Source organism: Eleutherodactylus coqui, chromosome 8 (genome assembly GCF_035609145.1).
Source record: "Eleutherodactylus coqui strain aEleCoq1 chromosome 8, aEleCoq1.hap1, whole genome shotgun sequence".
NCBI lineage: Eukaryota > Metazoa > Chordata > Amphibia > Anura > Eleutherodactylidae > Eleutherodactylus > Eleutherodactylus coqui.
In genome coordinates, this window is record NC_089844.1 from 128,000,819 (window position 1) to 128,072,907 (window position 72,089).

The 72,089-nt window shown below is 43.4% G+C and overlaps 1 protein-coding gene across 2 annotated transcripts; it reads right to left on the reverse strand.

Annotated features, from left to right (window-relative positions):
* Positions 1 to 25,364: 25,364 nt before the first annotated feature.
* Positions 25,365 to 27,958, reverse strand: LOC136577588 (parvalbumin beta-like). 2 transcript variants are annotated; one of them, XM_066577514.1, is made up of 5 exons: positions 27,903 to 27,958; positions 27,237 to 27,311; positions 26,566 to 26,698; positions 26,236 to 26,345; positions 25,365 to 25,814 (listed from the first exon to the last, which is right to left on the reverse strand). In XM_066577514.1, the coding sequence occupies exons 2-5, from the start codon at positions 27,298 to 27,300 to the stop codon at positions 25,789 to 25,791; spliced, it is 333 nt and encodes a 110-aa protein (XP_066433611.1). In that variant the 5' UTR covers positions 27,301 to 27,311; positions 27,903 to 27,958; the 3' UTR covers positions 25,365 to 25,788. The 2 variants fall into 2 exon arrangements, with proteins under 2 accessions (XP_066433611.1, XP_066433612.1); XM_066577515.1 differs by having other exon boundaries at positions 27,237 to 27,308; positions 27,903 to 27,937.
* Between the last annotated feature and the right edge of the window lie 44,131 nt (positions 27,959 to 72,089).

Below are 72,089 nucleotides of genomic sequence, written 5' to 3' on the forward strand. Positions count from 1 at the left end.
AATGGGTTATTTTTGTGTATCGCCGGTGGGTTCCAGGGAGCCACCCATGCTGTCGGTCGACAGAGACTTCACAATAGGGAGTTGTACCTGCCTGTGTCTATGAATTAAAAAGCCCGGTCTGACTGGGGCATGCAGAGACACCTTGACAGAATGAATAGTGTGTGGCACATAGGTTCCCCATTGGTATGCCCACGTGTGCAGCTCCTGATGGCGGTGGCACAGGATTCTATTTCTCATTGCTTCTGTACAGCATTGTGGGCTATCGCCCCGCCCCTTTTAAAGAGGGTCGCTGCCTAGCCGTGCCAACCCTCTGCAGTGTGTGCCTGCGGTTCCTCCTCATGGCAGACGCACTTCTAAATAGACATGAGGGTGGTGTGGCATGAGGGCAGCTGAAGGCTGCGCAGGGACACTTTGGTGTGCACTGTGGGGGGGGGAGGGGGGGCGGTTGGGCAGCATGTAACCCAGGAGAAGTGGCAGTGGAGTGTCATGCAGGCAGTGATTGTGCTTTGTTGGAGGTAGTGTGGTGCTTAGCAAAGGTATGCCATGCTAATGAGGGCTTTTCAGAAGTAAAAGTTGTTGGGAGGGGGGGGGGGGGGGCACTCTTGCCGCTATTGTGGCTTAATAGTGGGACCTGTGAACTTGAGATGCAGCCCAACATGTAGCCCCTCGCCTGCCCTATCCGTTGCTGTGTCGTTCCCATCACTTTCTTGAATTGCCCAGATTTTCACACAAGGAAACCTTAGCGAGCATCGGCGAAATACAAAAATGCTCGGGTCGCCCATTGACTTCAATGGGGTTCGTTACTCGAAACGAACCCTCGAGCATCGCGAAAAGTTCGTCCCGAGTAACGAGCACCCGAGCATTTTGGTGCTCGCTCATCTCTAGTATCTATGAATAGGACAGCAATCAGCCATGAACACTTACATTGCATGGGGCACAATACCAGTTATAAAATATGTAAATTAGAAAAGTATCCCCAAATGGGTAAAACAAAGAAGTCCTGATGGTAGGATATCAATCATATCCTGGCCATAACATATTTTACAGCTCAGTATTATTACACCCCTGGCTGAATGTATGCATAACATAAAAAAAATCACAGAAAGCTGCAATATACTTACTGATACAGGAGGGCAGGTATGAACACCACTTATCTCCCAACATGCAGACAGCCAGACGGAGGAGCAAGTATTACATGTGCAGGACACTGATGAGCAGCCACTCACAAACCCTCCTTATACTGAGGGGGCAACCCGCGGAACTGAAATATGGCATCATTATTAGGTTGTGAGCCTGCACTATTCCTACACAAAAGAGTAGATACAGGGTGTCAGGCCACCCCCTCAAAATAAGGAGAGTTCGTGAGTGGCAGACTCATCAGTGTCCTTCACATGTGTTAAGGTCCTTTTACATGCAAAGATAATCTTTCAAAGGGACGAATGATTGAAAGATTTAGCAATGTACTTGCATAAAGTGCTAATGGGCATTAACACTTTAATCATCTTCATTTGCATGTAAAAGGACATTAAGGCCTGGCTGCACAGGAGCATATTTGCATTGCGGAAAGCGGAGTAGGCATCTGCCTCCGGATTTCACCACAAATACCGCCCAAAGCATGCTTTTGAAAAACACTTTTTCCTGAGCGGAAATCAGTTGCAATTTTCCGCTCACGGAGGAAAAATCGCAGCATGTTCTATTTTTGCATAGATTCCACACAGATGGCTTCCATTGAAGTTAATTGAAGACACCTGATCTGCAGCCCCTCCGCAATGACATTGAGGAAAGGTCACGGATTCCTCATCATCGCTAGCACGGGAAAAGCAGGGGTTTAGAAAAAAATCTGTACTGCACATGTCCGTTGGCCAGCCGTGCAGACCATCCATAGTATAGAGAAGATAAAGAAAAGGCAAGTACGTGCAGATGCCGGCTGGGCACAGGGCCGGATCTCGCTATGGGCTCCCGCATGCGGAATCTGACCCGGTCGTGTACAGTCGGCCTAAATCACCTTCTTTTTCCTCCATAAGTTATTTGCTGAGCTGGGAGTGTGTTTAAACACACAGTGTACTGATTATGTGTGCAAGGCACAACACATAGAGTACACTGTGTATCCTGCAGTCTACTGAAAGATGAGCGAAATGCTTTCAAATGGAATGTATTTGCTCAGTATTCCAGCTGCCGAACGATGGATTTTATGCAGCGCTTATGCAGAACTCCGGATAATAGACCTGGGAATGGCTTTATATTACAGGTTTCCTGGGTATGAGACATAAGAATTTGATCTGTCCATGTTGTGCAAACAACTTCAATAAATGCAGAAAGCACTGGTAACACAAATTACAACAGGCCGTACTCAGGCCACACTTTTGAACAATGTGCCTGGGAACCGGGTCGATTCAGTCCATTCTCAGGGTCCCATGAGTCAGGAATAACAAAAAGTCTTAAAGGGGTTGTCCCGCGCCGAAACGTTTTTTTTTTTTTTAACCCCCCCCCCCCCCCCCCCCCCCGTTCGGTGCGAGACAACCCCGATGCAGGGGTTAAAAAAACACACCGGGTAGTACTTACCCGAATCCCGGCGGTCCGGCGTCTTCATACTCACCTGCTGAAGATGGCCGCCGGGATCCTGTCTCTCTGTGGACCGCAGGGCTTCTGTGCAGTCCATTGCCGATTCCAGCCTCCTGATTGGCTGGAATCGGCACGTGACGGGGCGGAGCTACACAGAGTCGGCATTCTGCACGAGCGGCCCCATTGAAGACAGCAGAAGACCCGGACTGCGCAAGCGCGGCTAATTTGGCCATTAGAGGCCGAAAATTAGTCGGCACCATGGAGACGAGGACGCCAGCAACGGAGCAGGTAAGTATAAAACTTTTGATAACTTCTGTATGGCTCATAATTAATGCACAATGTACATTACAAAGTGCATTAATATGGCCATACAGAAGTGTATAGACCCACTTGCTGCCGCGGGACAACCCCTTTAAGTTCTATAATAGCTTCTGGTGTCTCTGTATGTTATCCATCTGTTAGTCTGTACTCATTTATAGGTCTACTGTGACAAACAGAATCAGGCAGCCATCAAGCTTGCAGCAAAAAGAGAACGTTCTCCAGGATGTCTGACTCTGCCATGTGGGCAGAAGCAGTCACTCCTGCCCCATAGAACACTCTTTTGTCCTGACAGCACTTTCACCCAAAGAGCAAGGATTCTCACTCCAGTATCTCTGGTGGAGCTACTCTGCACACCGTTTCTCATCTCACCCCAAGCCTGCTCTGCTGCTGTAGTGGCCCAGAATTAGTGGGGTCCCTCCAGAATGTTATGTGTCTGTCTTGTGCCATTGTCTTGTCAGTGTCTTAATTGTGGAGTGCATTTGAGCTATGTGTATTGCACCACTGCAGCACTGAATAGGTTAATGTCTGGGTTATGTCTGAAAATGTATCATGCTGTATGTCATGTGACTATGTCTTATATATGTGTTTGCAAGGATGCTATGCAAGAGAGTAGAGTAGAGTGCAGAGTTGGTCTGAGGGAGTTTTTAGCAAGACAGAATCTGTGCCAGTCAGAGTGTGCAAAGTGCAAGGAAGGAAGAAGTTCTGCAAAGTGAGCCGCACAGATACAGATTGGTCTGTGTGTGTGTTCAGAATGGAAGAAGCTGAGCGGTTCCCTTCTGCTTGGCCTAACACCAGTCTACCCAGGATATGACAGTGCTATCACTGAATGCTGAGTGAGAGAAGGACCATTGACCCCACAATAACACCATACATCTACCTCTTATTATAGAAAACCACTAAACATTAAAGGAGATGTCTCGAGGAAGCAGTGAATTTTTTTTTTTGCCCAGTCCCCCTCATTAAGCATACATTACTAAGCCCCCCTGTAAATGACTTTTCTAGCTGGTTCGTACTTACCGTTCCAGCAACTTATAAAAGTTTCCCCAAGATGGCCGCCGGCTCTTTTCCCTTCGCTTGCTGCAGCCCGACGTGCGCGCTCCCGAGACGCTGCCAGCTGTGTCTCCATGGCAACCAGACGCCCCGCAGCCGCCGACCGGACCCACCGCAGCCGCCAACCAGTCACCCACCGCCAGGCAGCAGGTAACCGGCGCTAGCCCCCAGCTCCCCAGCGCTACGCTCCCGGCTCCCCAGCACTACGCTCCCGGCTCCCCAGCGCTACCGCCCCGGCTCCCCAGCGCTACGCTCCCGGCTCCCCAGCGCTACCGCCCCGGCTCCCCAGCGCTACGCTCCCGGCTCCCCAGCGCTACGCTCCCGGCTCCCCAGCGCTAGACCCTGACAACAGACGAAGGCCCCGGAGCCCAGCTCTAGGCCCCGGAGCCCAGGTGAAGGCCCCGGAGCCCAGCGCTAGGTCCCGGAGCCCAGCGCTAGGTTCCGGAGCCCAGGTGAAGGCCCCGGAGCCCAGCGCTAGGTTCCGGAGCCCAGCGCTAGGTTCCGGAGCCCAGCGCTAGGTTCCGGAGCCCAGTGCTGGGCTCCGGGGCCTACCGCTGTGGCCCGGGACCTTCACCTGTTAGTCAAGATCACCCCCCGACCCATCACTTACCTGGGCGGCTTCTCGGGGCTGCTGGGCTGGGCTGGGCTTCTCTGCTGGGCTGGGCTTCTCCGCTGGGCAGCTCCAGTTTCTGCACCTTCCTCTAACAGAGGAAGGTACAGAATGGCCGCTCCAGCGCTTCCGAGCAGTGACAGCTCGTCTGCGCATGCGCAGAAGAGCTGTAGCGGGGAGCACACTGAAGCGGCTCGTGCTGGAAGGAGAAGACCGGACTGCGCAAGCGCGTCTAAAAAAGCAAGCTGCTAGCGAATTTAGACGGAACCATGGAGACGAGGACGCTAGCAACGGAGCAGGTAAGTGGAATAACTTCTGTATGGCTCATATTTAATGCACAATGTATATTACAAAGTGCATTAATATGGCCATACGGAAGTGTATAACCCCACTTGGTTTCGCGAGACCACCCCTTTAATCAAACACCACCCTTACGGATGTAGGCTTGTGCAAATCCTTCTGTTTCTTCATGTAGTTCCAGACAGACTTGATGATGTTGAGATCAGGACTCTGTGGGAGCCATACCATCACTTCCAGGACTCCCTGTCCTAATTTACACTGAAAATAGCTCTTAATGACATTAACTGTATGTTGGGGGCTGTTGTCCTGCTGTAGAATATATATGAAGTCAATCAGATGCCTCCCTGACATTATTGCATGATGGATCAGTATCTGCCCGTATTTCTCAGATTTGGTTAAATCCACAACACCACTTGCTGAAATGCAGCTACAAACTTGCAGAGAACTTCCATCATGCTTCAGCCTACATAATGGCTAAACCGTTATGCCTTCCACATCCTGCAGGACAGAGTACGATATACCATCAAAGCAAATTTAAGCTTAACTTATCATCTGTCTATCTCTCTATTGCATTCAGGTAAACCGATATAAGTAAGCTATGTCCTTGCAGGTGTGTCTCTACATGAACAAAAGATACATTATTCTCTGCCCTTTTGTTAAAAAAAAATCAATATGGAAGATAAAAGAAATCAAAACTCACTGGTTATTACTGAGGGAACAACCAGAGGGGGAAGGGGGGACATATGGGGAAAAATAAATCAAACATAGTAAGTAAATTAGAAAGTAACGTAAGGGAAGGAGGGGTAGACATTGGAGGGGGACAACGAGTAGAACTAGCCCAGAATTTATAAGACAGATGTTCCTGATCCGGACCCAATATCATCACAGGCTCCTTCCTTCCAAGAGATCATACATTAGGAGGCCTTAGTCAGACGGACGTTTTTTCGTGCGATTTGCGCATGCGTCCGGCGAATTTTTAAAACCACTGCTTTGCAATGGTATCGGACACATGAGCGCTTTTTATGCGCTCGTCCGATAAATTATAGAACAGAAATCGCAGATCGCACCTATCTGCGATCTGCGATTCCTGTTCTCTTCTCTATATGTGCTCAATGGGGCCGGCGGCAGCAGCGCCGACCCATTGAGAACATATAGAAGACAAATCATTCTTCTCTGCCACAGCTGTAACAGCTGTGGCAGAGAAGAACGATGTTTGCCCATTGAATTCAATGGAGCCGGCAATACAGCCGGCTCCATTGAAAGCAGTGGGCTGCTGGCGAGCGCAGGATGAATTGTCGGGAAGGGCTTAAATATATAAGCCCTTACCTGCAATTCATCCAGAAATGTGTAAAAATAAAAAAAAAATGTATACTCACCTTTCCGCTGCAGCCGGAGTCCAGCGGCGGCCACCGGCAGTTCTCCTGAACTGCTTCTCTATAGTATTCAGCAGCCGGGGCTTTAAAATCCCCGCCTGCTGAATGAGCTGCCTCTAATTGGTCACAGCCTGACCAATCAGAGGCAGATCTCACTCACACACCCATTCATGAATTTATGAATGGGTGAGTGACTGCTGCATCTCATTGGCTCAGCGCAGGGACCAATCTGATTGAGAGGCAGCAGTCACTCACCCATTCATAAATTCATGAATGGGTGTGTGAGTGAGATCTGCCTCTGATTGGTCAGGCTGTGACCAATTAGAGGCAGCTCATTCAGCAGCCGGGGATTTTAAAGCCCCGGCTGCTGAATACTATAGAGAAGCAGTTCAGGAGAACTGCCGGCGGCCGCCGCTGAACTCCGACTGCAGCGGAAAGGTGAGTATACATTTTTTTAAATTTTTACACATTTCTGGATGAATTGCAGGGAAGGGCTTATATATTTAAGCCCTTCCCGACAATTCATCCTGCGCTCGCCCGCAGCGCATTGCTTTCAATGGAGCCGGCTGTATTGCCGGCTCCATTGAATTCAATGCGCTGGACAGCTCCGGCCCGTTTCTAATGAAACGCGGCTAGGAGCAGATTTTTTGGGCAATTTTTTGGCCCCGGTCACGCGATTTGCGGATGCGCATCCGTCATGCGATCCGCAAATCGTGCGAAAAAACGCCCGTGTGACTAAGGCCGGAAAACATGGTCTCAAACTGCGCAGAGGACATAAACTCCACCCATGGCTGCCAAAGAGTTAAAAAGTTATCTGATACCCCATTGCGTTCAGCACAGGGTTCCTCCATGCGGCACAGCTGCACCATTTTCTGTTGCCACGCCCTCATGGATGCCACCTCAAGAAAAAAGTTTATTGCAAAAAATGTGTACTACAAAAAAAACATTTCTACATGGAGGGTTAACTGAAGTTAGGCCTAGATTATTTTACCTTAATTATTAGTAAACAATCTCATAATTGGGTTACACAATGATAATGTGGATGACTTTTCTATATTGCTGCTCCATTCATTGACGGGATACCCAGGAGCGTAACTAAAGGCTCAGGGGCCCTGATGCAAAAGGTGAGCTGGGGCCCCCCCTCTATCTGTATCTGTACCCGTACCCATACCTAAACTATGCTGCACAGAGGCATAACTTGAAGCTTCTGGGCCCCAATGCAAAACCTGTAAAAGGGCCCCCAACTATAATGCTTTATTCATAGTACTGGGCTACCTATATGGAGAAGAGAGGCCTTATGGGCCCCCTAAGGCTTCTGGGCCCGGGTGCAACCGCATCCCCTGCACCCTCTATAGTTACGCCCCTGGGGATACCCCAAGAACATGGTGAAGCTTTCCAATTACGAGTGGGTGCTGAAAAGTATTGAGCCTTACTCAGAAAAAAATTGAGTTAGGAAGCTGTAAACTGGAGAGTGTACTTGCCAGCAATCAACGGAATGGAAGAATCCATTGTCACTTTCTAGTTTCTAGCATGAACCCTGTGTAGCTCCTTAGATCATATCTTGCGCTGCAGGAATGTACAGAGTATGACAATGAAAGTCTAATAAACTTTTTGCACCTCAGGGTCTATTTGCTTTTCTGAGGTCTGCACGCTGAAAGAGAATCTTAGCCTCAGGCAGTAATATTAGAAGCACTTGGTAACTTTGTCTCCGGAGATAGTGAATGGGATAAGCTTGCCGGATGCCTTTGCTGCAGTTTCTGGAACATATTGCAGGATGTTATAGCTCTAAAGGACTTTTCATACTGACACATTTTGTGCCGCAAACAAGTCCTGATCAATGTTTTTGCAAGTCTAAAAGAACTTGTTGAATTCCATTTGCATGGAGCGATAAGCACTACTGTATGTGTTCAAACAATCACTACTGCAATCATTCGGGCACATACAGCTCCACGGTTGTCAGCGGTCACCTAGATCCATTAAACAGTGTTTGCCCGAAAATAAGACTCTGTCTTATATTATTTTTTGCCCATAAAGAGGCAATAGGTCTTATTTTTGGGGGAGGTCCTGTTATACTTATCTAGCAGGCTCGCTCCAGGTCCCTTCCGCTGCTCTCCACAGTTCCGTCACAATGCCCAAAATTCTTGGCCACTCATACAACATCACTTCCTGGTTACATGATTCATAAATCCTGCCTCCAGGAAGCAATGGATGGAATTGGTTCTTCGACCGCTGCTCAGCCAATCAATGCATCGCTGGATGAACCAATGTGATGGCTGTGATTGGTTTATCCAGCACTGCAATAATTGTCTAGGCAGTGGTTGAACAACCAATCACAGCCATCACTTCCTAGAGGTGGGATTTATTAATCCCATAACCAGGAAGTGATGTTATATGAGCAGCTGAGGACTGCGGGAACCACGCTGAACCTCTTCTTTTTTAATGTAGTGTAACTAGGGCTTATATTTCAAGCCTCCCCAAAAATTAGGCTAGGGCTTATTTTTGGGGGATCGGGATAGCTAATTTGACTGGTACACCAGCCCTCACAGAAGTGTAGTTGGTTGACCTGTTTCAAGGCATTTCTACACAGCCCGAATACTGGGTACAAACATTCCTCCAAACGTTCGTTCACTCAATCCATGTAAAAGTGACAACTATCAGCTGACAAACGAATGAATGGTTGTTCATCAGCAGTTTATTGGTTTTCAGCAAGCCTAAAAATGCCCCCTGATCAATGGTACATCCCCTTGTGTGTAGATAAGGAGATATACATTTGGCCTATGGAGATGAACAATTGTAGTTACGATCGTTTGTCCCTATAAGCAACTCCCAGCCTTTGTAAAATAAAAAGTAAACAAGTGTTGACTGCCATGCTTGGCGATCGGCGTTTGCTGTATCGGGCCGAGAATTGGGACCAAGTAAAAGTGTTAATTGAATATTGATTAGAAAGATTGTCAGTTCAGGGGTGAAAGCATAGGGGTCCAAAGGTAGCAGTTACACACCAGCCTTGGTGTCTGAGGAATCACCAGTATCATAAATGACACCCAATAGATGGAGGCTACTGTTACAGATTTGGCATTTGGGCCTTGGAGCTCCAAGTTACACATCTGATGACATATATAAGAGTATTGGATGGAGACCAACAAACACGACCTTATATGATATTGCAGCCTCCTACAGGTGAACCCATAGACAACCAAGGACTTGTTGCCCTTATTAAAAAGTCCAGCTGCATGCTAACAATTGCAACTCTCAACGTTTGTTCCCTAGTGTGGCCCGTGTTTTATCCTGTCGTTAAGCAACACATGAAAAAAAGGTATGCCAGGAAAATGACCGTGCTCACAGTGTAATATGCCAATAGGCTTTCATTACTTCATTGCTTTCATGAATGAAGCATATGCCAAAAGGGTTCACTACTGACATTCAAAAAATAAGTGCAGCAAACCTGACTTTATTTATAAAGCTGAAAACGCATTAGCATGGCAAACATGCTTATACAATGACACGCGGAGTTGTTTGTGCTACAGACATATCAACTCGCCCAGTTTTACGGGAAGTCACACCATTTTTAGCCTCCTTCACCAAGTTCCCGTTGATTTATTGTTTTCACCCCGTTGTCCTCCATCGCATCACATAATGGCTAGTAAAGCATGACGTCTATGTGAAGTATGCACCACATGTACTGTAGATAAGAGAGGTTCACAGGTTTTACATTTTAGTTTAAAGGGGTTTTTACACGGTAAGAAAAAAAAACAACAGGAGAGCATAGTAGAAAATAAAAAATAGACCACACTCTTCTATCCTCACCCCCCCAGTACACAGCTAAGCGGCTCCTCCTGAATGCCAAATGCTCAGGATGAAGGCCAATAGCTGATTCGGACAGCGCCTCAATGATGTAGTCAAATTGACAGAAAAAAAGGAAGCTCCTGCGCTCAGGGTACCCCAGAAACACCAAAGCACCATAGAAGAGATGGACGTTTAAAAACAGAGGAAGGACCTCTATGTGTAGTCGACGGAATAAGGAAATGTTGGATCTTTAGTGGTAGGAAAGGTGAATATTTATTAACAGACAGTAATGGGTGCAACGCGTTTCAGAGTTTTAAAAAACTACTCCTTTCTCAAGCACAAATCTATTTGTATAGGAGTGTTAACATATCATTTGCATTATATAAAGTGTAAAGTGGGACACATAACGCATGGACAAGAAATAAAAAAATATAAAAAAGAGAAATACATCAATTAAAAGGAAATATATCAGTAACAATGCATCAAGAAATAAAGAGATGGATGCATCAATTGAAAGGAAAAATGCATCAATTGGAAATTGTGTCACATGATTCCAGCGTTATGAGATATCGAAAAGTATATCACAATAAAATCAATTCATATATATATATATACGTATTTGTAGGATATAGTAAAAGAAACTAATAAGAGACTGATTAGGGTGGAATGGAAAATAGTACAATATGGGAAGAAACGATAGGAGCTGATATAAATCAAGTGCATAAATACATTAATAAGCAGCATAAAAGATTCCTACGATAGGCAGCAAAAAGGAAACAATAGATTCTCAGAAAATGAGCTTTCATATTAATAGAACCAATCAATCTCCTTCTAAAAAAAAAATATAATAAAAAAAAAACTGATTAATTAGAGGACATGATTAATGATTAATTTTTTTAATTTAATGAATGACTGAGCGCTGCCTCTGATTGGCTGAGAGCTGTGACCAATCACAGGCAGTGCTCAGCTGTCATTCAATGAATGACTGAGCGCTGCTTGTGATTGGCTAAGCACTCAGTCAGTCAGTCCCAGTACTTTCAGGAGGCGGGGATTTTTAAATCCCTGGCCAGGAGAAAGTGCAACAGAACAGTGTTGGAAGCCAGCAAGAAGGCATGCTGGAGCCCTGACAGCAGCGGAGAGACAATGTGTGTGTGTATATATATATATATTTTTTTTTTATTTTTTTTTACAGCAGCTAGGGATGATTTTCAGGGACGGGCTTATATTTCAAGCCCGTCCCTGAAAATCACTGCGGGGGTTGCCTGCATCCCATTGATTTCAATGGACGGCTGCAGCGCCGGCCCTATTGAAAGCAATGGGAGAACATCGCGATCCTCTGCCACAGCTGGAATCACAAACCTTGCCGGTGCACGCATGTCCTATCTTTTGCAGGTGCAAAGATTTTGCGCCTGTAAAAAAACATGTGAACACTGCATAGGAAACCAACGGTTCTAATAGATGCGCTTTTGTTTGTGCACATAGGCGCACGCAAAAAAAACATTGTCTGACATGCCCTCAGAAGCAAGATGCTAAATCATATGAGTGCTCAGAGGTTTTCTTTTTAAAATCTACTGCAATATCTCATAACGCTCATGTGAAACAATTTCCAATTGATGCATTTTTCCTTTCTATTGATGCATCCGTCTCTTTCTTTATTAATGCATTTTTACTGATATATTTCCTTTTAATTGATGCTTTTTTCTTTTTTATATTTTTTATTTCTGTTTACACTTTATATAATGCAAATGATATGTTAACACTTGTATACAAATAGATTTGTGCCTGAGAAAGGAGTAGTTTTTTTAAACTCCGAAACGCGTTTCACAATTACTGTCTGTTAATAAATATTCACCTTCCCTACCACTAAGGATCCAACATCTCCTTATTCCGTCAACTACACTTATTCCGTCCTTCCTCTGTTTTTAAACGTCCATCTCTTCTAAGGTGCTTTGGTGTTTCTGTGGCACCCTGAGCGCAGGAGTTTCTTTTTTTCTGTCCGTTTTCAAGTGCTCAGGATGGTGACACCACGGCCTCTGATTGGCTGCACCGGTCACCCGACTTCCGCCAGTCATGCATACTAGCAAGCAGAGCTATTCAGTTGTGTTGCAGGGGGCTGAAGACAGGTGAGTATGGTTTCTTTTTTTTATTTTTTGCCATGCCCAGCTGTTGGAATTTTTTTTTTACAGTGGAAAAACCTCTTTAAGAAGTTATGCATAAAATTAAAATCTAGGTGTAAATCTGATGCTGATCCTGATAGAAAGATGTGTTACCATTACCAACATGTAAAAGGTCTTCAATGCAGGATGATCTTGATGCTGCTGTATATTGAGGTCAGTTTAGATCTAGAGTTACAGACATTACTTATTTATTGAAGACGCTCCTCATCTGAAACACATCTTTCCTTCTGCTGCAATTAGATGAACTGAAATAAGTATTGTTGTTCTCATTGTCTACAAACAGGACCCGAGGAGGTGGCACCCTGCATTGTTCTTACCCTTCGTGCCCCATCTCTCTCCAAAGTTCCTCTCAAGACATAATCACTCCTCAACAGCGGAGGAAAACACATATCTGCTTTGCTCTATTTGCCTTTGTTATATGCTATAGTATTATAGGCGGGTTTATTTTTCAATCTTTTTGAAACACTATGTGCTGGCATTATTATAAGATTATAATTAGAATGACAGATTTCATTAATTAAAGGGGACTTGCAATGAGATTTATGCGGCCCAAACCATAGGACTAAGGGCTCCTTCACACAGGCGCTGCGACTTTCGTCCGCCTAAATTGTGGCTGAAAATTGCATGAACAAGAGACGGCCACTACCAAGTCGAGGTTGCATCTCCCAGTTAATGGCATATATAATGAAGAGTTAATACACTTAGGGCTGGTTGCAGCAACCATGCTGTTGATCCTGGATTAGTTAAATTGTAATCAGCTGTTGAACTTATGAAAAAGTGTTGCACCAACACTTTTTGATCTTAAATTGTCAAAACTAAATTCACTTTACTTGATATTAAAGCTTTTACCTGGAGGAATATATGGCGCATGTTGTTTGGCTACTGTAATCAGGTGATCTTCCCAGTATTCATAGTCATAGGCGTAGTGTGAGGGGGTGCTGGGGTCACCATGGCGACCCGGCCCCTGCGCTCAGGGGGCCCCGAGGCCACCCTCCGCAATACCAACATGCACATTTAGTGCATTATTGGCTGGCCGTTCTGACTGCAGCAAAATTCTCATCATGCGGCAGCCAGAACGGCCAGCCTGAGAGGAAGGCCCGGCAGAGCAGGGAGGAGGAGGGAGGAACTCACATGGGACGGCAGGGGAGGAGGGAGGAAGTCACATGGGATGGCAGGGGAGGAGGGAAGAAGTCACATGGGGCGGCAGAGCACAGTGATCATGTGCTGCCCACTGCTTCCTGCTGAACGGGAAGCTTCTGAGTTTGCCTCTCCTGCTGCTGTCACATGGAGGAGAAGTGGACGGGGCCCTGGGGTAAGTGCATATGTGTGTGTCTGTCTGTCTCCTTTATCTATCTATCTATATATATACTATCCATTTATCTGCTATCTATATACTATCTATCTGCTATCTATATACTATCTATCTCTCTCCTATCTATCCCATATCTATATACTATATATCTATATACTATCTATCTGCTATCTATATACTATCTATCTATCCCATATCAATCTATATACTATCTATCTATCCCATATCTATATACTATCTATCCCATATGTATATACTATCTATCTATCTGCTATCTATATACTATCTATCCCATATCTATCTATATACTATCTATCTATCTATCTATCCCATATCTATCTATCTATATACTATCTATCTATCCCATATCTAGCTATATACTATCTATCTATCTATCTATCCCATATCTATCTATATACTGTCTATCTATCTGTTATCTATATAATATCTATCTATCTGCTATCTATATACTATCTATCTATATACTATTTATCTATCTGCTATCTATATACTATCTATCTATCTATCTATCTTTCTATCTATCTATCTATCTATCTATCTATCCCATATCTATCTATATACTATCTATCTATCCCATATCTATCTATATACTAGCTATCTATCCTATATATATCTATATACTATCTATCTATCCCATTTCTATCTATATGCTATCTATCTATCTGTTATCTATATACTATCTATCTGCTATCTATATACTATCTATCTATCTATCTGCTATCTATATACTATCTTTCTATCTATCTATCTATCTATCTATCTATCTATCTATCCTATATCTATCTATATACTATCTATCTATCCCATATCTATCTATATACTATCTATCTATCTATCCCATATCTATCTATATACTATCTATCTATCTATCTATCTATCTATCTATCTATCTATCTATCTATCTATCTATCTATCTATCTATCCCATATCTATCTATATACTATCTATCTATCCCATATCTATATACTATCTATCTATCCCATATCTATCTATATACTATCTATCTATCCCATATCTATCTATATACTATCTATCTATCTATCTATCTATCTATCTATCCCATATCTATCTATATACTATCTATATATCCCATATTTATCTATATACTATCTATCTCATATGAGATAGATAGTATATAGATAGATAGATGGATGAATAGATAGATGGTATATAGATAACAGATAGATATATAGATGGTATATAGATAGATATGAGATAGATAAATAGTGTATAGATAGATATTAGATAGATAGATAGTGTATAGATATAGTAGATAGATAGATAGTGTAAAGATAGTATATAGATAGATAGATAGTGTATAGATAGTATATAGATAGATAGTGTATAGATAGATAGTATATAGATAGATGGATGAATAGATAGATAGTATATAGATAGCAGATAGTATATAGATAGATATGGGATACATAGATAGTATATAGATAGATATGGGATAGATAGATAGTAGATAGATATATATGGGATAGATAGATAGTATATAAATAGCAGATAGATAGTATATAGATAGATATGGGATAGATAGATAGTATATACATAGATATGGGATAGATAGCATATAGATAGATATGGGATAGATAGATAGTATATAGATAGATATGAGATAGATAGTATATAGATAGATATGAGATAGATAGATAGTATATAAATAGCAGATAGATAGTATATAGATAGATATGGGATAGATAGATATGGGATAGATAGTATATAGATAGATATGGGATAGATAGATAGTATATAGATAGATATGGGATAGATAGTATATAGATAGATATGAGATAGATAGATAGATAGTATATAGATAGATATGAGATAGATAGATAGTATATAAATAGCAGATAGATAGTATATAGATAGATATGGGATAGATAGTATATAGATAGATATGGGATAGATAGATAGTATATAGATAGATATGGGATAGATAGTATATAGATAGATATGGGATAGATAGATAGTATATAGATAGATATGAGATAGATAGTAGATAGATAGATAGACACGTGTTCAGAAAACGCAGCTTGAAATCGTGGCATTTTTACCAGGATTTCGAGCAGCGTTTTCGAACACAGGTTACAGCGTCTGACGGTGCTTTTTAATGGACCCTATCGTTGTGAAGAGGTGTGTTAAAAACCACGACAACGCAAAAATAGAACAGACAGCTCTCGAAAATCACAGCGTTAGAAACAATGTGTTGAAGCGCAGGTTTAAGTAAGCTCATTAAAATTTCTGGGAGTGTTGTACCGCGGTTAGTACGGCGCTCAGGACACCGCACTAATAGCGGTAAAAAGTGGTGTGTGTGAGTGGCCTGTGGGGCTACAAACAAATTTTTCATGTGCAGGAAATGCGTCATGTTTGGAAAGATTACGCCAAGCGGCAGATCATGTATGCAGCACGATCTAGGTATGGGTACGGGGGAGTGTGGGGTGGAGCCCCAGGGGGGGGCCCCGAGCTGAACTTTTGCACCAGGGCCCCTGAGCCCTTAGGTACGCCCCTGTTCATAGTGATAGTAAAAATGGGGTCACTACCAGTAGCAAATGTGTAATTTCACAACCCAGGCTATGAGCATAGTCCACCATCTTGGATTTCACCAGTTGAACTTAAATCAACTAATTCAATCCCCCAAAATCAGGGGATCAAATTGAACCTAGATTTGAACCGCGATCACGGGCTAAATTGTGTTGGGGCAATATTTTTCTATTTGATTTCAGATCAACTCTTGTTGATCTCAGATCAAAACTTTGGTGCAACGGGCTCTTAGCCCATTAGTTTCACTTTTCTGTCTTAGCTTTGTCTAAGAAAATGACCATGAAAATGTCTTGACCTTTGGCCTCGGTTACTTGGGCAAGCGCTGTAGGCACATACCTGCGGTACTAGATTATAAAATCCTAAAGCCTATGGTTAAAGGTGGTAAAGTAACCCACCACAAAGTGCCTTATTGCTTATGTATTTCTTTACTCTTGTTTATACTAGATATGACTGAATTTACGTAATATTACACTCTTTCTTATGTTTATCATAAATAAAAGGGACTGACCATCTGTAGTCAGACCTCATGGTACCCATCTACCTGTGTGGTGTTCTTTGTGTGTTCTTAATTAGCCATAGCTTATATCCTGAATTTAGAGATCCCATCAGAGTCTGAAACTGAAGTACCATTGAAGCTTCACTCAAACGACTACTCTAACAATACATATCCAAGACTTCACCCTGTAAATAAATACAGACCATCGGGTGCCCCGGAAATAATACAGATCCCAAACAAGACTTAACCCTTTCCAATCCAATTTGTATCCTGGTTTTCCTAGGGGGCTTACTCTTTCTGCCTTTATACAACAGCGCTATATGCTGGCTAGAGCCAGTACTGCATGAGGTGACATGTTGGATAGGCTCCGACAGCAGAGAGGCTGGCAATATACAGTAAGAGAACCCTGACGGACGTCTACCAACATCGGAGCTGTACAGCCTTAAATCATAATGTCTTCAGAGGTCAGACAGTGGATTGGAAAGGGCTAAACTTATTACTGGCCTCAGCTGAGACTTCCCCTTAATACAAACAACATAACAGACTGCTAGTCAAAGGAGTTGTCTGCCCTCTTTTCCATTGATAAAGAGGTAGAAAAGGGGTGGGGCAAACCTGGGGCATATGAGAATCTGAAGCCCGGTGGAAAATTTGGGTTCCAAGGCCTCAAGGAATCGAAGAGGATGGTGGTCAAATGCAGAGCAAAGTAACAGAACTGGTAAATTGGCACTGTTCTTCAAGGAATTGTATACAACTTCTCCTGGTGATCCCTGGATAGGGTCACAATGCCATCCAGTACCACCAGCACTTTTGGGTATTCTCGCAGCCCCAAGAGTTTTGTCTTACCCAGCCTGATGAAGATGCCTTCCCCGAAACTCCTTTAATTCAGACCCTAGACCAGACTACCCCTAAATACAGACCCAGATTCTACTGTGCTGAAGACAGTGGCGAGCCGTGCCAATCTGTATTTCTTTTTTTAAATTAAATGTTTTTATTAAACATTTTACAATTTAAATCTACAGACATACAAAGATATACCTGTACACAATACACGCATAAACCCCCAGAACTACCCTCATAGTCTCCCTTCCCCCCCCCCAGGGTCTCTCTCATATTGACCACTCCAATGTCCGTAGCGGACAATATGAACAGTGGGACCTGTCTCACAGTGTCTCGCCAATCTGTATTTCTGTATACTGACACCTGCATTAACTATGAAATGACAATTAAATGGGGATGCATCAAATAACCATGTGCTCCTAAAGCAAACCTTAACATTGGACCAACTGTGCCATGACCACCATCATTAATAGAAAGTGAATTCAGGAAATGTAAAATTCCCCACATTAGTCATTCTTTGCCTGCCCAATGAGGCTCCACTGGTGGTCCCCAAAGCAGCTGCTATTCTGATAGTTATATCGTTAGGCTGGTCTCACACAAGTGTACTACGGGCACATTTATGCATCCATAGTGCTGCACTTGGATGCAGAAGGATAACATTAGGGCCCTCATGGCCTGAGGGATGAAAATGATGACACACTAAGTGGAAGAAGAGCAGTCTCACTTCCAGTACTAAACTTGATCTCAAAAGAAGCTGACTGCGCCACGAGCCAGCAAAAAGACAAAGCTACCAGACACGTGGGACCAGTCTCCGACATGTTAGTGTGCACACACTAGAGGGACAACAGCGGACTAAGGGTGGCTTCAGACGAACGTGTATTTTGTGCGTGCATACGCACGCACAAAAACACGCATCTATTAGCCCCAATACATTCCCTATGGTGTCTGCACATGTCCGTGCTTTACAGTTGTGTGCCTGCAAAGATAGTACATGCATGCACCATAGGAAATGCACGCATTGTTTTCAATGGAGTTGCGGCTGCTGACGGCGGCTCGATTGAAAACAATGGTCTGCCGGCAGCCCTGCATTGCTTTTCAGGGAAGGGCTTTACATATAAACCCTTTTACATATTTACATTAAAAGTTTAGTGAAAAAAAAAATCCGCCGCTGCCGTGTCCCCCGCGAGGATGAGGAACACATCTGCCGCATGCGGCAGATGTTTCCTTCATCCCGCTAGTAAAAAGAATTCACTGCTGCTACATTTGCCACATCTGTGACAGATGCAGCAGAGGAATTCTTCAATTCTCTACCGCAGCTGTCACACATGACAGCTGCGATAGAGGATTCTGCTGCTGGCACCCCGTCAATTGATTTCAGGTAAGGGCTTTAAATATAAGCCCTTCCCTGAAAATCCAGTAAAAGTGCTGTAAAAAACAAAAAAAAAAAAGATACTCACCTTGCTTCAGCTTCCGGGCTTCAGCCGCGTCTTCTCCTGCTGTCCCCTGCTCTGTAGTGCTGATCTATCAGCCAATCACTGGCAGCTCTCGCCCGTCATTTATTCAGCCAGAGCTGCCTGTGATTAGCTGAAGTGCTCACCAATCACATTCAGCTCTTTCAGCAGGCGGGGATTTTAAATCCCCACCTGCTGATAGACACTTTTAGTTATAATGTATAATGGTGAATTATGAGTAAAAGTCCGATACAGCAAGTGCCTTGCTGTTCTGATATATATTTTGGGTGCAAATTCTTTTTTATCTGAAATGTTTTTAATAATCTGTGCCTCCTATGGAGTGAAACCAAATACTGTATATCCTCAAGCATAATTCGACCTAAGTATAAGCCAAGGCACCTAATTTTACCACAAAAAACTGAGAAAATTAGGTGCCTTGAGTATAAGCCTAGCTGGACTAGGTAAAAAAACAATAACACAATACTCACCTCGCAGCCAACGTCAGTGTCCCCCACACGATGGTCTCCCCGATGGTGCATCAAGCTGCTCTGTAATCCCTCCCACTGTCATCTCTCTCTGCTAAACGGGGCTTTGAATTTCCCCCCTGTCAGCAAATAAGAGCTATAATTGGATCGAGCACCAGCCAATCACAGCCGGCGTTCGATGAACTAATCACAGCCATTCAGTGGTGTCATTCACTGAATGGCTGAGAATGATTGAGCGCCGGCTGTGATTGGCTGGTGCTCGATCCAATCACAGCGCTTACTTGCCTATGGCGGGAGAATTCAAAGCGCTGTTTAGCAGAGAGAGATGATAGTGGGAAGGATTACCATCAAGGCTGCCGGCTGCGAGGTGACTATTGCGTTTTTGTTTTTTTTTACCTAGTCTAGTCTAGCTCACTTGAGTATAAGCCGAGGGGGGCTTTTTTTATTTGGCTTATACTCGAGTATGTACGGTATGTTAGTAAAGTTTAGTTTGTTTGAAAAAACTCCTGTCCCCATCTCCGTCTGTCAGCTGCTGTGCCATCATGTAACCTGCCACCCGTCCGCCTACCCTACCAGTAATAGGACTATGACAATGTCATTTCTGCAAACATTTGGAATGAGCCATAGGAGTCAAACCCATGCAGTGACAGTAAGACTATACTACAGGGAGTGGGGTGGTGCAACACAAAACCATGAAATATGATCACTTCCAAGAAAACAACCTTCAAGAAACATCTCACTGCAAAGCAGTAAAACTGTGAAACAGACAGGTCATAGGCAGCCTCCGAAATGTAACACAAGAGTGTCATAGGACCTATGAAGGGTGCATCTGCCGCTCGTGCTTATGTACCGCACTACCCTGCTCCGTCTCTGCTGACTAGAGATCTCGATTTACAACACACATTACACTTTCCCTTTTTGGGACAGTTTAATGTTCGTAGCCATGGCAATCACTGCAAAATATTGAAAGGGGACCCTGGTCACTTTCAATGCATGACGCTTCTGCCCTGTTGTAGAGCCGGTGAGATGTGGGCGAAGAAAGCAGGCATGTGCTGAGAGTCAATTTCTGGTGTGAAATAACTTTAAGAGCTTGTGAAAAGTATGGTGGCATGTAAGCAAAGGGTAGAAAAAGTAGCGCAAAGGAAATGCGGAGGCTACAGCTTAGACTTTCCAAATTGCGTCAAAAAGGACAAGTCTAGTAGAAAGGGTTAATATAGAGAACTCTATTTTTTTAAAATAAATGTCTTTAATAAACTGTATATTAGTGCATAGCATAATGTTGGGCAAGACTTTGGAGTGAGGACCCCTCTTGCCATATAAGAGGACTGCAGTATTAGAAATAGCACATGACAGGAGAGGGTCCCTGTTAGTGCCATACCAAAAGAGTCCCACATAAATGCCTCTGATGTCACCTCAAATGTCTGCTATAGATGCCCGAAGGAGTGCTACCCCCATTGAACACCTAAGGGCTGACCTACATGGGAGTATTTCCTCAGCGTGTTACCTGCGTGTTTTTTACGCATGTAATACACAGTGCTGAAAGCTCATAGACTTGCATTGGAGCATTGAGGGCTTAAACACATGAATTGATAATCACGGCCACATAACGGGACCAAACGAAACCACTTATTTCAGTGGTTTCGCTTTCACTATCGGGATTCTAGCCCCATAATTGTACGGGCAAGAAAAGACATGCAGGAAAAATAGGGCAGGACCTATCTTCCCGCTACTTTTGTCAAACACCTGCACTCTCATACCGGCGAGCGTAGCTGGGCATACGGCTGTGTGAAACCACCCTAAGGCCGCCTGCACATGGGCGGAAATCCCGCGGGATTTCTGCCACTGAAAGTCTGCATAGGAGTGCATTACAATACGCACTCCTAGGCAGACGGCCACGGTTTGGCCGCGCGAAATCTCCGCGGCAAACAAACCGCGGCATGTCCTATTTTTGTGCGGGGCTCGCACTCAACCGGCCGCTGGCTCCGGTCTGCGCATGCGCCGGCTGCGCGGCAGCCGGCACATGAAAGAGCCGGGGCCGCCAGGCACGGGTGAGTACGCGCTCCTCCCTGCAGGCTCTCGGGTCGGGTCCCGCGGCGAGAATTCTCGCTGCCGGATCCGACCCGCGTGTTTTTCCTCACACATTTTAATGCGCGTGAAAAAAATTGCAGCATGTCCTATTTTTGTCCATATTATGGACCTAAATTGCCCATGCGAGTCAATAGGCGCGTGAAAAAAAGGCAGACAGGAAGGAGAAATCACTTGCACCTTCTTGAGTTTTTCTTATTACACGTGTAAATATAAAATGATCACTGCGCATTTACGAGACTAAAAAACTTGAAATATGCAGGGAATACACATATTTCGGACACGTAGATATGTAGCGTATTTATGCGACTCAATATGCTAAGACCGTGTGAGTGAGCCCTTGTGGTCTAAGGCATACTTTTCCTTTTGGTGCAGCTAAGGCAAAAACAGTTGGGCGCATGCGCTAATACAGTCGCCGCTATGGAGCGTATTAGCGGATGAACCTGTTTTTTTTGACTATTCAGTCTCCACGTGAGTTAGAAGAGGAGAGCTCCTGCCCTATCTTTATCACACGTAGTTTTAACTACATGAGAGAACGATGGGGCAAGTCTTATATTTTCTCGCGGGTACTATTAACCCACAAGAATCCCAATAGTGGAAATGAAGCCGATGAAATCAATGCTTTTGTCTCATCTTGTTATGCGGCCCTGATTTTCACAGCCCCATAACAGGACTAAAACATGCCCATCTATTTAAGCCCTAAAACTTGGACTTCTACAGTGGATCCTTAATCTTGGACATTTTTTGGTCCGTCTTTTATTTTCAGTTCCGCTGATCTATGGCTGAAATCGTAAAATGTATCTGAGGATTTTGGTGGTAAGAACTGAAGAAATTCATGAGCTGTAAGGGAAGACGGGCTTGTATCGGTTTCACATGTTGAAGGTTATAGCTGTGTGGCTTCCAAATATAGAACTGATATCGAAAGGTTTATGTAAAGGAGCCGGTAAACCAGACCAGATAGGCACATTCCCGGTCACACCGTACACTGTGGGTCTTCGATCCTCTGCCGTGCCTTTGCTTTCACAATATGTTTAGCATGAATGGGTCTGTTTTTCACCCATGGACATCAGTGGGAAAAAACCCAACTGCAAAATGTGACTTTACACTCTATATTGCTTGTGTGAATCTACTGGAAACACTAAGGCTACTTACACATAAATGTTTTTTTGAACTGAAAAATCAGTCCAAAAATCGGATTGAAATACCCTGTTTCCCTGAAAATAAGACATACCCTAGAAATAAGACATAGCATGATTTTTCAGAATTTTTGAGGATGCAAAATGATTTTTCAGGCTTTTTGAGGATGCTTGAAATATAAGCCCTACTCCAAAATTAAGCCCTGCTAACAGTTAATTTAAAAAGTCAATTTAAATAGTGTCCAGGCAGCTATACATATAAAAAAGTTATACCTTTTTGAACAAAAATTAATATAAGACACTGTCTTATTTTCGGGGAAACACGGTAGCACCCATTCATTCGAATTAGTGTATACACGCAGGCTTTTTTCACACAGACTGACAGTCGAAGTAAAAAAAAAAAATTCCAGCATTTCCTATTCTTATTCAATTTTCAGAAGAGAATAGCACATGTTAATGTGCTGTATTCAGCACATCGGACAGCACACAGATGGCATGCCCAAGTCTTGTCTGATGCGAGTTGTGCTATAGAATCTCGGAGGGCAACTTTCAAATCGGCCGTATGCAAGTAGTTCACTGAAGACAATGTACCTGTCGCAGCTCTCCAACCATGTTCGATTGGGACTTGGGTAATATCACAACGTCAGCCCAAGCCCATTTGATCCAAACGCCGATGCATACTCAGTGTCATCCTGACATTGGAAACCAATATGAGCCCTTCTCTGCTGGCATGTGGATTGATTGATCGGATGGAAGTTGTGTGTCTCAGCTGGCTAATCAGCACTTATCTTTATACATTTTTTCCCACTCCTCATCATTGAGGACGCAGGTATACTTCCAGTCTGAAGATGTGTATGGTCAAGTTGGTGGTTGCTGCCCTGTTCTACTGTCAGATAAATTGGTTGGATGTTAAAGATATTTGAGGTGTTGTAACATCTATCCCCTGACTAATAGGTATTTCATCTGGTTTATTGCTTATTTATTTAAAATCTATATTGCATATATTGTTATTTATTGTTGCATATTATCCTTATTTTCCAACGAGGGAGAGTCAGAGTTGTCCCAGGTTCCTGATGTAAGGTTGCCTTCCTCAGGGCAGGTTCTCCACTCTTAGGTAGTGTTTCATCGTATTAGTAGGTTAGGGTCAGATTTCCTCTTCCCTGGTTTTGTTATAAATGTTGTATGTTCTCCACGTTAGTATATAATGCGTATCTGTATCCTTTAGGACAACAAATTACATCTGATTCGGATGAGGTGTTTTGCAGCTCGGACATAAAAGTAGCATTGCTGTGCAAAAACTGCATCTCTTTTGCATTAAAACACTAAGGCTGGGTTCTCCCGGGATGAAAATCCCGAGCAAATCTTGCGGCTTGGCCGCATCGAAAAACCGCAAGATATCCGCGGGATAAGCGCAGCTTCAAAACCCAGGTCCGCATGTCCGCTGCAGCCATCTCTCCCCAGAGAGAGACCGCTGCGGAAATGAAAAAGGAATTGACATGACACATCTTTGTTTTCTGCGTGGCATGTCAATTTTCGTGTGGCTTCGCCACAGCATGTGTACAAGGTTTTTGCAAAATCTCGTCCACTTTTCTGGCTAATCCCGGGATTAGAAGCCGCGGGCGGAATTGCAGTGTGGACATTCCGCATTGAAATTCCGCGGCAAATCCGTCCCCTGTGAACCCAGCCTTAGGGAGACATTTACAGAATTTTATATGGTGGTCTTAATCTAAATTACATTGAAATGAAATGCACCAAATGTATTAAGAGGAGCACGTGTCTTAATAAATTTGGCACATCTCTGGCGGTGAAGTTTACCAGAAAGTCAATCTAAGCCAGCTATTTCCATTATAAATAACTACAGCTTCTGGCATAAATTATAGTAAATTTTTCAAGCCGTAGGTGACCTGTCCACCTTATTTTTAAGAAGGTTGGTGAGGATGGCAGAAAAGGGCAAAAACACGTAATTTTTGCATAAGTACATTGTAACATTGTACAAAAATTGGTGACTATTTTAACATCAGAATGCTGGCACATAGCCCTAAATCAATGTCCCCCTTAGTGTTTGGGATTTTTAACTGTAAACTTTGGAGGGTGTCCCTAGATGGACACTGCTCTTATGCTGGTGCTTGGCACAGATCTATGATATTCTAAGCACCCTTATATCTGACAGATGTCATATCCAAGATAATTAGGTGAGAGCTGAGTCATTTTCTCTCACTCTTTAAGAGTCTGATTAACACCAATTATTCCTCGGTCACATCATGGCTACTTTTAGAATAAAGTCATATGATTACAAATGCACATTTAGAGTAAACATAACATTTTTGGAAAATCTTGCTTGGCTACAATTTTCCTTTTATAGTTTTACCATTGCATTGGAGAATTCTGGTTTTGGCAATCAGGCGTTAAAAGGCCAGATCCACGCTATACTTATATTTAGGCATGTTTGGGGTACAATTGCATGTAGAACAGAACCCATTGTAATTATAACCTGAGCAGCTTCACAAATGTCATTTTATATTCTTCAAACATTTAGGGAACTTTTGTGTAATCATTAGGAAATGGCATACATTCAGGATTCCCATCTACCATGTGCTATTTGGTGTCTTATTTAACATTGGAGACTTTGGGCACCCACCAGGGCTCGGATGGGACTGCTATTCCTATTACTGCTCCTGAGGCTAAAGGGATAGAACATAGTGCTGTTTTTGGGAATTGCTTATTTAGCAACCCAATAATATACTGTGAGAAGTTATTTTAAATGACTGCTCAACTCTTTTGGGGCATTTTGGTTCTAAGAACAGAAAATACAATAAAATCTGATCCCAAAACATGGTTTTTATTGATAGCATTGTGTTTACATTGTTCTTGTTACTTTAGCACATCAACATTTGGTATCAACAGTGTGTGGATTTACAAAAGGTGTAATATTAGAAACAGTCGGCAATGCATTATCAATATAAAAAATATATAAATAAATAGGCTGAGGCACTGTCATGTCTCTGAATTAAACTGCGAGCTGTGGAAGCTCCGGGATCCTGATGTTGGTGGTTGAAGAAGGCATTGTAGACATCTCTCATCGAAGAGGTGACACTGCATTTTTCTTGTAGATCTTGGAGCAGAATTCCATCTTTTTCAACAGGGCAAACTTTGATTTTATTACCCGGGTTCCATCAGCACTTCAGTTTAACGAGATAAATGGGGTGAGTTGTAATTCTATGATCATTCTTTAAGAGTTTCACTTAAGCCTTGACCAAAGCTTGGAACTCTGCAAAAAAAAAAAAAGAATAATAGCATAAATGAAAAAACATTTAGTAATGCAATGCATCACTCCAAATTCGTGTTAACACAATGCTCCTGCTTGGAGAATAGGAGGTTCGTTGTAAACCACCCTGCAAGCTGAGGGGGCGATCAGAAGAATCCAGGAGGAGACTTAGTAGAGAGGTGGCTGCCTATGTGTGTGGCCCCTTATATTGAAGTTTATGGAAGTTATGGAAATAGTCAAAGAAGTATCCTGTGGATATTATTTCAATGTCATACCCCTTTACGTGGTACTCTTATATGTTGTAGGTCTAGTGATAAATTATATCTGCCTCCCAAATATGATAGATGAGAAGGTCAGCCGAATTATGAAGGATTATGGCATAAGCATCTTCCGTATTATATATAAGAGAATTCGCCATATTTACCTTCAACTCCAATTTTGCCATCACCATCTGAGTCACCAGCTGACAGAAAGGCCTTGGTTTCACAGTCAGTCAGTTCCCTAGCATCGGTTTGGAAGTTCTTTAGAAAGAGCCTGGACATGAGAAGAGATAGGGTAACAATGTCATAGAATTACTCTATGTCTTATTATACTAACCCATGTGAGAAAAGATTTAGCTAATTAAAAGCTGCCAATCTCATACCCATAAAAGCAGTTAACCAAATTCTACATTTATTTACGGTACAATCCATGTCAATCATTCTAGTTTTCCCTGCCACCTATTTATCTCATCAGTGCTGATATCTGTACTCACTTAAGCTCATCTTCCTCAATGTAGCCACTCTTGTCCTGGTCCAGGATTTCAAAGACTTTCTTGACTTCAGCCTGCGACTTGCTGCTCAGACCAGACTTGGCAAAGAAAGTTTTGTAGTTGAAGGACTCCTTGGCTGAAAGAAAATAATTGGGGTATCTATTAGATAGATATGGAGAAAGAGAGAGAAAGAAAGAAAGAGAGAGAAAAAGAAAGAAAGAGAGAGAAAAAGAAAGAAAGAAAGAAAGTAAGAAAGAAAGAAAGAAAGAAAGAAAGAAAGAAAGAAAGAAAGAAAGAAAGAAAGAAAGAAAGAAAGAAAGAAAAGTTATAGTTATCTGAAATGTTGCCTTGCAAATATGTATATTTGAACCAGACATACTTTAGCTTTTACTAAACGTATACCTGGTTGTAATCTTTTAATCTTTGCTCTGCAGCATATTAGACATTTTCCATGGAGTAATGTCAATATATTACCTAGTTACAACATAAAAATCCTGTAAAACCACAGTAACAATCAGATATTTTCTTGCACTGTGTAATAGCAGTTATCCTTTTCTCCACCAGGGGACATTGTGACTTCTAGTTTCTAACTTGACCCTAATGTCCTAGTTATATTAGCTTGGAAGATGAGGAGTGATGATAGACCAAGTTGCTGATATCAGATAGTACAGTACCTTCCATGCTCTTGATAGCAGCAGCGATGTCAGCCTCACTGAGGATACCAGAAAAAGAAGCCATCTTCTTATCTGCTAAGAGACAAATGTTAAATAAGACATTTTAAACCTTTGTCATAAAATTGCAATGGATCAGAAAGTTGATGTATTATAGCAATACAATATTCATAATGGTAATTGAACAACACCTCTGCGAAAACCTTTGAGTTCTGAGTATATAACTAAGTGTTCATATTCTACTACAGCATTTATAGCATTGCAATCAACCATGTGCAATAAGAACAATATTTCAGTTAAATCAGCCATATGTTATACAGCATATAAAGACCTAATACAAAAATATCTCCATTCTATAACAAGAAGAACCCCCTAAACAAGGATGTCTGTTTTTCCAGACATTCTCTATGAGGAAACAATCCAAGTGCAAAATGTTGCTGGCCATGGCAGTTGAGTCTATGGCAAATAACCAGAAGGATGTTGCTGATTGTTGCTAGCCCATAAAAAGTTATTCCTTTGCAATAACTGTAGTCCAAAATTCATAGGAGATCTCCTTCCAGTCTAATCCTTGGATGTCAGTATTGGAAATAGTCTTATTCGTATAAATTCTTCCATGTTGGACCAAGATAGAATCCCAGAGCTTGAGAGAGCGGAGAGCATGTAACTCACCTTAGGTAACTGCTCTAGTGGTGGAAATCTGTGACTTGTGCTTGCCCCCTCATAGGACACTGCTTATATACCCTCTAAACACCACCCTCAGACCATATACAGTAGCACAGAAGACCCTGTCACATAGCAATTCTTCCTAAGCTGGGCTGTAAAACTTGCTGGCTAATGAGTTGGTTATTTATACTCCACTTGGAATGTAAATGATGGTTTAGTCAACAATCTTATATCAGAATCTGAAGAGCTGGATCACACTCCTTTCATGGTCTTCAATGTGCACAATATACAAGTGCATATAGTAAGAAACACTGTAGGTGATGAAGCAAGCTAGAAGCAGCACCTCACTGCAAAGTACAGTAGATGCCATCATTTTACATGTCTTCGTCAGTGCTTCCTAAGTTTCTTGGGAGAATCGAAATGTATTTTACAATGATAGTATATGCCACCATTGCTCCTTGCAGTTTGACCCTGAGGTTGCACTGTCCCATTATCAAGTTACATTAATATTAGTCTTAGTTGCAGCCTACAGTGGTGCTCAATAACATGCAGTTCTTCAGCTGTAGCAAAACTGCGACTCCTAGCATATTTGGATAGTCGTAGGCAGACCTCAGCTATAACCCCCAAAATAGCCAGCTGTGTGAAAAATGTCTTGATTATAGGGTATGTCATATGGCTTTCCAAAAACCAAAAGATTGGATAGGATTACCTACTTGGACAAGGAAGATTGACTACAATCTTATGTGTATGAAAGTCCTACTGTCTCCCACTATCTGCACTTGGGGAACACAAGGTTTGACATGTTGGATTCTAAGACCCCAAGTACACTGACACATATACTGACAGCTTTGAGCGATCATCTTTGCATAGTCTATAGTAGCTAAGTAGCTACTTAAGAGCTATGCAGGCGGAGCCGGACACTGCCGCTATCACTCGGCGAACAATACTGCTGCTTTTGCATAAGCAAACAGCTGTATTGTTCTCCGCGATTACAGCTCGCGTCATGTTGTGAACTACCAGCAGGACGCGAGCTCAAAAAAATCTTATCAGTGCTGCCGACTGTGATAACAGCCGGCACCACTGATAAGAGTTCATCGCTCAATTCTAGAAAACTAGAATTGAGTGAGGAACGGCTCGTGCACGAAAACTGCATAATGTCTGTACATTTAGACCCAACGATTCTTGCTCAAAAGACGGCTTTGAGCAAATTTTGAGCGAGAATCGTTGGGTCTAAATGGGGCTTACATGGATTTGTTCAACTTGGCGATAAGCAAAGTCTACATCGTCTGGCGGCTGCTTATCCACTCCACATGAATTTCTTCTATAGGAAAGCAGACAGGAGCATTGAATTAGTACAATATACATAATCCGCCCTTTTGCCACATATAATAAATTTTGTATTGCTTAAAGGAGGCCCCTAGATAGTGGAGAACACTGGGCAATATTCCATTTTTCTTTTCTTACAATCTGGTAATGGACTGCACGCCCTAATACTGTCCGCAAAATCAGATGCAGAAATCATTAGACAATGGGAATCAATGAGAGCTGCACCTGCAATACCAACTCCGGCTGCTGCACTACGGAAAGCACAATCTTCGTTTTGAGCTGTTCATAGTAATAGCAGACCTAAGAATCAGCTGATCAACGGGGATCCCGAGTGGCAGACCTCCCCCTCCCTCCCCCGCCCCGATCATCTATTACTGACCTATACTGAGGATTGGTCATCAATAGAAAAAAACTTAATAATAATAATTTTAATATTTCCATCAATATAGGCATATGAGGAATTGTTTTGTGGGACAAGTTGCTTTTCTGGCTTAGTTTACTATGACCCAATCATTGTTATAATGACCTGTATAAAGCATCTGACATTGATATGAAGGAATGCTGCCATCCAATAGGTGGCGCTGCAGAGGTAGTAATTCCATCTTCCTTAAATTACCCAGAGGAGCTTGCATGGCCTCATAAGTCTCCTCACTGACCTTCTAGGTGTGCCCACACCTAGGGTGCTCTCCTTGGTTAGAGATTATGCGATCCCCCTAACCACTCCCTAGGTGTCTCCCCACACTTTTTGGGTGCTCTCCTTAGGGCTCGGGCACACTTGCAATTTTTTTGCGCATTTTTTTCACGCAATATTTTTGCATTTTTTTCACACGATTGTCAATGGGACTTTCTAATGTTAAGAACGCACCAGAAGAACGCAGGTGTGTAAGAGCCCATAGGGAGACACAACACCCCTCCTGACCCACGTTGTATTTTGTAATGATACTATTTCATGCATTATATAATGCATTGGAAAACTTTTAATAATTTTTAAGTGGAGTGAAATGGAAAAAGGGCCCCTTGGCAACAAAAACAGAAATTATTGAGTATAATACACGCTAGAAATAAATTTATAGGGTGCATTTACATGGGTGTTTTTCATGCTCTAGTTCTGTGTGTTGCGAGATGCACAGAACTCGCATGTGAATAGAACTGATTATTTTTAATGGGTTAATTTAAAGGAGTAATTTTTTGCTCACACCCATAGTGCAAAAATGAAAAATCGCAGCATGTCCTATTTTTGTGAAATTCTGTTCAAGAGTCGCCCATTATTTCCTATAGGAGCCGACAAAAATTGTATCTCACTTTCATGCAGCTGCGATGTGTTTTCCTTACAGAATAAGATGGGATTTTCACACATGTGAAAATCGCATGTACAGGACGATTTCCCGCTTTCAAGTCCCGAGCATAATTAGTGGTTAAATTGCCCATTCACACGATAGAGAACAGGGAAATCCTCCTCCGCTGCTGGGGAATCCCTCCATCCCCACAGCAGAGATATCCCTCTAGCTCCCTTGCCAAGGAACCCCTCTCTCCCCACTATGGGAGATTTCCTCCTTCTCCCCTGCAGGGAAATCCCTCTCTCACTGCTGTGGGGATATTCCTCCAGCTTTGCTGCTGGGGAATTCCCCCACTGCAGGGGAATCCTTACAGTTTCGCTGAGATGAAGGGAGTCCCTGGCAGGGAAAGGGGTTCTCCCAGGGTTTCCCTTCATTGCTCTCTTTCTCTCCCCACTGCGGGGAAATCCCTCCATCTCCCTTTGTGGGCTGGCTCGCATAGCCTCCCATAGGAGTCAATGAAGGCTTCTGCAATTTTCTGCAGCAAGATAGGTCAAGATCTATTTGTTAGCGCAGCAGGGAATTTTAGTTGCTGAGTTCCACTGCTGATGTCCTATCTTTCTGGGTGCGATTTTTTGATATGACTACAAATCATTCATCTGAAGGATTCCATAGGAAACCATTGGTTCTATTAGACACGATTTTTGACGCATGTAACTTTGCTGCAGAAAATTGTCATGTGAAAGAGGCCTCGGTATTCCATTTAGGGCGGATTAAGACAAACTCCCCCCCCCCCCCCCCTTATGCGGACGTGATAATCTCAAACTCCTGCACTCTAGCGCAGAATTTGAGAAGCCGGCGAAGGGGAAGAAATTCCCCTCGTTCAGGCGCAACAACACTCTGTGTCACTGAATTTAGTTGCACCTAGGCTCATCTGAACTACTAGGACTTATGGACGGAAGTTGTTGCATGGGAAAATAACTTATTCATTTAAAAAGGTTCATGTACGTAAGTGATTTTTCACTCTGACCGGTGGTCCGAGTTTGAAAAATTGCTGCAAGTCCCATTTTTGTGGGAGTCTCACTATTGACTGTGTGTATGCGGCGCAGAGTGTTAAAGCAGCAGTATGCAGTCCTAAACTCTCACTCACGGCCTGAAGGTTGCAAGTTCAATCCCTGCAGGTTCAGGTAGCCGGCTCAAGGTTGACTCAGCCTTCCATCCTTCTGAGGTCAGTAAAATGAGTAATAAATAAATAAATTACCTGAAAGCGCTGCAAAATAAATTGGCGCTATACAAATAGGTGTTCTCAATAAAACTTCTAATTTTGAGCTAAATAAAGAGATCTACAAGCTCCTAAATGAAGACTGAAGGGCACGATGAAGCCGCAGGTATTTTTAGAAACCTGAGGGAGGTAGATTAGGCTCTTGCTGTAAATATATATACGAAGAGAAGTGAGAGGTCTCAGGGAAGATATGTTCAAGATATTTAATCCCTTCACTGCCCAGTACACACCTACACATGGGTCATGGTAAATTAGAGTTAATCCATAGGACATGCCGGGAGACATCCGGCCAGAGTTTCCCTTTAACATAAATTGAACCTGCAATGAGGAATGAGCAACCACTATGAGGCTACATTCATACTTGGTGTTTCTGCTGCGTTTTATAGCTGTAGCAAAAATACTGCAATGAAAAACCATGTGCATTAACATACCACTTGACACCCGAACCAGTTTTAGCCTATGTGGCCAAGGCCAATTTTTCTAACCTCACGTTTCACTTCATGGGGTAATAACTTTGATAACGCTATTACTTCTTCAAGTGATTCTGAGATTGTTTTTTCATGACACATTTTATTTTATCTCCATGGTAAATTTTGATTGGTATGTTTTGCATTTATGTAGAAAAAAACTTCTGCTCAATCATACTGCACACACCAGTTAATAAATAACATCTACCATATGTCCATGCTATGCTGGTATTGTTTTTTAACTTTCTTTTTTATGTTTTTTTTCAAGATGTTACGAGGCTTAGTAGGAGTGCAGTATACAGAATGGCCTGGAGAGGGCTAAAGACAGGCATCTTGGAACCTGAGAGGGTACCTGTGGGTGTAGCAGAAACTAAAGATAAAAGTGTCAGTTCCTGCCACACTTAGTGGGAGGTTAGAGCTCAGTGGAGCTGGAAGGGCTGCAAGCCTGAGGTCCAGGGTGGACCAGCAGAGGCCTCGAGTCGGACCTGAATGACAACCCTCAACTCACACCCAGGTGGGGTGCGGAATATGAACTTTGTGTTGTATGCTGTGCGCATGGATTTGCTCATGGTGATCTGGAATAAAACTAGCAGGCACCAGACTTAAAAGAAATCCAAGTGTCTGGATTGTTTTCGGAGAGGTCAGTGATCCGTAGGCTAGTTATCCTGGCTTGCCACAGCAATTTTTCAAATTTGGAAGGATATTCCTAAATTCAGTTTTTGTACATCCTTCACATGCCTGGAGACCATGCTGATTGTTCTCCAGGCTAAAGGTGTCAGCTGTCATCAGACACTAAAGCCCCATTTACACACACAGATGATAGCTCAAAATTCGTCAGAAACTGACAGTTTTGAGTGATCATTTTGCATTAGCTACTAATGGGCTAATCAGCCTATTAGACGCTAACTAGCTTTATTTGCATGTATTTAGAGAACAGCAGGTGGTCTGTTCTCTAAATACATCACAATGTTCTCCAATGTTATCAGTGCTGCCCACGAAGAACTCAGCATGAGTTCTTATCATGGACCACATCCCTAGCTTGTTAGCTCTCATGCAGCTTGTTTAGACATGCAGATTCATCAGTGACTCGTTCAATGGGAATCATTTAGTATCATTTAGTGTTTCACATAAGTGAATGTGAAAGACTGAATGAACTCTGTTTAAATAGAATGGGAAGTGAATGAGCCAACAATGATTTTTATGCCAGCAGGAAAATGAATGAAGAGCAAGAAGCAAATAATTCTCGCTCACCATTCAGTCTTTGGGCGCCTGCACACGAGCGGAAATTCCGCGGCGAGATTTCCGCCGCTGGAAGCTGCCATAGGATTGCGTTAACAAACACAATCCTATGCAGACGGCTGCGGTTTGTCTGCAAGAAATCTCGCGCGGCAAACAAATTGCGGCATGCTCTATTTCCCGGCACAGAAACGTCACTCACCGGCCACCGGCCCTGCTCTGCTCATGCGCTGGCTGCCTGGCAGCCGACACATGAGAGAGTCGGGGCCGCGGGAGAAGTGAGTGCTCGCGCTGCCGGATCCGATCCAGTCTTCTGCAGGTGGCCTAAGGCCAACTGCACATGGTGGGTCAGATTCCAGCCGGCATCTGCGCATACCTGTCCTGAAGCCTTTTTATCTGTACTGCGAATGGTCTGCACGGCGAGCCATCAGACATACGCAGCACAGATTTTTGTTTTTTAATTTCTGCTTTTTCCTCGTCATCGCCTAGCGAAAATTGGCTACCTTTTCGCAATGTCATTGCGGATCGGACGTCTTCTATTGACTTCAATGGAAGTCATCCATGCGGAATCTGCACAGAAATGGAGCATGCCGTGATTTCTCCTTGCAGTCGATTTCCGCTCGTGTAGAGGAAATTGCATTGCAGGTGGCCTAAAGAACAGTATGCAGGTGGCCTAAAGAACAGAAGACATCTTGACGAAGGAGGAACCACAGAAGAGTCTGTAAAGAGTCCTGCTGCTGGAGAGACATATTACTGATGGGGTGGATACAGTATGCTCCAGCTCAGCCCCTGTGAGATGCACCTGGCGAAAGCAAAGGCTATCCTATAAAGGGCAACTGTGAGAACAATGGACTTTAATGTAAGAAACATATTCATGAACTTTGTGACAGGGATGGAGAAGACTGTGCACATATCTCGGTGAGAACATCTTTATTGGTGTTGTGATGTTTCTGACTTGTATATGTATGTTGTGTGTGTGATGTATTTTGACTTGTACTCTAAGGTATTATGCCCTGCATTGTCTCTGAACCATGAACTTTGATGTATCTTGGACTGGCAGTGCATGGTATGTGGTGGTGCGGTCATGTCTTGTCATGATAGCCAACAGTAGGAATGTAAGTAGGAAGAGCCTGATGCAGGTGCGTGAAATGCTGCACCACAACACTGCTATAAGGGTACAAAGAGTGCATACAAAAGAATGGTTTGACGCCAAGTTGAGGATGTGTAGTGAGGTGCCTGGAAAACCTGTTGTGCCTATGCAACAATTAGGTCTGGCTTTGTCCATCATGAGAATATTGGTAGCCTGGAGGCCAGACAAGCAACAGAGTGCCTGAGTTCTGCAGGGACCCCAAGGACCAAAGTGTCAAAAGAGTACAATGTAGCAAAGCTGGAGTATTATCACTGGAATGGAGACTGTGAGCTTACAGGGAAAATAAGTGACATTAGGTGGAGTGGGTTGAGAGTACCTTCGGTGCTGGGAACGTAAGAATCGCTGAGGCAGTGTGGAGGTGAGAACATCTTCAGCCCTTGGGTGGTCAACTCTAAGAGGTCTCCATGAGCTTTGGGGAATGTCAACCCTGTGGGGAGCTCAAGTGGGTTGGGTTGTGAAAGGCTTCAGCCTCGAGGAAGGCTATAGCTTGATCAGGGAAGGGAGGAGATTAGCTTCAGGCTGGGAAAGACTAATGACCAGGGTATATCAGGAGACTGGCTGTCTTAGGGCCTTTAACAACCCAAGTTGGTGGTTGGATGGATTGGTGCTGGGAGCTTTGGGAATAAACCCAACTGCATAAGTGTTCCTCCTTTATAGCTTTCCTTGTACACAGACAGACCATTGCTGAAAATATTAGAGTGTTCAATGTTAATAAGCATCATACTGATCTGACACAAGACAATGGACAGTGAGATTGCTTCGATACTCGAACCGTTAGCTGCAGGGGGGTCCCCAGAGGTCTCCGTCTGGTGCTTCAATTTAGAAAAGCTCATAATTAAGGCATTATCCCTTAATCCCTCTGATTTAACTGAGGCGCTGAAAGCACCCCTGCCTGCTACATACATAAATGTTGACTTAGTGCTATAATTTTGAACACAGTATATGGTATACACATACTATTATATATTAATAATCAATTTAACATTACACATCACCATGCAAGAAAGTAATAACCAATAGTGATGGTTTAAAGTTAATTATGTACATGTTTTGTCTCATGTTCTACATTATTATATGGTCCTGTGAGGCCTGTTTGATATGGTTTATTTAATTTGCAAAAGTTTAATAAAACAGTTTAAACATAAAAGTGTCCCTCCTCCTGGGAAGTCTGTAGAATTACTCTTCTGCATTATCTAATTTATCTATGTTAAGTTTTTGTGGACTGTGTGTAGATAAACCTGACCTATGGTCTCTGTGAAGTTAAATTTGACCAGTCTGTATTGAAATATGCATCGTGTGAAAAACTGTTGAACTTGTGATCTAGAACATTCAAGTGTTCAGTTCCACCCAGAGTGACTAACAACCATCAATCTTATTGTACCTCCTGAAGTAAACTGTAACCACTAAGTTTTTCTGCCTACCAATGTCATCTGTAACCATCAAGCATAATGTTCCACTTAACATGTTTGTAATCTTAAAACTGTTGCAATATTTGCATATCTCCTTTTTGCATTTTTTGCATGTCTCCTTATTTGCATATTACCCAGAGGAGCATAAATGGCCTTTTGAGTCTCATCACTCACGGTCTAGGTGCTCTCCGTATGGAGAATAGATAGTGTTTCTGACCCTCCATCCCAGGCCTCTAACTAGCAAAGCCAGACTCCTACTGCGCACTGATAAAGGGCAAACACACAGAAACAGCTGTCTGTATATAGAGTCTGGCTTTGCTTTTAATTCCCAGTCATTGTTACAAGGCTTGTATAAAGAGTCTGACTTTGGCTTGAAGAAATTCTGCCTTACAATAGGTGGCACTGTGGAGGTATTATTCTAGCTTCCTTATTTGCATATTACTCACAAAAGAGCATAAATGGCCTTTTGAGTCTCCTCACTCACTGTCTAGGTACTCTCCCTAAGGAGAAAAGATAGTGTTTCTAATCTTCAAAAATTTGTGCCACTGTCGTGTAAAAAAAGAGGGTTGTTTTTCAAGCATTAGGTCTGCATCTATGTTTTTAAAGGAGAAGCTACCACCAGCAACCTCTTACAAACTACTATAATGAGTAAATAGCTGAAGAGACAGATTCTAGGGATGTAGTTGTTTTTTCTGAACTCACTTTCACTCTCCTGCAGTAAGCCTTCAAACAGCCTGTGCTCTACATTGTAACGTGTCCCCCATGGCTCAGAGAAATACTACAGTGGACTCCTAGATGCTTCATTAGAATACAGAGTATGGGTCATTTGCCGGCTTACTGGAAAGTGAGTTCAGAAATAATAACTATATCTTTAGAATCTGTGTCTTTTCGGCTATATGCCCATTAGAGTAGTTCATGGCTGTAAAACATAGTGGCAGACTTTCTTTAAATGCTTTTTTCATTGTATGTAGGTTTACGTAATCATTTTCTAACTAAAGTTGTTTTATGTTTAGTCTTTACGTACATCTTTATGTAGTGATATAGTAAAGGAATCAAGACTAAATGTAGAGAACTTTATTAAATAAATATTCCATTTAAAGCATTCTGCACTTACCTGTTTTTTAGCCTCATGCCCCCAGGAAACAAAAGAGGATATCCAACGTTTATGTTCATTGCAGGTATGCTTATAGGAATAAGATGCTAATAGTGGAGTGCTGCCGGATAGCAACCAGGATATGGGCAGACTGCGGCCATTTCAATGTTAAGGGCAGTGGTATACACAGAAATCATGGGCCCACATAATTAGTTTATAATGGGCCCCACCCACACTGAGAGCTCTGAAAATGTATGTGCAGCAATGTTCCCTACAGATGATGGCATAAGAACACTATGGTGGTACAGAGAGTTGGAAAGCAGGAGAAGCAGTTTAGTACCAGACATCGCTCTGACCATGGGCCTCATAACAGTCACATGGTCTGCCCCTATCAAAGATATGCCCCTCACTGAGCACCATACACCACAGAGGTGGCTGAACTGCAGTTTGGAATGAACCTCTACAGTGACTTAAAATATATTGTTAAAATTGCCAAGGAATTTTCATTCCTGACATTCAGACTCCAAATTTTTTCCCATTTTTTTAGGTAGAAAATGTATTATTTACACACCCCTATTGTTTAGAAAGGGGTCTAGTCTAGCTAAGAAACCTCTAACAACGCATGTCCACGGGCGGATTTGACTTGCGGAATCCGCGCAGGAGATCTGCAAATCAGGTCACCCATAGGGTATCTGCAAATTAATTAAAGCATGCAGATTTGATTTGGCGACCATTGTTCTGAAGTCAATGGAAGCTGTCCGCTCCATGGCACACCCGCAGCTGATGCTGCATCCACCGTGCAGAAGAAAGAAGATCCGTCCGGGACAGGGAAGACCCGCACCGCATCCCAACAGGTCAGAAAATGTCCATGGCTGTGTGCAGAGTTGGATCCCGCTGCGGGCTCCTGCAGGCGGAATCCAGCCCGCACGTGGACATGAGGCCTTAGGGTGTATTCACATTGAGGCTTCGGCACATATACGGCATAAAATACTGGATGAAATAGCACAGCATACTGCAGTATTTTGTCTGGGAAAATGCTGGTCGGAATGCCAGAAACTGGACGAATCCTATTGTAGTCAATGGGGTCCATCTGGCACTGTTCAGGCCCAGTATGTGTCCGATCTGGCATTTAAAGTATTTTTATTGTTTTGCTCTGAGGACAGAGCTGAACAATGGAAATCAAATGGGGTCACAGGGAAATTTGTGAATGTGCCCTTACCTCACTGTCTGCAATGTTCTACCATACAAGGTCCATACACATTGTACATGAACCCTTACTTCAGCAGATCTCCACCTCTCCAAATTACCAACCCCTACTGAGAGTGTAATGTCCAAGAGCCTCCTGTCTGAGACAGCTGCATTCATTTATTTTACGATAGGCTCCTGCCTTCTGGTACAGAGCACCACAATGGTCATATGATCGGCCACATCATTTTAAAGCTCAACAGCTGGGCCAAGGATCATGAGAATAACTCCATAAATCCACGGTCTGTAAATGTCACTAGAAGAATCAGTCATTCTATGGACATCTTCTGAATTTTGGTATATAGGTATCCTCCTTATGTATCTATCTATCTCTGTCTGCTTAGACGGGCAAACTCTCAGACACTTTATGGATCAGCCCTCTATATGTACTGTATATATTTATGCTGTAATGAACCAAGCCCCTGAGTACAAGAGCAAAAGTCCAACTGCTCCTATATCACAGGACGTATGAACCCGTGTAATACATTGTGTCTCTGTTATACAAGCGTGCACTTATGCACCCTATGCTGTAAAGATGTATCTGTACGGATATAGGAGGAGTTGACCTGGAAAATGTGGCTGTTGATAAATTAAGTAGCATATATACTCGAGTATAAGCCGAGTTATTCAGCACAAAAAAATGTGCTGAAAAAGCCCCCCTCGGATTATACTCGAGTGAGTTAAAAAAAAACAAAAAAACCTTCAATACTCACCTATCAGCCGGCATCTGTATCCCCGGTGCGATGCTGTCCTCGGCCGCGGGGCAAGCTGCTGCAGTCTTCTCCCCACTGTCTTCTCCCTGGCTTGCTTTTGAAATCCCCGCTGTCAGCGCTGTGATTGGATCTAGCGCCGGCCAATCACAGTCAGCGCTTGATAAACCAATCACAGACATTCGGTGATGTCATTCTGAATGGCTGTGATTGGTTTATCGAGCACCAATCACAGTGCTGACGGTGGGGATTTCAAAAGCAAGCCTGGGAGAAGACAGTGGGGAGAAGACTGCAGCAGCTTGCCGCACCGCCGGGGAGAGCATCGCGCTGGGGACACAGACGCCAGCTGATAAGTGAGTATTGCTTTTTTTGACCTACTATATACTCGAGTATAGCTAGGCTTATACTTGAGTCAATAGGTTTTACCAATTTTTTGTGGTAAAACTTTTTGACTCGGCTTATACTCGGGTCGGCTAATACTTGAGTATATACGGTAATTTTGTAATGAATTTATGTCTGCAAAATGCCTCTGGTTTCTGTTGTCAGACCCTTTTGGTCATTGTGTTATCAATGCTATTAACTAAATGGCGCCTAGTTGCTCTAACTATTGGAAGAAAAAGCTGCTGTTGATGAGAAGAGAAGAAAGCAGAGAATCTCCTTGTCCTGTTGTAAGTAGACTTCGCCAGCTGGGCCAGGAAGAACTGAACCATCCGCTGCCTCCATGTTTGCTGCACATCTATTGGGCTGAATGAAGCCGCATCGGTCATGTATTGTATCCCTTAAGAAGACCGGTCCAGTAGTGGAGAGAAGAGATATTCTTGCATTTTGTTACCTACTAGTGTTGATACGTACTTCATATTATTGCTCATTCACATGTCTGGTTGTTATATAATATGGCCCTACTGTAAGTTCTGCAGGTATCTGAGCACTGGGAGACACCGTTAGTACTCAGGAAAGGTGACTACTATAGGTCACTTCCACCAGGGGCGCAAGTAAAGTCTCATGGGCCCTGGTGCAAAGGTTTAGCTTGAGTTTCCACCCCCCAGAGAGCGCTTACCTCCTCTTCAGGTAAAACCACAGCTTGTATGTGACATTTAGTTTCGTTATCTGGGCCAACACTGCCATGACAACTTTTTCAGCCACAACTCTTTTTCAGCCACTCTCCCTGTCCTTCTACTAACATCAGCCCTCTCAGTGTCCCATACACAGTACTAGTGTAGCTGTTTGCGCCCTACAAAGTAATGGTGCCCTCACATGGTAATAATTGTGATCACCACAAAATAATAGTACATCTCTATGCCTCACAGTTAGAGGCAGTGTTAGGGCAGCAGAAATGAAACCTTCAGGTCTCACTCACAACCTGAAGGTTGCGGGTTCAATCCCTGATGGTTCAGGTAGCTGGCTCAAGGTTGACTTAGCCTTCCATCCTTCTGAGGTCGGTAAAATGAGTATCCAGCTTGCTGCAGGGTAAAAATATGGCTGGGGAAGGCAATGGCAAAACTATCTGCCAAGAAATCGTTATGATGTGATGTCACCCAAGAGTTAGTCTTGACTTTGTGCTTGCACCAGGGGACTTTACCATAGCTGCGCCACTGTTAGCCATCTTGTGTCCAGTCAGTGTTATTACATGCTCTTTATAACTATTCTTCATTGTGACCAGAGATCAGAAGATGAGACTCTTGAACAGTCAATCATCCTGCATTAACTCAACATTTTCTATATGAAACTTCTTTAGAAAACAGGTTTTCTAAAATGGACAAACTCTTTAAAGTGAACCTGTCATCAAAAATTTTGCTATCAAGCCACCGCCATTGTGTATGGTCAATGCATTACATGTGTATTTGTCTAAAAACACAGAATAAGAGTCACCCCAAATTCTTACTTTTATTCTTTGGTGCCCAGTCTTGGCTGATCCAGGTGGTGCCTACAGCTTGTTGAGTTACTGCATCAGCAGCGTTTACAAGACAGGGGGATACAGAAAGACAAAAATATATAAAATACGGTTACATGTACCGTAGTAATCAATTGATGGAGACAGTAGGGGTGAGGGCCCTGCCCCAACGAGCTTACATACTACAGATAATGGGGTGATACAGAAGGTAAAGGGGCTGGGGATGTGCATGGTATGGCGAGGTGGAGAGTGAGGGATACTATATTCATAGACAATGGTCAGACGTAAGCCGTATGATGGTTGAATCGGTATAATTGCAGGGGATGGTTGATTGCGGCTAGCAGGGATTGCAGTCACTAGGTCAGGGAGCATGTTATCAGGCGGAGTACCGAGGAGTTTGGTTTAGGGGATATGGTATGCCTCCTTGAAGAGGTGTGATTTTAGAGCACACCCAAAGTTTTGTGAGTCATGTATTGCCCGGAGAGTTTTTGGTAGTACATTCCAGAGGACAGGTGCTGCTCTGGAGAAGTCCTGGAGGCGGGAATGAGAGGTTCGAATTAAAGGGGCATGCAGTCTTATTTCGTTTGCGGAGAGGAAGATGGTGGATTGAGATGAGGGAGGCAATGTAGGGCGGGGCGGTGCTGTGGAGGGCTTTGTGGATGAAGGTAGTGAGTTTGAATTGAATTCTGTATTTGACAGGCAGCCAGTGCAGTGACTGGCACAGGGCAGAGGCGGCCGAGTAGCGGCTGGACAGGAAGATGAACCTGGCTGTCGCATTCAAGATGGATGGGAGAGGGGAGAGTCTGACGTGGGGAGGCCAATCAGCAGCGAGTTGCAATAATCGGGCCATGAGTGGATGAGGGCAACAGTGAGCGCTTTTAGAGTGTCCACGGTGAAAAAAGGGCGGATTCTTGCATTTACTGAAAGGGATGAAGTTGAGAGATTTATGCGCCAGAGGATGCAAGCAGAGCTCTGCACAATTTAAGCGTGCCAAGCCTTGCCGTCAGGAGCCAGGAGAAAGGGCAATTGAGAATAGGAGGTGTGAATAGTCTGCTGATGCTGTGACTCCTGGAGCTGGAGGCACAGCCTGGATGACCCAAGACTCAGCATTTATATACAGGGCGCCAAAGAATAAAAGTAAGATTTTGAGGTGACTCTTATTCTGTGTTTCTACACAAATACATGTTTATATGAGTGCACTGAACATGATGGACAGTGCAATGGCGGTGGCTTGATAGCAAACCTTTTGGTGACAGGTTCCCATTAAGCAAGGTGGTACTGCAGGCTACATCCCATTCAGTGCACCATATACAGAGTTATCCGCTTACTGTAATAGAACAACTCTAGAGATGAGCGAGTATACTAAGGCACATTGCTCGAGCGAGTAGTGCCTCAGCCGAGTATCTCCCCGCTCGTCTCTAAAGATTCAGGGGAGCGGCGGGGGAGAGCGTTGCGGAACGGAGGGGAGATCTCTCTCTCCCTCTCCCCCCCCTCTCCCTGCCGCAACTCACCTGTCACCCGCGCCGGCCCCCGAATCTTTAGAGACGAGCGGGGAAATACTCGGCTAAGGCACTACTCGCTCGAGTAATGTGCCTTAGCGAGTATACTCGCTCATCTCTAAACAACTCTGTACACTAGAGGAGCACCTATACTGAGGATGGGTCATCAATAGTGACAAGTGGGTCAACTCCTTTAAAGAGCAACTAAACTATCAAAAAACTTTTGACATGTCATAGTGACATGCCAGAAGTTTTGATTGGTGGTGACCAGGGTGCTGAGACCCCCACCAGCAACATCAGAATAATGTACCCCATAGGCTCCTTTCAGCTCTCCACAGGGCAGTGTACGGACTCAATAGATACTCCTATGCTGACAGCTCTTTTGGGGTTCTTGCCACTTATCAGTGCAGATTCGGGTACTGGTCACCTGATGAGATGAAGTGAGATGCCCTTGATATGGGTCCTCTGGGGGTGTACTGTAGCAGTCTGTATTTTCCCTTATAGAAGAAGGTTCTGGTTTGGGTTGTATTTTAAGGCCTCCCTTAGGGCTCCTCCACACTTGCTTTTTTCTTGCTCGTTTTTTTTCACGTGATTGTCAATGGGACTTTCCAATGTTGTTCAAAACGCATCGCACAAAAATTGCAAGGCACCAACTTGCGATGCGTTTTTAACATTAGAAACTCCCATTGACAATCGCGTTTAAAAAAACGCAGCGATATTGCAGCGTTAAAAAAAACGCTAGTGGAAAGGCACCCTGACACAGACACGCTGATCACGGTATAATGCTCCCATTGTTTTCAATGGGACCTCTCAGACAGCATCTCGATCACAGCACTTTTCAGCACCGCGATTTTCGAGTGATATCTGTTCTATTTTTAGGCGTTTAGCGCTCCTCATCAATGATGTTAAAATCAAAGTTAAACGCGGCAAAGTGGCGCAAATTTTACAGAATCATTCAGTTCGCTGTACCAGTGAATGAGAACGACTGAATGATCAGTATTTAAACTGAAGATCAGCGAATGAGCCGGTGATGATTTTCATACTTGCATGAATCGAATGAATGATAAGCGGATGTATTATCATTCATCATTCGATCGTTGGCTGCATTTACACTGAGCGATTATCATTCTATTTCAAATGATCCAATTGTTCAATGAAACAGCACTTTTAGTTTTGTTACAAGGCCTATTAAAGGGTTGGACATTGGCTCATAGGGTGACTGCATTCCGATAGATGGCACTAAAGAGACAGTTTTCCTTCTCCTTGGAAGGAGAGCTTAGTAGTATTACTTAAAACAAGAATACTATGTGAAAGGACAGCAGATGGCACTGTTGCTCTAAGCAAGTTTTTTTGTCTGCATCTTAGTGACATTGCATGTAAGGCCAAAAAAGGACATGTCTATCCATTTCAGCCTATTACCCCCAATGTTGATCCAGAAGAAGGCAAAAAAAGCAATGAGATAGAAGCCAATTTTCCCCATTTAAGGGAAAAATTCCTTCCTGACTCCAATCTGGCAATCGGAATAATCCCTGAATCACCGACCCTTCTGAAGTTATTGATGATTATAACATTGCATTGATCAAGAAAGGCGTCCAGGCCCCTCTTGAACTCTAATAGTGAGTTAGCTATCACCGCGTCCTCCGGCAGAGAGTTCCACAGTCTCACTGCTCTTACAGTAAAAGCCCCTTCTATGTCAGTATAGAAACCTTCTTTCCTCTAGACGTAGAGGGCGCCGTCCTGAGTATAACTGGATGATGGGAGAGATCTCTGTATTGTCCACTGATATATTTATAGATAGTTATTAGGTCGCCCCTCAGCTGCCTTTTTTTTTAAACAAAATAATCCCACTTTTGATAACCTCTCTGGGTATTGTAGTCCATCCATTTCATTTATTACTTTAGTTTCCTGCCTTTGTACCCACTCAAGCTCTGATATCTCAGATATCTCAAACTGTCCACAATATTCCATGTGTGGTCTAACCACAGAGATGAACAAGGTCATGTGCCTCTAGAAATCTTTTAATGCACCCCATGGTACTATTTGCCTTGGCAGCAGCTGTCTGACACTGGTGGCTCCAGTTAAGCTTACAGTTAGCCAAAATCCCCAAGTCCTTTTCCATGTCAGTGTTTCTCAGTGGTTTGCCATTTAGGCATCAGTCGGACGAGCGTGTTTTTTTGCACACCTATGTGTGCGAAAAAATGCGCTCCTCGGATAAGCGGAAAACACGTGAACAGGCAAAGGTTCATATGCACAACACATGAAACTTTGCCCATTCACTGAAGCAGCTGCTCCATGAAGGTCCCCTCATCACTGAACACTGTGACAGCACTGTCTCTGTGTTCAGTGATGATGCGACTCCCTGCGGGGTAAAAGAATTCCCTGCCACAGCTGTGGCAGAGGACCACAATGCTATCCCATGGCTTTCAGTGGGGCAAGTGCTGCTGATGCCTCATTGAAAGCAATGAGATGAAGGCCACCCCTGCAGCGATGATTTTCGGGATGAGGGTGGGGGATTGAAATGTAAGCCCAACCCCGAAAAACATCCCTAGCTGTAGAAAAAAAAAATTGTTAACTCACCTAGAAGCACTGTCCGGCTCTACTTCCTGGTCCCCGGCACTCTTCTTGTGTCTTTCTGGTGGCCAGGGATTGAAAGATCTTAAAAAGCCTTCAAACATTTTACCTACAGTAAAAGTAAGACTTACCGGTCTGTAGTTTACAGGTTCACTTTTTGACCCCCTTTGAATATCAGCAGCACACTAGCTATGCGCCAATCCAATGGAACAAACCCTGTCACTATAGAGTCCTTAAATATAAGAAACAAGGTTCTGTGTATCACATAACTTAATTCCCTTAAAACCTGGGTGTGTTTGCCATCGGGACCCAGTGATTTGTCTATTTTAATCTTTTCAAGACTGCTCTGCAGTTCTTCCTGGGTTAGACTGGTGACATTTAATCGAGAGTTTACTTTATCACTCTGCATCTCATCTGACATTTCATTTTCCTCTGTGAATACACTGGAGAAAAAGCTATTTAATAGATTTGTTTTCTCCTCATCACCCTCCACAATTTCTCCTACATTATTTATTAAAGGGCCAACCCTTTCAGTATTAATCTTTTTACTATTCATATAGTTACATAAATGTTTAGAGATAGTTTTACTCTCTTTGGAAATAAGACGGTCTCCATCTTTGCTGCTTTTATCTGATTTTTAGGTTTTCCTTTTAGGTTTTTAGTGCTTCTTTTAGTAGTTTAAACACTTTATTTTTGCTGTTTATTGACCGCTTTACATCTTTATTGAGTCACATTGTTTTTTTCCTATTACTAAGTCTTTTATCCCTGTAAGGTATGAATCTTGCACAGTAAGTAATTAGGTTGTTTTTAAACGTTTCCCATTTATTTTGTGTACTCTTATTTTTGAGGACTCTATCTCAATCAGTTAGGTTAAGGGCATCACTAAGCTGATTGAACTTAACCCTCCTAAAGCTTAGTATTTCGTAGCTCCCATATAAAACTTTCCCTTGAAGGACAAGTTGAAATGTATTATATAATGGTCACTATTTCCCAGTTGCCCCCCAATCTGCACCTCTGTTATTCTAACAGGTCTGTTGCTTAATATTAAGTCCAAAATGGCTATACCTCTAGTTGTGTCCTGTACAAGTTGGGTAAGGTAATAAAGTGGTTACCTTTATGAGATTTGCAGGTTTCAGCTTTCCAGTTTATATCCGGATAGTTAAAATCCCCCATAATAATTACCTCACTGCGATTTGCTGCTTCATCTATTTGCTTCAATAATCCATTTTCAGTAGCTTCTGTTATATTTGGTGGTTTATAGAAAGCCCCTATGAGGATTTTATTATTGTTTTTCACACCATGTATTTCCACCCATAGAGACTCCACATGGTTATCTCCCTCACATATATCTTCCCGTAATGTGGATTTTACATAGAGACAAAACCCTCCCCCTTTCTGCTTTTCTATGGTCTTCTGACCAGACTGTAACCCTCTAAGTTCACTGCCCAGTCACAGCTTTCATCCAACCAGGTCTCTGTTATTCCCACTATGTCATAGTTTTCCTCAGACATTATTACTTCTATACATTTAAATTCAAGGAAGAAGCATCTCACCTTCTTGCCGCTGTCAAATGCTCGTATATGTTCTGTGCATGTTGCAGGTATATATACTCACGTCCTGCCACACGGTCCTGGTGGTTACACTTGGCTTACAGCAAACTTGAGGAATATGGACGTATAACGAGTATAATGAGTATATATTACAACTACTTTATTAGAAGAGGTGTTAGAGGTGATCAAGATTCGATTGAATCGAAACGCGTCCTTCTTTGTTTCATTAAGCACTATCTTCTAATAAAGCAGTTGTAATATATACTCATCATATGTCCATATTCCTCCGAACAAGTTTATTATTACTTCTAGTTTGTCTACTTTATAAGTCAGACTTCTAGCATTAGTCACCATTAGAGATGAGCGAGTATACTCGCTAAAGGCAATTGCTCGAGCGAGCATTGCCTTTAGCGAGTATCTCCCCGCTCGAGACGGAAGGTTCGGGTGCCAGCAGCGGGCAGGGAGCTGCGGGGGAGAGTGGGGCGGAATGGAGGGGAGATCTCTCTCTCCCTCTCTCCCCCCAGCTCCCTACTGCTGACTGCCGCTACTCACCGCTCCCCCGCGACGGCACCTGAACCTTCTGTCTCGAGCGGGGAGATACTCGCTAAAGGCAATGCTCGCTCGAGCAATTGCCTTTAGCGAGTATACTCGCTCATCTCTAGTCACCATTCAATTTAGAAGGTTTTGGTTTTTATTATACATGTATCCCTACTAACTATTCTATCAGTTCTAACTGTACTTAAAGGGGTTGTCCCGCGCCGAAACGGTTTTTTTTTTTTTTTTAAACCCCCCCCCCCGTTCGGCGCGAGACAACCCCGATGCAGGGGTTAAAAAAACCACCCGCACAGCGCTTACCTGAATCCCGGCGGTCCGGCGTCTTCATACTCACCTGCTGAAGATGGCCGCCGGGATCCTCTGTCTTCATGGACCGCAGGGCTTCTGTGCGGTCCATTGCCGATTCCAGCCTCCTGATTGGCTGGAATCGGCACATGACGGGGCGGAGCTACACGGAGCTACACGGAGCCCCATTCAGAAAAGAAGAAGACCCGGACTGCGCAAGCGCGGCTAATTTGGCCATCGGAGGGCGAAAATTAGTCGGCACCATGGAGACGAGGACGCCAGCAACGGAGCAGGTAAGTATAAAACTTTTTATAACTTCTGTATGGCTCATAATTAATGCACAATGTATATTACAAAGTGCATTATTATGGCCATGCAGAAGTGTATAGACCCACTTGCTGCCTCGGGACAACCCCTTTAATCTAGTTCCCTGAAATCATTTTTGAGGACCTTGCACTTAAAGGGGTTGTCCCGCGCCGAAACGGGTTTTTTTTTTTTCAATAGCCCCCCCGTTCGGCGCGAGACAAACCCGATGCAGGGGTTAAAAAAGAAAACCGGATAGTGCTTACCTGAATCCCCGCGCTCCGGTGACTTCTTACTTACCTGGTGAAGATGGCCGCCGGGATCTTCACCCTCGGTGGACCGCAGGTCTTCTGTGCGGTCCATTGCCGATTCCAGCCTCCTGATTGGCTGGAATCGGCACGTGACGGGGCGGCAAGGAGCCGCTCTCCGGCACAAGCGACCCCATTCAGAAAAGAAGAAGACCGGACTGCGCAAGCGCGTCTAATCGGGCGATTAGAGGCTGAAAATTAGACGGCACCATGGAGACGGGGACGCTAGCAACGGAACAGGTAAGTGAATAACTTCTGTATGGCTCATAATTAATGCATGATGTACATTACAAAGTGCATTAATATGGCCATACAGAAGTGTATACCCCCACTTGCTTTCGCGGGACAACCCCTTTACCTTTGTCATTTGTGCCAATGTGTACCATGACTACTAGATACTCACCAGCCCCTCTTGTATTTTCAACAGTACACCTAGGCTTTTTAGAAATTTACTGACTTCTATGATAAGTTAAAGGGGGTTTCCTGAAAACTGTTATCAATGACCTATTCTCTATGAAGCACCTGAATCCATCTGAATGTGGTGGATGGGCCCCTGTGTTTTGATCAAAATATGACCTAGGAACAATGCATATTAGTATAAACAACAGTTCTATTCAGATATTAAATGTGTATGGGTGCTGAGGCATGTGTTTTTAAATTATTTGTGTTTGTCATAGCCATAGCATACGTACACCTTCACTTTTAATATATTTGGTGAGAGCGCTGCCTGATTTTTTTCTGTATACATTTAAAGTCACCTGTCATAAACTGTCTCTGAAACTTCACTCCACTCAAACCCTGCCCTTTTCTAGACACTTTTGAAAAGTGGAGCTAGAAGAGTAACATCTGTTCTATTAGGCACAAATTAATAGTCAATTTGTCTAAATTGATTTGCACAAAAAAGTGTCACAACTTATGCCAGAATTCTGCTGTAGCACTAGTCATAAATATGCCCCATTATATATAGATACATACACTCATCATAAACTGCACCAGTCACATCCTCTGTTTTGAGGTAACAGATGCACTTTTTTGAAGCAAATAGAGATGAGCGAGCGTACTCGGTTCGGGTGTTTTTGCACTCGAGCACCGCTTTTTCCGAGTAACTGACTACTTGGACGAAAAGATTCGGGGGGCGCCAGGGGTGAGCGGGGGGTTGCAGAGGGGAGTGGGGAGGGGGAGAGAGAGAGCTCCCCCCTGTTCCCCACTGCTACCCCCCGCTGCACCACACCGCCCCCCAGTGCCCCACGAATCTTTTCGTCCGAGTAGTCAGTTACTCGGAAAAAGCGATGCTCGAGTGCAAAAACACCCAAACCGAGTACGCTCGCTCATCTCTAGAAGTAAACATTCACTGCTTCACTTTGGAGATGGTCCATTGCCTCTGTCTCTTCTCCTTTCTTCCATTAGGTGGCGCACTTGGAAGACATTTAAATACAGATTAGTTGTTTTGATTGATGGTCATATAAAGACAAGTGCTATGCATGTGCCCATTTAACAGAAAAACAGGTTTAGGGGCTAGTGGCATAGAAGTTGCATTATTGATAGCCCCTACTTGATAATATAGTTAATGCTCTATTGTTACTAGAAAGGAATAGGCCAGACAGAGAAAGACATTTTTTTTTTTGATAGCATTATGGAGGGTTTAATATCCACACCAGAAGCTTTATAGTAATGAATGAATTCTCTAGAACTTTTGGTGCACAATCATAGCGCAGCAGTTCTAGTGCAATGATGTTCTCTAAACATAACCATCATGACTGGGTGGTATAAAGGGTTACGGGATCCCCTCTTACCTAATTCACTTTTTAGCTTACAGGGACTGTCTGATTTGCAGCACAAGCAGAGTCTAGGGTTGTAGTCTTGTCAGTAAGAAGAGTTTTTCTACTTTTAGCATTTCATCACAGCTATCTGACCTCACATCTGCTGAGGGATTTCCTTGGAGAAGCACTTAGTATAAATACCCTTTGCTTGCCAACATGTTTCACACAGCCTTTTACAGCGTGTTCCAGCCTTATAAATATCACACAAGACTTTTGTCATTCAGTAGACTCCAAAACATTGTTGTGTATCAGGGATATGTGGGTTGTAAATGGCCTCATGTCTGTTCCTGTTTACTGCTAAATTACAATATGTGGACAAGTTTGTTTGGAAACTCTATATACAGTATGGTAACCAGAGGACACATGCCCCGGCTTCTGTTACCGCAGGGCTGTGTAGAGGCAAATTATAGTGCAAAAGCAGTTATGTTATTTTATTTTTATACAAAGTTGCATGAGGGCGCCCAAGTTTGTAAAGTGCTGGGTGTCAACTTTCAGAAAATATTTGGGTATGGGTGTGTAGTCTGATTTTTTCAAATATGTAAATACGTTTGTATTGGTGTAGGAGGAAATATGAAAATTGTTCAGAAACCACTTGCAGTTGAGGGGTTAAAATGCTCAAAGTCATATCATAAGATTGATACAGAAAATGATCATTGATTATGTCTCTTGTTAAATAACCCCGCTCCCCTTCCTGTCACATACCCGCTGCAGTTAGGATGTCTGTAGCCATCCACAGAATATGCTGTGTATGGAGAAGGCTTGTAAGCTGAACCCGCTCCATACACGGTGGGTATTGGCTTTTTTTGACAGCCGACACTCACCCACAATAGTCGCAATCAGATATAACTGTGATCGCTGTTGTTAACACATTACATGCCACTGTGAGTTCTGACAGTAGCATTTATGTCCCAATCAGTCGGCATTTAAATGTCCCAAATGGCACCTCCCTTCCCCCACAGAGGGTGCTATTCGGGTGACATGGCAGCCTGGGCCCCTCTGGAGGACTCCAGGGCTGCCATAATCATTTGCCTATTAATAGGCAGCCTGTTAAAATACAGCATAATGCAATACCATAGTATTGCATTATGCTGTATAAGTGATCAAACGACTGCAAGTTCAAGGCCCCTGTGGGAACTAAAAAAGGTAAACACAACTAAAATAAAGACGGTTTTTATTACAAAATATATTAAAAGTTTAAAGAAAAAACTTTTTTCCACTAGTAGGTTCCCTTAAAAAACTTTTTCAGTTGTTAAATAAAAAAAAATCAAGAATTGAAATAATACTTTAAAAATGTAAATGTGGGTATCACTGTATCTGTACCATTTATTAAAATATCACATTAGTAATCCCAAAAAGCGAACGCCATCAGAAAAAATGCAATGCCAGAATTGCCCCTTTTTTGGTCACCCCATCTTCAAAAAAAATGGAATAAAAAGCGATAAAAAAAAGTCATATGAACCCCAAAATGTCATCAATAAAAACTATAGGTTGCTTCGCAAAAAAAAACAAAGAAACGAGGTCTCACGCAGCCTATTGTTAGAAAAATAAAAACGTTATGAGTTTTCAAAAGTGGGAATGCCAAAACGACAGAATGTGACCGGGACACAGTAGCATCAATGACCCTTGGTCATGAAAGGGTTAAAGGAACAGGCACCTTCTAACTATACCTATGCCTCTGATCACTACCATATTAGACATAACTGGTATAGCTGCTGTATTTATAGTAGATCACTTCTCTGGGCAGCCTGTTAGTCTTAAAGGAATACTAATCATAGAAATGACACACAAAAAATCAACAAACTCCCAACAATATAAGCCTTTCCAATCCACTGTCTGACCTCTGAAGACATTATGATTTAAGGCTGTACAGCTCCGATGTTGGAAGACGTCCGTCGGGGTTCTCTTACTGTATATTGCCAGCCTCTCTGCTGTCGGAGCCTATCCAACGTGTCACCTCATTCAGTACTGGCTTTACCCAGCATATAGCGCCATTGTATAACGGCAGAAAAAGAGTAAGCCCCCTAGGAAAACCAGGGTACAAATTGGATTGGAAAGGGTTAATATCCTCTTTCCTTTCGATGAAATGAAAGGGATCAAGAAGCAATTAACTTCCTGTGTCCTCTGCAAGATTTTTACAAGATCAGTCTGCCATGTTTGTGTACATGTGTCATAACACTACATCTTTCTATGATTTGTATCCTACATTTATTGACATTTTCCCCCTCTGCAGTCTGTATCAGTTCTTTCAGAACTGGTAGGAAGAGTGTTAGATGTTATGATATCTTCTATAGATTGTGCACAGAGAACTGCAGATTCAGCTATCTGTCTGTAACATACACCCACAGACATAGCACACAAATGCAGGACAATGTACAGGAGTACTGAGCAGTGGAGATGTGCATAAATAGTAGCAAATCACTCACCATTTGCTCTAACAGCATGTCTATTTAAGTCTCTCCTTCTTCCTTCTCTCATAGACTTTAATGAATATTTAACCCTTTGCAATCCAATTTTGGATTCAGGGTTTCCTAGGGAGCTTTCTCTTTCTGCCATTATAGAATGGCGCCACCTGCTGGCTTGAACCAGTACTGCGGTATTGGACATGCTGGAGAGGCCCCCTGACAACAGAGCGGCCAGTAATCTACAGTAAGAATACCCTGCCGGACGTCTTCTGACATTGGAAGCTGTACAGCCTTTAATCAGAATGTCTTTAAACGTCAGACAGTGGATTGAAAAGTGTTAATATGTAGCTCCTTTTTTTTTTCAAATCGTGTAGCTTAAATGTCTCCTTACCAAGCAGTAATTTATTCCCATTCTCCACTTCATTTGTAAAAAATCACGTGCATAGCACAAATGGCTCCAATTTCTGGAACAAGTTCTTGATAAATGTGGCCCACAGCAGATTAGACAATACCTTATACCAGAAAAAAGGTACAAATCCATTAATAAATCGACCTAATGAAAAGAAGTAAGGACTCCTGAAAGCTTGCTATTTGTCATCACCTATTCCGTTAGCCATTACAGGTACCAACAACCGAGAACTCTCTCTTTTGATCTTTTCTATCTACTGGCTTACACGGCACAAAGATATTTTTAACATTGGGGCACATTTAATGCTGGTGCCACGTCAAAACTTTGGCATACTGCTGCCTTTAGATGACGATTATCATTCAAAAAATCATTTAAAGGAGCGAAAATGAACAATAATCGTTCAGTCTAAACACGAGCCAACAGCGAAGAGAATCGTTTGCTTCTCGCTCATTGTTCGCTTCCTGCAGGCATAAAAATTATCATTGGCTCGTTCGCTTATCGTTTAGTTTTAAGCAACAATCATTCAGTCGCAGTATTCGCTTTTTCTAGTTTGAACGAGCCAATGATGCATTTTCCTGTCTAAACAGGTTGCATGAACGTGAATGAGTTAGTGTTGATGTGACGCACTCGTTCAATGAAGAATCAGCTCGTCTAAAAGGAACTTTAGGCTAATTTCACACAAGCCAGTGCGATATCAAGACGTGAAACTCAGCTGAATGAATAGCTAAGGGCTATGCATGATTGGCTGAGTGCTCAGCCAATAGCTAAGCAGTAGCTGCTATTGGCTGAGCCCTCAGACAATCTGCACAGCCCTTTCAGGAGGCGGGGATGAAGGAAACTTCTGCCACAGCTGTGGCAGAAGTCCCCCGCATTCTCCATCTCTTTTCAATGGGGCTAGCGCTGCTGCCGATATGTCGGCGTGATGCCGATTTTTTTCTCGCACTGCGATGCGAGACTTTAACTTTAGAATCGCATCGCAGTGGAGAAAATATCGCCAGTGGGTGGGAGCCCTTACTATTGATTTGTGCTAAAAAAAATGTTAAGTCCCACTAGACATTTGTTTAGAAAAAGGGGCAGGGTTTGAGTGGAGTGTAAGGTTTTTAGACAAATTTATGAACTGCAACCTTTAACCCCTTAATGACGCGGCCCTTTTTTTTCCATTTTCGTTTTTTCCTTTATTTATCCATCAATGTCGCTGTATGAGGGCTTGTTTTTTGCGGGACAAGTTGTATTTTTCCATGGTGCTATTTAATGTCCCATATAATGTGCTGAAAAACTTTACAAAAATTCTAAGTGGCGTAAAATGAAAAAAAAAAAACAACATTCTCTCATCTTTCAGCGTTTTGTTTCTATGCGATGCTCTGATCGCTCCTGCAGTAATGCTCCTGCTACAGCATTACGTCATACTGCAATTTGACAGGCAGCCTATCAAGCCACCCCACGGGGATGGCCTGATAGGCAGTTTCCTAAGGCAGCCCTGGGGCCTTTCAGAAGGCCCCCGGCTGCCATGACACCTGCACAGCTCCCCCGATCTCACCGCGGGGGGGGGGGGACGTACGGGACCCCGAACATCGTCAAAATTGACAGCGGCATTTAAAAGGTTAATAGCCACTATCGGCCACACAACCAATAGTAGCTATTGCCCGCGGTGTCAGTTGTAATAAACAGCTGACTCCGTGACCTCTCTTCATACATACCCTGACACTCCATGACGTAAATGTACGTCCTGGAGCGGGAAGGGGTTAAACCCATAAGGACCAAACACCGTAAATTTACGACACTTGGTCCTGGACTTTGATCCCAGTCAATGGTAAACATACGGTACAGGATTAAAGCTCCAGCCCCTGCAATGTAACAGGAGCAGGTCAGGTCCTCGGCTCTAAGTCACAGCTGATGACCCGGAGGAGAAGGCATAAACTGTTTTTAACCTATTTGGCATTCTATCTTGCAGGCTACATAGAGCTCAATGAGTGCTATGTAGTGAATAGAGAAAGCGGAACTGTTACTTCTGCTATTCGACCCAGCGATCACGTGACCGCCAGGTGCCCCCTGCCACAGCACAGCTGCAGGGTTCTAGCAGACCCAGATCAGCTCTATTGGTGACTCCTGTTGCTACAGGTGGATGTCTTACCCTGTAACTGGGGCTCCTATGGATGCTGCTCCTACGGATGCCCCATTTACAGTGGAAAAGTGTGAAATTAAAAAACAAAAGCAATGCGATTGACGCCCAGAGGTCTTATATGATGTTATGGGGGCCACAGATATTAAAAAATATAGTTACCAAAATAAGTAAAATAAAAAAATTACAGAATAAAATAAAAAAAACTAAAACATACACACACATATATATATAAAAGGTAACAACCCATCGCCGACGCCAACCTATAGCGTTGCCATATGTTTTGTGTAATCCGGGGCTAGACAAATTATATATCAAAGTGTCCGAAACAAAAAGTGAAACCCATTCCTGTATTTAGGGGTGAACCTAAAGGCTCAGGGGCCCGGGTGCAAAAGTTTAGCTCGGCCCCCCCAGGCCTCCACCCCCCACCACCTCGTACCTATACCTAGATCGTGCTGCATGCAGCTGCAAAACAAGCCGGCGCTCGATCATTCACAGTCTTTCAGTGAATGACATCACTGAATCACTGTGATTGGTTCATCGAGCGCCGGCTGTGATTGGCTCGCGCTTGATCCAATCACAGAGCTCACTTACTGAAGCCGGGGGAATTCAAAGTCCCATTTACCAGAGATAGAATCCTCTGACAGCGGGGAGAGTTACACAGCAGTCGTCCGCAGCGCCTGGGAGATCATCGTGGCGGACACAGACGCTGGATGCAAGGTGAGTATATGCCCCCACCCCGAAAATAAGACACTGTGCCTCTTTTGGGGCAAAATTTTATATAAGACAGTGTTCTATTTTCGTTAGATGGATAGACAGACAGATAGATAGATAGATAATGAGATAGATAGATATGAGATAGATAGATAGACATATATACACACACACATACATACCCACATATACACATATACACACATCCACACACATGAACACACACACACACATATACATATACACACACATATATACACATACATAGACATATATACACATACATACACATATATACATATACATACACACACATATACACACATACATACACACACATACAAATACACACACACATACCCCGGAGTCCGGACCACTTTTCCGTGTGAACAGAGTAGCAGGACAAGTAGAAGCAGCCGCTGTACAACATGAGGCATGGACAGCACGATGATGGCATCATCACTGTGCTCCACTCCCTGCTGGGCCGTGTGGCTGCCTCCTTCCTCCTCTGCACTCTGTCGGCTTTCTCTTCGGCTGGTCGCACGGGACGCATGATCACTGCAGTGCTGCTGACAGTGCGACCAGCCGGTAACGCACTGAATGTGCATATATCGGAGGGCTGCCTCTGGGCCCCCTCACCGCAGGGATTGGGTTGCTATTGCGACCCCTGCTACCACGGACAGTACACCTATGCCTGTACTTTGTTTTAGAGTAAACATACTCATTTTAAAAATAAACAGCTATAGACTTAAAAAATCTGTTGTTTTAGTTTTTTGCCCTTCATAAAACTAAAGAATGGTAAAAAAAAATCAGTGAAAAAAGATATTAAAAAAATAGCCCTATATGTCCCGGGGGAAAAAATTCCTCCAAAAAAAATTTAGGTAGCTGAAGAAAGTAAAATAAAACCATGAAACCACCACATGGGTAAAATCCCGGTTCCTTAAGGCGTTAAAATATGGCAGCATTTTTGTGTAATCTCATTTCAGTAGGTGGATGGCATAGAAATTGAAGGAATATCTCTAGACATATTTAAAGACGCATTTAATGTGTTAAAATGTCACATAATGTTGATAAACTTATTATTGGGGATGGGGATAAAAAGAATGCCCCGATGATCAATTCCCCCCATTATTCTCAACTTTTCATCAAACTCCAAGAAATAATATTGTATACTACATACCATATCCACTACGGTATAGGCAGGAGAGTCATGTCAGGAGCAAGGCACAGCTTTACCAATAATTAGAGATGAGCGAGCGTACTCGGTTTGGGTGTTTGTGCACTCGAGCACCACTTTTTCCGAGTAACTGACTACTCAGACGAAAAGATTCGGGGGGCGCCGGGGGTGAGCGGGGGTTGCAGAGGGGAGTGGGGGGGGGGGGGGGAGAGCTCCCCACTGCTACCTCCCGCTCCACCACGCCGCCCCCCCCCCCCCCGAATCTTTTCGTACAAGTAGTCAGTTACTCGGATAAAGCGCTGCTCGAGTGCAAAAACACCCGAACCGAGTACGCTCGCTCATCTCTACCAATAATACATTATCTAGATTTAGCAAATGCTAACGTGGCGACTTCAGCGCCTTATGATAATTTAAAGGCCCTCTGTCAGCACTTTTGAGCAGTATAAACTACATTATGGTGCTCAAGGCTGAGAAAAAGAAGTGTCTGGAGAGGTATGTTTTATAGTCACCCCATTCCCTATTCTTGCACTGCGTTCCTGCGAACTTGGCGTGCGCGCAAAGCGTGACTCTTTTCAGATGACTCTGAGCACTGACTCTCCCATTCATGTCTATAAAAGAGCCATCTGAAGAGTCACTGTGTGTGTGCATCAAGTTCGTGGGGAGAGAGCCCAGGAACGGGGGGATCAGGTGAGTATAAAACTTACCTCTCCAAACTCCCCATGCTTTGAGCAACATAACATAGTCAAAGGTGCTTTACCTACAATGTACAACAATGCTGTAAATCGGCATCATAATGTGCCAGTCCGGATAACAAAGACTACATCTATACCAACAAAATGTTTTTAAAATTTATGCAGAAAACCCCTTACCAGTTAGTCAAATCCTGCTGTCACCATCAGAGTCACAATCCTCTGGGAAAGATTTGGCCCCACCATTAGTCAGGGGCCTTGCAGGAGTCTGAAATCTATCCATGATCTGCCTGATAATAAAAGGAACATTGCTGTAAGCTCTAATATCTTCTCAGGGTGGGTTCACACACACACACACACACACACACAGACACACACAGACACAGACACACACAGACACAGACACACACACACACAGCAGTAGTGTTCCATGCAGGCAATGACCATGTGTCAATAATACAAATGTTTCACTGCAAAGATTTCAAAAGTGGAATGAACCCTGTTAAAAGGAATGTTCCCCCTCATTGGCGAACATATCTATGGATATATGGGAGGAGGTGTCAATTTTTGTTGAGGCTGATGCACTTTCCCCCCCCCCCATAACAGATGGTATGGTCGTTATATAGACGACGTCCTTCTGATACGGGTGGACATGAGAGATGAGGCACTGGATTTTGTTGCACGCGTTAAGCACAATCTCATGAACCTACGCTTTAAGGCACATTATGACGAATGTCAACTTTTTAGATGTTACTCTGTCTGCTTGTGCATCTACAGGTTGAGTTCAAATTAGCCTCTTTAAAAATAAACTATGGATACTAATACCCTACTTGCAGCCTCTACCTGTCATGCATTCCCAGTGATCAAAAGTATACTAGTTAGCAAGTTAATTAGAACTAACTGCAATCATTATGATAGTGATAGGTATGACATAGGAGAAAATCTGGTCTGTTCAGACCTAATTATTCAGGTTTGTTCCAAGTGGACACAAAACTGTGTAAGGAATATTGTAGCTCAGACCAGAAATCAGACTTGCTGGGGACAAATAAGAATAGTAGCAATAGTTATAATAAATAGAAACAGCAACAGATGTTGACTTTTTCTACAGAGTACGAGGGGCTGCTGATAAGTCATCGGCTTTGCCCAGAAAGAAACGAGATAGGAAGATGAAACTTTACATTTATTCCACATACTCTCCACTCATGTCAACACACTTCTTACATCGGTATTCCAAGTTCTGTAAGCCTTGCAAAAAGAAGGATTTTGATTGTGCCTTAAACCAGTTATCCGTAGCAGCCATGGCCTCAGAAATGGTGTGAAATTTGGTACCCTTGAGGTGTTTCTCCAGGTTTGGAAACAGATGATAGCCGGAGGGAGCTAGATCTGGTGAATAAGGTGGTCAACCAGCTGGAAGCCTAGCTCCACCAGTTTTGCTGTGGTTGCTTGTGCAGTGTGAGCGGAGGCGTTGTTTTGCAGGAACAAGATTCCTTTGGACAGCTTGCCAGGCCTTTTGGCCTTCAGAGCTGCCTTCAATTGGTCCAAAAGTTCAATGTAATACCTTGCATTGATGGTGGAACCATTTTGAAGGTAGTCCACTAGCAGCACGCCCTCCTTATCCCAGAACACAGACGCCATCACCTTAGTGGCTGATTTTTGCACCCTGAACGTCTTTGGGTGAGGAGAACCACTGTGCCTCCACTCTTTTGACTGCTCTTTGGTTTCAGGGTCATACAAATAAATCCAGGTCTCATCCATAGTGACCAGTCGATCCAGGAAGTTCTTATCAGTCCGGAAACGCTAACAAATGGACCGGGAAGTTTTCACTCGCATGGTTTTCTGATCTGTTGTCAAACATTTGGGGACCCACTTTGCAGATAGCTTCTTCATGTACAAATGTTCATGGATAATGACACAAAACATATTCACGAGAAATCCCCATGATGTCTGCTATTCCTTTAGCTGAGATTGGCCGATTCTCCAGTATGAGGTTGTGCACAGGATCGACGATCTCCGGAACAGCAACCTCTCTCGGTCGTCCAGGACGTTCCTCATCATTGGTGCTGAAGTGGCCATTTTTAAATTTGGCAACCCAGTTCTTAACTGTAGAATATGAAGGGCATTGATTCCCCAATGTCTGCGACATATCACCATGAATATCCTTCGCCGACTTTCCTTGCAGAAACAAGAATTCTATCACTCCTCTGCTCTCATTTGCTGTGAATATCGCCTTAGACTCCGCCATTTTGTTTTCCTGCGTGCCTGGATCACTGTTGTCACAAGCTACAAACACAACATTTTGAAAACATATTAGACACATAAGACTTTCATGTGATGTAACATTCGTTACCATAGAAACAAAAAAAAGAACACAAAGCCAAAGACTTAGCAGCAACCCCGTATATCTTACAGTTCAAACAGATAGTGGCCAGCATTAAAATAAATAGACCCCATTGAAGTAAATGGGATCTTCATGACCCGGGGATTTTGTTTTCCTGCTCCTATAACAGGCCAGAAAAACAGAATTCATAGCACAAATGTGAATGAGCTCTTCAAAGAGGAGCTGCCACCTTTTCTGACGTGTCTGTTTTAATAGGTACATGTAGTTCTGCTGAATCATTTATTTTCTGAAATGCATGCTTACACAATCTAGAACTGGCCAATCAGTGCTGGCAAACCATATTGCCAATGGAGAAAAGCCACACCCAGTTGTCTCTCCTGGAAAAAATATGAATAAATTGACAACAGAGGAACATCATAACATAGAGTTCTAAAAAAAGAAAAAACAGAATTGTTATTTATTGGAGAATGCAAGTATTTATTAAGGCTGACATGTCAGAAGGGCTGCGGCGTCCTCTTCAATAAAAACAAAAGAAGTTGCACTACAATAATTCTCTTGTAAGACTGGAATTCTAAAATGGACTAGAGTCTCCACAACAGGTTTGTTTTAGGCTGGCCATACATATTAAATAGCTGCTGTCAACTATTTCTCCTTACTCCCTTACATGTGAGTACATGTGGTCTGTATGAGGAGACGGGAGTAATGAGCCGCTTATACAGAATGATTAGCGCGCAAAATTCATTCAAACAAGCCAAAATTTGCAATAATCGTTATGTCTAAATGCAAAACCTCATTTAGTACTCGTTTACTTTTCGTTTATCGTTCACTTTCAACATCATCACTGTATCACTGACTTCTCGCTGCATGTAAACGCTCACCACTCTGAGCGAGAAGTCAGCGGTGATCTGCCTGCCTAAATGCTCTACACGAGTGCTAACAACTAGCGGCGACTTCACCCGCTCATGCAGTCATTTAGAAGATGGTCGTCCCATGTAAATGTGGCATAAGTCATTGCCAGACTACTCTGCTGAACATCAGCTTATCTCCTTGGGAACAAAAGGATTGGGCATTTTTAAGTGCAACTGCCTGATACATATATCCCCTGATATTTGCTATTGGGGTAGAGTTGGGAGGCCCAAATAAATAGTCAGCTGATCCCTCCAAAACCAGCCAATATACCTTTACATCTCATGTCTACAGTCAACTCATTTTAAAATAGATACTGTAAGTAAAAATCAAGGGCTCATCGAGGAGAAACTGAAAATAAGTAGAACTGTCCCTTTTACCCATAAAGGATGGCCCACGTTAGAGAATATTGTTACTTCCAACCTGGACGCGCTGGATCTGTCATTTACAGATCTACCAGAAATGCATATAAACAACAAAACAAGAATGGAACAAAAATACGGTAAACACTGTCCCTGTGCAAGCAAACACTGGGAAGGGCCCCTGCCTAAAAGCAGTGCAATCGCCCTGATAAGAGCGGCCCCGACCGCATACCTCGGCCCTAGTTGACCCTACGAGGGGAAAAGAAACAAAACCAGAACACCAAAATAACCATACAAAACAAATGCAGTACTTAGCTTTACACTGCAGCAAGTAACTGAATGATCCGGCAAGAACCTTTGACTGCTAGCCCAGTCAGGGAGAGACTGAGAATCAACCGCAGTTTAGCTCAGTCATCAGCCAGGTTAAATAGCCCAAGTAATCATCCCCAGTTGCGACCAAGCACGTCACACCAAATAGCGCACCCACTGAGCCAGAAGATGTAGAAACACCTCCAAAACCAGCACTGGACTATCAGCAAGGCGGCAATCCCAGAACTGCCACAACAAATATATATAATTGCACAACAAGGCCGACTCCATCTTTATATTTCTTTATATGAACTCATCTGCTAAATGTCCTGACGCTACAGTGCAGTTGCTCTGTTTCCCGAGTCTCCAGTTCCATAAGCTCCTGCAGTAGACATGTAGCAGGTTTGGAGCTTTCCATCACCCTCTTAGCTTGAAAGTTATAGTTTCTGCACAGACCATTTTGGGGTATGTATATGTTTGAGTTTGACTTTTAATGTACAGAGCACATAGGTTGTTCTTCTGTAAATCACTTTTGGTAGGTACTAACCGCTATATATTGGTAACACTCCACAAGACCTTCCATTTTGGAGATGATCTGACCCAGTTGCTTAGCCATCACAATTTGGCCATTGTACAAAGTCACTGAAATCCTTACACTTGTCCATTCTTCCTGCTTTTAATGCATCAACTTTATGAATGGAATATTCGCTTGCTTTCACTTGCTTTAATGTTACAGCTCTTTGGTGTATAGGTAAAGTTGGATCCAGAAGTATTTGGACAATGGCACCAGTGACACAATTTTCTTAATTTAATCTCTGCACAATCTCGCAATGGATTTGAAACAAAGCTATTAGGGTGTGAATGATGTGGGATTTTCAGCTTTAACCAAACTATTGCATTAACTATTCAGAAATTACAGCTAGTTTTTACATATGTAGGATTCAAATGAGATGATGGTTGGGGTATGTCCCTATCCACCAGTTGACCATGGGTCGTAAAAGCTGCCGGTGGAACCATGGCTGAAGCAGTGGGGACTGGTACTGTCTGGACTGTGGTTGAGGCCTGCCTCAGAGTCATTATTGTCTTTTTTGCAGTAGCAAGGAAAATGCTCAACAGGGCCTCATGTCTGGGATCTGGCCAGCTCAGTCGTAATGGTGGCAAGTGGCTATTATCCTTATGTTGTGCCTGGAACATAATGGGCTGTCTGGAGCTACGGGGATAACTGAAATAAGAAGAGCCATCACTCATGGCTGATATCTAACAACTTTCTTTATGAAGAAGAACAAGACCAGTGGGGGTGATAATAACTGTATAACTAAGTCCAACAAACGATAGGAGAATAATAATTGCTAACGCACTAACAGAAGGCTATGTCCGGCAGTCTGCAGGCTGTATCGGTCACAAGTCCTTCTTTATATATATGCAACAGTCCTTACCAGGACCTTACTGCTCATTGAACTTAACTAGAGTCAATGTGCAGGATACACATAGAAGCAGGCTTCCGCATACCTCTTCAGTGGCGATATTAGTGTTTTTAAGGAAGGACCAGGCCTCCCTTAAAAATAACAGCCGTGCAATTCAAAATCAGGACAGAGAAGAGTTGTACAAATGCTGGGTGCCGGACGTATTCCCGAGTGGAGAGAGTTGTTCAACGTGCGTCTACTCTCTCCCGGTTGTAGGAGATATGGGCTATTACTGTTGCAGCCGTTCGGAGGTTCCCACCTTGCTTTCAGGCCAGACCAGTGTTTAGCAGTATTCCTACCTCTCCTGGAGCTGAGGGGTGTGGTGGTTGCAAGAGTAATGTCAGTCCTCACCTGGTGCTGAATAGCTCTGCTCCTATTTAAGCAGTGCTAGTATTGACCCCTGTGCTGGTCAACGCTTCAGTTGCCGCTGGACAGCTACTGAGGAACACATCCTGCTTAAAGCTCCTCCGTGCTAGCTAAGTTCCTATATCTGTTTTGTTTGGTTTTCTGTTTCCCTTTCTTTTGGTTCTAGGGCTCCCTGATAGGGACTTGTCAGTGGCCCAGGCACGAGTGCGAGTCCGCACCTATTGGAGCGATCGGCTTGCCGAGTAGGCAGGGCCCCCTCCCGGGTAAGGGGTTTATAGGGAGAGGTTTTCCCGTAGTTTTATGTTTCTTTTGCACAGGTGTGCCTTTTCATTTGTTTTGGATATTGCATGTCCGGTTGGACGCAACAGATTGACCAGCCCGTACTTACTCAGGGAAATTCTGTATGTACAGTATGAATCCCCTTGAGGTTTTGTCGCACCAGCTTGGAACGCTGGCTGCAGAGGTCGCAGAGGTAAAACAGCAACAACTTGCTCTACAGGTTCCCTGCAAGGGACCCAAGATTGAGCTACCTGATCGTTTTTCTGGTGATAGGCAGAAATTCGGATCTTTTCGGGATGCCTGCAAGCTCTATTTTAGACTGCGTCCAGTGTCTTCAGGGGACGACGCCCAGAGGGTGGGTGTTGTCATGTCCAGACTACAGGGGGAGCCACAGGCATGGGCTTTTTCATTGCCCCCGACGTCTGAGGTCTTAAACTCAATGGATAACTTTTTTGCTGCATTGGGTCTTATCTATGACGACCCAGATAAGATATCGGTGGCTGAAGGGAAAATCCAACGTTTACGACAGGGAGACTCCTCTGTCGAGGATTATTGTGCTGAGTTTCGACGTTGGGCAGCAGAAACTCAGTGGAATGACCCTGCTTTAAAAAGCCAGTTCCATTGTGGTCTGTCCCATAAGATCAAGAATGTACTGGTAGGTTATCCAGTACCTTGCAGTCTAGACGAGGCCATGTCTCTGACTATCAAAGCTGGGAGACGGATCAGGGAGAGGCATCAGGAACTCTCCTTAGATTCTGGCTTCGTATCTGCGGATGTGGAGGAGCCCATGCAGTTGGGGTCACTGGCTGGCAGGGTTAGGAGTGAGAACAAAGTACAGTGTAAAGGTCGATGCTTTTCCTGTAACCTCATTGGTCGTATGGCTCAGTGTTGTCTCCATCATAATTGCCAGCCAGAACTGGATGGCCTGGAGAATAGTGGGAGGGCCCCTCTAGGCCATCAAATTGCTTGGGTATCACCCTCCAGACTGGTGCTTCCTGCTGAGATCCTTTGTGACAGTGTGGGCAGTCCCATAAGAGTCCTTTTGGATTGTGGAGCTAGTATTAACTTAATTCATCGGGAGACGGTTAAACGTTTGGGTTTAGAGATGAGGGCTTTGGAGTCTCCCATCCCGGTATCCGCCATTGATGCTGCTCCACTATCGCAGAAAAGTCTGAGGTTTTGTGTGTCTAACGTCCATTTAAAAATTGGGCTGTTCCACATGTAAATTATAACATACGTCATAGAATCTCTCCCTTCACAAGTAGTCTTGGAGCTGCCGTGGCTATGTTTACAAAACCCGGTAGTAGACTGGGAGAAGGGGGACATTGCTAAATGGAGCCCTGGTTGTCTGTCCGGTGGCATTTCTGTTGATATAGCTTCTATTCAGGCAGAAGAGTTGACGGAAGTCATCGCCGACCTCTCTGATGTGTTTCCCCCTGAGGGGGCAGACAAATTATCACCGCACAGACAGGGGGATTGTGCAATTGAACTTCCCCGTGATGGCAAGTTCCCCAGGAGCTGCATATCTGCTCCTTAGAGACGGGCGCTTAAAGATTATACCCAAGAGGGTTTTGAGATGGATCCTGAGAGGGTTCGAGCGGTGCAGGACTGGGTCCTACCAGAGAATGTGAAAGCCCTGCGAAGGTTCTTGGGATGTGCCAACTACTTCCGTAGATTCATTAGGAATTTTTCGGCGATTGTGAAACCTCTTACTAATATTACAAAGAAGGGGTGCTTTCCTACTAAATGGTCGGTGGAAGCAATGCAGTCATTTCAGAGATTGAAGAAGTGTGTTGCTACGGCTTCGGTACTGGTGCAGCCAGATTCTTCTGGGCCTATTATTGCTGAGGTCCAGAGAAAGTTACTGCGAGCAGTTTGGCGGAGAAAGCGAGTTGCAGACAGTCATCACTCAGAGGGGGCAGGATTCTGTGTTGGAGACTTGGTTTGGTTGTCTACCAGAGATATAAAACTCAAACAACCGTCCGCTAAACTTGGCTCGCGATTTATAGGTCCGTTTAAAATAATTGAGAAGATTAACGCGCTTGCTTTTCGGTTAGAAATTCCTAGTGCTATGAAGATTAACAATGATTTCCACAAATCTCTGCTCAAAAGAGTCATCGGTTCCGGGAATAACCCAACACCCCTGGCTCCTGGGCTAGTGGATGGGGAGGAGCAGTTTGTAATAAGTCACATTTTGGACTCCCGGCGAGTCAGGAATTCCTTGCAGTACCTCGTACATTGGCGCGGTTATGGCCTGGAAGAGAGGTCATGGCTTCCTGCAGCGGATATTCATGCGGTTCGTCTGATAAAAAATTTTCACAGATCTAACCCTGGTCATCCTGGTTCTAAGGGTCCTGGGGCCCCTCCTAGAAGGGGAGGTACTGTTGCAGCCGTTCAGAGGTTCCCACCTTGCTTTCAGGCCAGACCAGGGTATAGCAGTATTCCTACCTCTCCTGGAGTTGAGGGGTGTGGTGGTTGCAAGAGTAATGTCAGTCCTCACCTGGTGCTGAATAGCTCTGCTCCTATTTAAGCAGTGCTAGTATTGACCCCTGTGCTGGTCAATGCTTTAGTTGCCGCTGGATAGCTGCTGAGGAACACATCCTGCTTGAAGCTCCTCCGTGCTAGCTAAGTTCCTATATCTGTTTTGTTTGGTTTTCCGTTTCCCTTTCTTTTGGTTCTAGGGCTCCCTGATAGGGACTTGCCAGTGGCCCAGGCACGGGTGCGGGTCCGCATCTATTGGAGCGATCGGCCCGCCGAGTAGGCAGGGCCTGCTCCCGGGTAAGGGGTTTATAGGGAGAGGTTTTCCCATAGTTTTATGTTTCTTTTGCACAGGTGTGCCTTTTTGTTTGTTTTAGATATTGCATGTCCGGTTGGACGCAACAATTACTGCTTGTTGGGCATTTGACGCTGGTCACCTGTAAGGTCCGGGCTATGGGTGCAGATCTCCAGGTCTGCGCCTCTTCATTTCGCCAGTCTACTTTGCACTACCCACTAACTGGAAACAAACCACAGGTTTCAGAAAAGGAAGCGAGGAGTTGCGACACACGGAGTCTCTCTCCCTCTTGGATCCTCCAGACACTGTGTTCACATTAAAGCTATATAGTCCTATAAAACAAACATCCCAAGAGTGATACCCTCTTACACATAGGCCCTCCATTTTCACAGGTTCAAAAGTAATTGGACAATTCACTATTAAGCACCATTAAGCAGTTTCATGGTCTGGTGGGGTCAGTCCCCATATTATTTACTGACAAATTAAATTGATAAAAGTTGCGGATCTGATTCCAAGAGTTGAATTTGCATTTGATACAGTTTGCAAATGTTGATGGAAAATATCAATCATTAGGCTGAAAAATAAAAAAACAAATGTACCAGAAATAGCAGAACATTTAGGAGCCGCCAAATCAACAATTTGGCACACCCTTAAAAGGAACAGCGGCTGCTTATGACACTGGGTCACTGGTGTTTTTGATTATGTGACTTCAGATAGAAATAGCAGGCTGAATAATGCAATGTATAGAGCCTTACTGCTCAGATCTAGTGAAATGCTGCAAAACTGATAGGATGACATTTCACAGTATAGATTGATAATATGTCCCCTATCTGTGGATAGGGGATAACTTAAAATTTTGAGATAACCCCTTTTATACAATATTTTTTGTTATCCCCTTGAATTCAAGTTGACGCTTAAGTCACATATTGATCACTGTGTGTCATTTTTGGAGCTAACTATTTAATATATGTATATACATCTAAGGCTTTGTTAACATCACATTTTAGGGTTATGTTCAGTGCATGTGTCAGGGAAATCTCCTGGGTTATGTGCCAAAATGTAAAGTTTAGACTTATGCCACTGTATACTATACAGGGACATATGTCGATCCATTGCCCTTCCAAAGACCTGGATTTCATAGAGTGTCCAGAATCAAAAGGATTGCCATAAACCAATTACAGTCAAACCTCTAGTTTCATTGTCTTCTGGTTTAGTTGGTTTCTAGTTTCACGGATTTTTCAAGTCAGAATTTTGCCTCTAGTTTCACTGGCTGCTTCTAGTTTCATTGGCGGCCACCGACCCACGTCGACGCGCTGCTGACACACTCTACGTGATCTCCTCCTCCTGATGCTGAAACTCTACCCACCCTTCTCCAGCGTCACTGTGGGCACTAGTAAAACAGTACAGTAGTGTAATGTAAGTGGCCATGTTACCCAGATAACACACAGTGATAACTATGGACAGATAACACAGTGATGTCACCTGCAGTCCTACCTAACACTACTGCTAACACACAGTGATAGCGCTGAGGAGAGATAATGATGCCACCTGCAGTCCAATGTAACACCACAGGTAACACAGTGATACCGCTGAGGACAGATAATGATGCCACCTGCAGTCCTATGTAACAACACAGATAACACACAGTGATAGTGCTGGTGACAGATATTGGTGCCACCTGCAGTCCTATGTAACATCACAGATAACACACAGTGATAGCGCTAAGGACAGATGATGTACTGTAGTGCAGCAGATGTGACTTGCAGATCTATGTAACAGCACAGAGAACACAGTGATAATGCTGAGGACAGATGATGTAGACCAGTGTTCCCCAACTCCAGTCCTCAGGGACCGCCAACAGGTCATGTTTTCAGGATTTCCTCAGTGTTGCTCAGGTGATGTAATTATTGTCGGTGCCTCAGACATTGCTACAGGTGTTCTTACTATAGGATATCCTGAAAACATGACCTGTTGGTGGTCCCTGAGGACTGGAGTTGGGGACCCCTGATGTAGTAGATGTGACCTGCAGTCCTATGTAACCCCACAGATAACACACCGTAACCTGTTCCATAATATGTTAAATGTTCATTTATTCTTTACAGTAGTCTTTTATATTCATTTATTGTTTTTGGTATTAAAAAGCATATTTATTCTCTATTAAATGTGGTTTGGTTTTTTTTTTGGAATGTCTAGAACAAATTAATTGGGTTTACATTGATTCCTATGAAAATAATTGCCTCAAGGTTCATTGATTTCAGGTTTGATCGATTGCTTTCAGACAGATTACCAAAAAAACTAGAGGTTTGACTGTATTCCATTTTTCCTCCCCCTTTTCTTGTGGACATTGAATACAAAGATCAACTTCTATGTTTGGATTATGCATTGTTGTTGAGATTTTCATGTACCTTTTTAATATTCCTGGATATCCTGTAATATCAGTCATCAAATATGAAGGGGTTCCCCAAAATGGTACCATGGGTTCCTTTATTTCTTGTGTATTGAAAAATTCACAAATATACTGTACATCCCTACAAAATTTTGCAGAGAGTTTCTTTGGAGCGTTCCATCCTGAATGTATCCACATTTAGGGAATTATCTGCACAATCACCTGATTTATAGGCGAAAGAGATGGTTGGAGCTGAACAAACAAAAGACACTTTTTCGCAACCAAAGGTATGACTGTCACAATCAGTGGAAGTGGATCTGTGCCCCACACTGTTGTGACTTTGGGCCAAATCTACAGGCATCACTTGAAGAACCCCTTCACCCTTTCACTTCACCAGTTGGGATCTAGGCTTGTCATCCCAAGGCCAATGGTCCCAGTTATGTGGATGCTGATAGAACTACAGGCTAAAGTGCAGTACTTGAGTGTGTGAACGGAGGCGTAGTCTAAGAAGTCCAGATTAATGGCAGGCAGTGTATACCGTATATTCCGGCGTATAAGGCGCCGGGGCGTATAAGACGACCCCCCAACTGTCACCTTATACGCCAGGAATACAGTGGAACAAAAAACAAAAACATTACTCCCCTTCCCCGGCGTTCTGCGGCGCTGCTGCAGGCTGTCGCTCCCTCCTGGTCCCCGGCAGAGCATTGCTTTCTGGACGCAGGGCCGTCAGCCAATCACAGCCATGCAATGACATCATTGAATGGCTGTGATTGGCTAACACACGTGCGCCTTCAGCCAATCACAGTCATTCAATGATGTCATTGAATGGCTGTGATTGGCTGACAGCGTGTGTTAGCCAATCACAGTATTAGCTTTCTGGAGGCGGGGATTTCAAGCCCTGCGTCCAGAAAGCAATGCTCTGCTGGGGACCAGGAGGGAGCGACAGCCTGCAGCAGCGCCGCAGAACGCCGGGGGAGGTGAGTAATGATTTTTTTTTTCTTGACACTTTCTTTTTTTTGTATTACCGGCGTATAAGACGACCCCCGACTTCAGAGCAGATTTTTCGGGGTTCAAAAGTCGTCTTATACGCCGGTATATACGGTACTTTAACATGAAAGACAGCATACAGAGTAGGTTCAGCATGGTACAAACAGGCCAGAAGTCAGGGCAGGCAGCAGACAGGAGAAAGGTCAATAAAACAGGCCAAGGTCAGGCCTGGTAAAGCCAGAATCAATAGCCAGAAAATCAGCACAACCGAATAACAGTTTCAGGTGGGCAAAGACACCAAAAACTTAGGCACCTCAGTTATGCAGAAGATGCTTAATATAGCCAGAGGTGCTTCATGATTGTAGGGGGGCAGATTTCAGGATGCACGCTCACCCCTTTAAGACTGTGAGCATGTGTGCATATGCGCCCCTCTAGTAGGAGTGAGGGACTTACAGGAGGTCAGAATACTAAAAACAAAAGTCAACACTTCCAACAAATAAAAAAATATGATAGTGCATGTAAGCCATGGCTGCTACAATAACAGTAACAAACATGTCCCTCAACACACAAACACATTGAATAACTGAATAAAATTACACAACCATTTTTTATACTAAGTGCATAAAAGGGCAGGGTTATTAGCACATATTTTGATCAATGCATGTGGGCCCATCTGCCATGTCCAGACGAACCATATTGGATGGATACCTAGCTCTAAAAGATACTTTTCTTTCGGCAAAAAACCTTCCAAATGAATTCTGGTAAAGCTGGATACCTGGCTATATACTTTTATTAATCCAACTGGGATAGATGGCTGAATGGAGTGCTAGAGGGGGAGAAGAAGCCCTTGAAACTTTGCTGTTATGGTGGGCAGCGTGCATCTGCATTGCTCACTGCCACTGGACTTTACCTCTTGGCTTGCGAATGGACTGTACATACTGAGGTGATTATTATTGACAAATGTATATGGGAAGAGGATTTCTTATGTCTGTAAAGCATTTTGAAGAAATAGGAGTTTTGTAATTTTTTTTTTATATTATTAAAGTCAAAGGCTGCCATACACATTAGATGACCGTCCGTTCCTGCTGAAATTGGCAGCTTTGACCAGTCAGTAATGCAGTCCATAGCTAAGCAATGCTAAGGAAACTCTGGAATGGACAGAGGCATTAGTAGACTTGCAGGTTGTTTCCAAGAAGGTTTGTTGCATGCACAATCCTCTCAGACAAAAACTAAATCCTTCACATCCTTAGATAAAGAAAGCCACCAATAATTTCATCAACTTAAATTAGTAGTTCTGCAAACACTTGGATGACCCATAAACCTTGAACACTTACTTCAGGACAGAATCCAGCCAGTGGAATGTCACGAAGGTGGAGAGCATCTGAGGATACAATTTTCTCTGGTTCTATAAGAAACTGTAGCTCTTGGTAGCTATCAGACACATCAAAGGATCAAGACAAAGCATTCGCTATAATATTTTTGTCAGTAGACAGGAAATGCAATAAAAAATTGAATCAAGCAAAAAACAGCGACCAGCGGGCGCAGCGGCGTAGTTAAAGGCTCAGGCGCCCTAGTGAAAAAGTGCAACTTGGGGCCCCTCCCACACCTTCATCCATACCCATACCTAAACCGTGCTGCAAAAAGCTGCAAGACAAACTTACATAAATGATCTAGCCACTGGGCATGAGCTTTCCAAACATGACTAATTTCCTGCATAACCTGAAAATTAGTTTGCAGCCAATTAGGCTGTGTTCATGTTTTTCGTTGGATTTTTGAACCACAATTAAAGTCACATCAAAAAACTGCATTCACTATTAAAAAATGCATTTGGTTTAAACAATACTTGCTTCTTTTTTTTTTCAACTGCATGCAGGTTTTTGATGTGTTTTTACTTGTGTGTGAAGTGTGCAATCATGTACAGGAAATACCCAGGTTATACCACTGTCACTGTTTAGTTCCAAAAAGTGCGCCTGTTGTCACTCCAACACTGTGGATGTGGCAGATGCAGTTTATGATGAGTGTATTTGTTTATACATTATGGCTTTTATTGAAAAGCAGAGTGATTTTAAATGTTCTTATAAAGAAGATAAAAGTACTACAGAGGTGATACATGTATAGAGAAAACATATCTTTGCAGGCTGCTAGAGCTCAGGTTACTCTGCTTGAAGAAGGAGCCTCTGACCTTGGGAAGCTTGCAAATGGTTAACCAATAAATATATCTCTGCTGTAATACTTTTGTCTTTATTTATGCAAGAGTAACATCATACTCCAAGAGTCATCATTTATAGACAAATACACTCATCAGAAGCTGCATCTGTCACATCCACCGCGTTGAGGACACAACAGGTGCACTTTTTGGAACTAAACATTGACAACAATCTTTTTCACTGTAGTGACAGTCCTTTGGCTCTGTCTATACTTCTTCCTGTCATTAGGTGGCGCACTTGAGAGGCATTTAAATGCAGGTTAGTTCCTCTGATTGCTGTGATAGCTCCTTGACAATTCGTAAACTTTAGGATATGGCTGCATGTCAGTCTTAC

Excerpts from the sequence above, each read along its gene's own strand:
- LOC136577588 (XM_066577514.1), bottom strand. The coding sequence starts at position 27,300 with ATGGCTTCTTTTTCTGGTATCCTCAGTGAGGCTGACATCGCTGCTGCT. Across the intron at positions 26,346-26,565 it reads ATTGAGGAAGATGAGCTTAA|GCTCTTTCTAAAGAACTTCC; the intron begins GTGAGTACAGAT and ends TCTCATGTCCAG. Across the intron at positions 25,815-26,235 it reads TGGCAAAATTGGAGTTGAAG|AGTTCCAAGCTTTGGTCAAG; the intron begins GTAAATATGGCG and ends TTTTTTTTGCAG.